The 72,089-nt window shown below is 40.2% G+C and overlaps 2 pseudogenes; one reads left to right on the forward strand and one right to left on the reverse strand.

The window, feature by feature from the left end:
* Positions 1 to 17,639: 17,639 nt before the first annotated feature.
* Positions 17,640 to 54,647, reverse strand: LOC101595820 (annotated as a pseudogene).
* Positions 54,648 to 63,791: 9,144 nt separating this feature from the next.
* LOC123457321 overlaps positions 63,792 to 72,089 on the forward strand; it is a 17,910-nt pseudogene continuing 9,612 nt past the window's right edge.

Below are 72,089 nucleotides of genomic sequence, written 5' to 3' on the forward strand. Positions count from 1 at the left end.
ATATATACATACACATACACACATATATATATATGCATGTACATATTTCCTTACTTATTTATGAGAGAGACAGATAGAGAGAATGGGCATGCCAGGGCCTCCAGCCACTGCAAATGAACTCCAGACACAGGTGCCACCTTGTGCATCTGGCTAATGTGGGTACTACAGAATGAAACTTGGGTCATCAAGTGTTCAGGAGTGAGAGAGAATGGAGATAGCAGAAAGGGAGAAAGGAAGGAAATAAAAAAGGGATGAAGGAAATGATGAAGGAAGGGAAGAAGGAGGAGAAATCTCATAATGCAATATCATTCCAAATGTCAGAATACTAATCACTGAACTAATCTACTCAGAAAAAATAATAACAAATTAAACATGGGCCTTTCCTACAGTGATTCCACAAGGCCATTTAATTTCAAAGGCTATTCTAAAGAGAATATTCACATAGACTTCATGAAAATATGGGTTCATTATCTATTTTATGAAAGAAAATTAATAAAAATTCTATAAAGAGTGGTTTGCATGAAATTTTAAAAACCAAACAGCCACTATTTAAGGAACCACAAATAATAGTTTCTCTTCTTAGCTACAACTGTACACACCCACGGTCACATCTGACATTAAAAAGAAAGGGTTAGAAAGATGGCTCAGCAACTAAAGTGCTTTCCTGCAAAGCCTAACAAGGCAGTTTCAATTACCTAGGACCCACATAAACTCAAGAGACCCAAGGTGGTGCATGTCTACAGTTTGTTTGCATTGGCTGGAGGTCCTGGCATGCCCATTCTGTTCTATCTCTCTCTGCTTCCAAATAAATAAACAAATATTAAATAAACCAAATTTAAAAAGACAAATGAAAACTTATTTTCTCAAAATATAATCCTTACCAGTATCTCTGCATGTTATATGCATGTTTCATTGGTTGTTTTTTCTTCCTTTATTGAAAATATTTCATACATGTATGCAATATGTATCACAAGTCTTACTACGTAGCCCAGGTTGGCCTCAAAGTTGTGAACAATCTCCTGACTCAGTCTCCTAAATACTGAGACCACAGTTGTGCACCACCATATCCAGTCTAAATAGTACCTTTTAAATTTAATTTAATTTTTATTTATTTATGAGAGAGAGAGAAAAAGAAAGAAAGAGAGAAGCAGAGAGAGAGAGAAAGAGAAGGGGGACACCAGGGCCTTCAACCACTGCACACAAAGTACAGATACATGCACCACCATGTGCATATGGCTTTAAGTGGGTATTGGGGAATCAAACCTGGGTCCTTTGGCTTTTCAAGCAAGCACCTTAATCACTAAACCATTTTTCCAGCCCTAAATAGTATATTATACAACTATTTACTATCATATTAATTTTAGGGCTGGAGATATGCTTAGTGATTAGGGTACTTGCCTGAGACACCCAAAGACCCATGTTCAACTCTTCCAATCCCATGCAAGCCAGACACAAAATGATGCAAATGCACAAGTTTGTATGTGTGCACAAGGCGGTGCACATACTGGAGGCTAGAGGCCCTGGAACACCCTTCACTCTCTCTCTCTCTCTCTCTCTCTCTCATACACACACACACACACACACACACACACACACACAGCACACTCACAAAGCCCAGTCTGATTGGCTTGCCTTAAAAAAAATGAAAAGATACTAATTTTAGCCAAGTGTGGGGGTGCATGCTTTTAATCTCAGCACTCAGTAGGCAGAGGTAGGAGGACCACTCTGAGAATGAGGCCAACCTGAGACCATATTGTGAATTCCAGGTCAGTCTGGGCAAGAGTGAGACGTTGCCTCAAAATAGAAGTTAAAAAGTCTTTAAAAAATTATCTGTGAGCATCTGTCATGGTCAGCTGCATTTGCTGGGATGAACTTCCAGACCAGGTATAGTGTATGGGAGGAACGGAATTCATTGAAGCTTACAGACTGAGGGGAAGTGCCATCATGGTGGAAGAAACTGGGCCCACCTCCACAGATCCACACAGAGAGGACAAAAAGGCAACCGCCACCAGCATCAGAAGCAACCACACTTCACGAATTCCCTAATGACAGAATTCAAGCATTTTGCATCGCTTTATCTGAAAATAGATCTGCCCCCAAACTGCCCCAAACCTGCTGGACCCTAGGACCCACCCACAGTGACACCTCTTCCAGCAAGCTGGCTGGAGATCAAAATTACAAGCACTTATTGGGAAGGCATCCACTCAAACCACCATAGCATCAAACCACAACTTTATCTCAATCTTCCATCCCAATTCAACAGAGCCCCCAAATTATTATACTATGTATTATTTTTATTTGTATCATATATCTTCTATTTTTATTATATATTTACATAATGCATAATATACAATTATTCACCATTAATTTTATTGTCAGCATACAATTAGCCATCAATAACACAAGCCAAAAATAATGTAATTATTATGAAATTTATTAAAGAAAAAAGTTCAGCTTTGTGCTACACTGTAGACAAGTTATGCACTGCACAAGACCTTCAGAGGGTTTATCTGCTGAAAAATCACTACAAGAATTTTTTCTCTCTCTCTGCACACAAGAACTCTCACATGAGGATTGGGGAGATTGCTCAGTGGTTAAAGATGATTGCCTGCAAAGCCTAAGAACCCAGGTTTGATTCCCCAGGACCCACCTAAAGCCAGATACGCAAGGTGGCACATATGTCTGGAATTCATTTGCAGTGGCTGCAGGGCACTGTGCACCCATTCTGTCTGTCTGTCTGTCTCTCTCTATCTCTCACAAATTAAAAAATATATATTAAAGCTGTAAAAAAAGAAGTAGGAAAGAAAAGACAGGTGTAGTGGTGCACTCCCTTAATCCCAACATTTGAGAGGCAGACATAGGAGGACATCTGTATGTTTGAGGCAAACCTGACACTACATAGTGAATTCTAAGTGAGCCTGGGCATCAGTGAGAAATTACCTCAAAAAATGAAAAAAAAGTAAAAATTAAAAAAAATAAAATAATTATCTGTGGGGCATCTATGGTGTGGAACCTTTAGTCTAGATTAATTTATCAGGGTGGAAATCTCTATTGTGGATTTAGAAAAGGGATAGGCAGATCCAGACCCAGACATTCAGTACAACAGGAAGCGTCTTCAATATATTTTTGTCAGTATACTTCCTTTGCTTTTCCTGTTTCTAAGTCAACTTTGAACACTTGTCAGTGAGAACACCATCACCATACATCATGCTCCACCATCCACTTCCCAGTAAGATGAGTTCAACCTTTCTTCTTTCTGTCGCATCTGTCTGTGGTACTGTGTGATAGCACTAAGAAGATAGACTTCTCCAAGCCTGATGACCACATGCTCTCAGATAATTAGAGATAGAGAGGGCTGGAGAGATGCTCAGGCATTGGGGCACTTGCCTGCAAAGCCTAACAACCCAAGTTTGATTCCCCAGAACCCATGTAAGCATAGATGCACAAGGTGGTGCATGCATATGGAGTTCATCTGCAGCAACTAGAAGCTCGGTGCACACACACACTCTCTTTCTCTCTTCAATCTCTCTCTGCTCACAAATAAGTACATAACAGTTTTACAAGCCAGTAGAGAGAATCAAATCATAAAATACTTCCCAAGTGCTGAATTTTTATTCAGTATCTGCTCATCAAGAATGCAAGGGCATGGGCTGGACAGATGGCCATCTCATGATTCCAGCGTCTCCACTGAGTTTCCACTGCAACCCACAGTTCATCCTCATGGCCCCATGGGGGTCTCCATGGAGGCATCCAGCAAACCTGCTTCACACTGGCCATAGCCATTTCCAAATGACCCATGACCACATTGCAAACTCAATGACCCTCTCTTTCCTAAATTTCTCATATTCCACAATGCCAATGTGTTAACCCAGGAAATAATAAAGCAGACTTTAAAGAACAGGACACTCCTTGAGCACTCAGGCCCCTTCAATAGTCTATGTTCTCCCTGTTACCCAAGTGCAGGTAAGCTGGCCCAATCTCAAAGGTAATAATCTCTCAATTTCAGCTGAACAGGCAACAGTTTTGGACTAAATATTTTTCTGTGCCATATCCTTCTGCTCACACCAGTCCATTTTTACACAAAGTAACCCGGCACAACTTCTCAGGACATGGGCACAACAGCAAATTTCTCATACAAACTGCTGGAACTGTCCAGGCAAAGCTCTTTCTCACCATCATAAGCCAAACCTTACTGTCTATAGTTTTTGTTGCATTCACGTCTTTAACTTTGACCACAATAATGCGTATCAATCTGTACTTAACAGCACTACAAGGCATCCCTTAGGCCAGTGTTTCAAATCATTTCACATTCCTATTGAAAATCAGCTCCAAAAGGCCAAAGCCACATAGTCGGGTGTCTAGCAGCAATCTCACTCCTTGGTACCACTTTACTGTTGCAGGCACGTTCACATTGCTGGTAGAAATAACCCATCCAAGAGCATCTTAAGGAGAAAAAAGAAGTTTATTTTGGCTTCCAGACTCAAGGAGATGTTACATGATGGCAGGGAAAATGATGGCATAACCAGAGGACGGACATCACCCCCTGACCAATATCAGGTGGACAATAGGAACAGGAGAGTTTGCAAAACACTGGCAAGGGGAAACTGGCTATAATGCCCATATGCCCACCCCCGACAATACACTGCCTTTAAGAAGCATTAATCCCCAAATCTCCATCAGCTGCAAACCTAGCATTTAGAGCACCTAAATTTATGGGGGAAACCTGAATTAAACCACCACAGGGTGCAATAGGGGTATGTCTGTTATGGGAGAAACCAACTGCCATATAATAAGACTTGAAGCCCACTCCATGAGAGAGAATACATCCCTGATACTGAAAACATACTACAGGGGTGGTCATGAGCCCTAGGGGTGTAACATCTGCTGGTGTCTGGCTAAATGTATATATACTATGCTCATGAAACTGTCCAGTAAGCACTTCTCTTACTGTTCATACCCATAAATTAATGTTACTCTCCCTTTTGGTTGAAGGAACTCCTCTTTCCAAATGACATTGACCTTAGGATGATTCAGAAGTCACCACGATGCTAAGAAGTAACAGAGAAGTGTTAAGCACTGAAATATCTCAATCACATCTTTCAAGGTTCAGGATACATTGCAGAAGAGATGGCAGAAAGAATGTCAGAGCCACAGGGAGGGTAGGACTCTCAGTCCTTAGGCATTATGGGCAAGGGCCTTTACCACTAAGGAATCTCTCCAGCCCTGATTTTTTTTTATTTTTATTTTTTTAAAATATTTTATTTATTTATTTGAGAGCGACAGAGACAGAGAGAAAGCTAGATAGAGGGAGAGAGAGAGAGAATGGGTGCGCCAGGGCTTCCAGCCTCTGCAAACAAACTCCAGACGCGTGCACCCCCTTGTGCATCTGGCTAACGTGGGACCTGGGAAACCGAGCCTCGAACTGGGGTCCTTAGGCTTCACAGGCGAGCGCTTAACCACTAAGCCATCTCTCCAGCCCTGATTTTTTTAATATTATTTGAGACATGGTTCCCGGACTGCTTCAGTTTCCATAATTGTATACAATATGCTATGGTAATTCCCTCCCTCCCCCACTTGCACCTTTGAAACTCCACTCTCCATCATAACACTGCCCCCTCCAAATCAGGCTCTTTTTTACTTTGATGTCAACACCTTTTCCTCATATTATGATGTTTGTGTGTAGGTAGTGTCAGGCACTGTGAGGTCATGGATATTCAGGCCACCTTTGTGTCTGGAGAAGCACATTGTAAAGAAACTCAGTCATTATGTCACTGAATGTCATTTTAGATCTCTCATTTCAGTTTGTAAACCCTATACAGAAAAGTTCAAGGGTATGGAGGCTCAAGCTTGTAATCAAAACACCCATAAGGCTGAGGGAGGAGGATGGAGAGTTTTAGGTAGCCTGGAAACCATGTCTCAAATAGTTTAAAAAACAATCAGGGCTGGAGAGATTGTTTAGTGGTAAAAGCACTTGCCCACAATGCCTAAGGATCCAGGTTCAATTCTCCAGGACCCAGATAAAGGCAGGTGTACAAGGTAGTGCATGCATCTGGAGTTTGTTTGCAGGGGCTGGAGGTGCTGGCATGCCTATTGTCTCCCTCTCAAGTAAATAAAATAAAACAAAAAATTCAAAGATATTTCCTGACTTTGTTCTTCCATTGTCCATTCAGGTTTTGTTTTTTGTTTTTTTTTTTTTTTTTGAGGTAGCATCTGGCTCTAGCACAGGCTGACCTGCAATTCACTCTGTTGTCTCAAGCTGGCCTCAAACTCACAATGATCCTCCTACATGTCTTTGGAGTGCTGATATTAAAGGTGTTTGTTACCATGCCTGATTTAAAATGCAATTTTAAATGTTTGCTTTGTGTTGAAAAGCAATACTGGGGCCCAGGGAAGAGGCAGGGTGGGTTAAAACCTGGCTACACAGGCATGTGGACCTGAGTTTGAATATACAGGAACAATGTGAAATGCTAGGAGCGTTATTGCATATCTGTCATACAAGTGCTGGGGAGAGAAGGAATCCTGGTGTTCATAGGCCAGTGAGTCAAGCTGAAAGAATGAGCTCCAGGTTCACAAGACACCCCGACAGTAAGATTAAGAATGTCAGAGAGATGGCCTAGCAGTCAAGCACTTGCAATGGCTAGAGTCATGGTTCACCCACTCTCATTCCCGCCCCCATTTCTTTCTCCCTCTCCCCCTCTCCCTCTCTCTCTCTCTCTCTCTCTCATCAATAAGTACTCATTTCCTTCTCCTGATTATGCACTTGATATACTGAATCCTATAGGATTTGTGAGAGGAGCTGTCACATTCGGAGCTGGGAACTGTGTTTGGAGCAGAACTCCATGCCATATCTATTTCAGGAACAGCTCATTTCTCTCTCTCTCTCTCTCTCTCTCACTCTGTCATACATAAATAAATATTTATAAAGTATTTTAAAGAAGAATGTCAATCTCCAGCCTTCACTCATATGCATATCCCACATGGATGTGTGCAGCACACATCCAAGCTTGTGTACCACACACATATGTGAGCAATCCAAACAATCAAAAAAAGAACTAGGGCTTGAGAGATGACTCAGCAATTAAGGTGCTTGCCTGTGAAGCATAAAGACCCAGGTTTGAATCCCTAGGACCCATATAAGCCAGGTGCAGAATGTGGTGCATGCATCTGGAGTTTGTTTGCAGTGGTTGGAGGCCCTGGCATCCCCATTTTCTCTGTCTCTCTCTCTTCTATCTTTCTCTCCTTGCAAATAAATAAATATAAAATTTTAGAAAAGAGAACTAGGCATAGAGATGTGGTTTAGTGGTGAGGATGATTGCCTGTGAAGCTTAAGGACCCATTTTCAACTCTCCAGATCAAAAGGTGAGACAGGCACAAGGTTTATTGTGTTATAATGTATATATTTTTGCATCTTGGATTAAGTTAATGCTTGGATTTTCTAGCTAGCTGCGTATTCTTAGCTGTATCAATTGATTTGATGTAATATATTTTCAGGGTAGGACCTTAAGGTGTTAGGTGTGGCTCTTAAGACTCTCAGAGTATCTACAAAGGTGTTCCTAGGGGTTGAGTTTCCTTGCTATGGGAGTATTTAAGTAGGCTGAGTCGAATAAAATACAGGTAGATACTAAAAGTTAAATAAACACTGTACACATTCAATCAAAAACAGCCCCAAGTATGTTTGCAAGAGTAGTTATTATAATGACCAGATCCTCTATCAACAAAGAGGTTAAGATTTCTGGTCTGTTGAGGGATGCAAGTCAGCTTGTGACCAAGTGAGACCTTCCCTGGTGCAATCCCTGTTACCTTGGATGATTTTGGTCTCAGTCAAGTTGCTGCCTGGGTCATTGGGCTGCTGTTCTGATTTCTGGAGCTGGGCACTGGCTTTTCCTGTGGGGCAAACCAAGCCTGGCAAGTGTGTCCCTGCAGATCAGCACCCCCACTGCTGGAACTGCTACTGCTAAAGCTGCCGCTGCTGGGTCTCTTGCCGCTGCTGCTGAAGCTGCTGCTGCTGGGTCCACCGCTGCTGCTCCCACTGAAGTTGCTGCTGCGGGATCTGCCGCTGCTGCCTCTGAAGCTGCTGCTGCTGGGTCTGCCACTGCTGCTGCTACTGGACCTGCTGTTGCTGGGGCTGCTGTTACCTGTGTCAGAGCCACTGATGTTGCTGCCGGATTCTGCTCCTCCTTGGGTCTCGCTGTCAGCTTAAGTTGGCGGGGCCAGGTCCCAAGACCACTGCTCTGTTCGCTGGAGCTGGGCTCAGGCAGTGGGGGAAGGGAGGGAGCAGCAGCTGTTATATTTCTCTCACTGTTCCATGTGTTCTTCTACCTCATGGTCTGCTCATTCGTTGCTCACTGCTGCTCTCCCTTCACGTTTCCTGAGTTGCAGAGAGCTCCAGTGTGAGTGGAAGCTCCCCTCACATGGCTTTTCCTGTGGCTGGAGCTGAGCCTGGCAGATTTCTGGTGCGCTGCTGCTGCCGGTTGGTGGAGCTGCCGGGGCTGCTTGTGCAGCCTGTGCAGGCTCTGGATGCGCTGGATCTCTTCTACTTCTCCTCTGCCCCTTCAATTTCCTATACACCTCCATTTTTAGTTAAAGTGTGTATTTTGCTGAGTATTTTTGGTCTTTTTCCCTGCTAGGTTGCTTCGGCGTGGTACCTATGCCGCCATCTTAACCAGAAGTACTAATGACATTTTTTTAAATAAAAAATCATACAATAGGATAAAGGATGGATTGCCAAACATCCTTGTAAAGACTCAAATAATAAATAATTCAGGCTCAGCTGACCATTCATTTCTCTGGAGCAAGCAGTGAATCCTGGAATTTTTAAAGAACCATAAATAAAACTGGTAATGGGGGACTGGAGAGATAGCTTGGCCTGCAAAGTCTAAGTACCAGGATTTGATTCCCCAGGACCCTTGTAAGGCTAGTTGCAAAAAGTTGCTCATGTGTCTGGAGTTTGCTTGCAGTAGCTGGAGGCCCTGTTGCTCCTATTCTACCTGCCTCTTACTCAATCTGTCTTAAATAAATAAATAGTTTAATAAATGGGAATGGGAGGGTGTGGTTGCTTTCCCAAACCATTTTGTTAATACAAATGGGTTTGCTAACTTACTGGTCCAAACCACCTTTCCATTAAGTGGGGCACATGTATGATATTGCTATTTAATCAAGGTTGACATTAATTTTTGTTGTTCAGAGTTTCAACAAAATTAGTTTATGCATAGATAATAAGCAATCAAAAGAAGGTGGTACATTGGGGAGATACATCCCCCTTCCTAGTATTTAAAACCAACATAATAAAAGCATGAATAAAGCGGAGACAATTCAATATATTATGGATTCAAGGTAAACATAAATTTTAGAAATATATGAATGGTGAAGGATGGTCATGCCTCCCCTATACAAATATCTACATCCAGTGAACGTGGGACTGCAAAAATTGCTGTATCTAACTGTAGCATTGTGAAACTATATATACACAGTCACAACTCATTCTCATCAGCTGTGCCACTCAGAGCTCAGAATAGATTGTTTTAATAAAAGCAGTGGAGAACATATTAACATTTCCAGGGGCCTTAGCAGCTAATTAACTCTTAAAGGGAAATATCTTCATTAGGTGTGAAGTAACTGGGTCACCCTTAGCAATATATTGCCCCCTGCTGTGAGGAAGCAGGAGGTTTTATTCTTCACTAGAAATTGAAAATAACTGATTTAATCTTTCCATCCTCACCATCTTCCTTCCTTCCCCCTCTCCCTTCTTCCTTCCCTTCACAAGAGTGGCTTAAAACATTAAATATTTATTGAAATTTACAGACCCAGAAGAAGTTCCATAATAGCAGAAGCTAGCCTGCTTTCATAGGTCCAAACAAAGAGAGAGAAGCCACAAGCCCCAAAGCCACACAGCACACTTCAGGAACTGCAGGTAGATCTAGCCAATTCAAATATCTTTACGCTGGAAGGTCAAACCAATCACCACACCATAGGGCTGGACCCTACTGTCCACCCAGTGACACTGCCTCCAGCCAGGTGGCTGCAGATAATGACTACAAACTAATACAAACTGAATATACTGGGGGCCATGTATTCCAACTATCACATATAGGTTATATATTCTTGTATATAAGATATATATTCATATACATATGTGAATATATAGAATATATATATATATATATAATAATATATAATATATATATATTAGAGTATATCTATGTAGAATACATAGATATCCATATATGGATATCTTACATAGATATATATTTATGTATATATATATATATACATGCTATATACATGAATATGTGTGTGTGTGTGTGTGTGTGTGTGTGTGTGTGTGTGTGTGTGTATCCATCCATCCCTACATTTTGGAGACAAAGGTAGGAGAATCACCACATTTCCTGTGAACAAGTAAATGTCTCCCTCATAAAAATATATAGGAACCATCATCAGTAAACTTGCCCCTGTGAGAACACATACCTGGATCCCTCCAAGAAGGAGCTTCCAATCTAGAAGGTCTAGCTCTAGGAAGTAAGATCCTGGGGGAGGTGGAGGGGAGACAGTGAGGCAGGAAGTGACCTCACAAAGCAGTGGAGTTGAAGTCTCACTTCCAAGTGCTTCTGAGATGTGTTGTGGGGGATAATACCCTCACTTCTGGAGTTTTTGTGCCCGTCTTTATGACTTGACTGCACCATAGGATCTACCTCATAGGTCAGTATTTCAGTGAGAGAATCCTTTCTATCTATCCATTTAAAAATTTTTAATTGATTATTTACTTCATTAATTTATTGGAGAGAGAGCTAAGATGGGCCTGCCAGGACCTATACTTACTACAAGCAAACTCCAGTCACATGCTCCACCTTGTTCATCTGGCGGTACATGGGTCCCTAGAAACCCCACCTGGGTCTTTAGGTTTGCAGTTAAGTGCCTTAACCACTCAACCATCTCTCCATCCAGCCTTGTGGGATTTTAACAGACCTAAGGGGAAAACTTGTTCAGCACAACTATGACCTTCCATTGATATTAAACAACCTTTAACTTAATGCATAAGAAACAAAATGTAAGATAGATGGACTTTTGTTTTCAGTCAACTAAAAAAATGTCATGGATGTCAGGTGTGGTAACTCATGTCTATTATCCCAACACTGGGGAGGGTGAAGTAAGAGGATGGTCATGAGTTTGGCTTCAGAGTGAGCTTCAGGTCAGCCTGGGACTTAGTGACATCTCCTCAAAAAAAATCAGGGCTTGAGATATGGCTCAGAGGCTAAGGGTCTTCTTTAAAAGCCAAAAGACCAAGGTTCAATTCCCCAATACCCACGTAAAGCTACATCCACAAGGTGGCTGCGTGCTTCTGAAGTTCACGTGCAGTGGCTGGTGACCCTAGTGCTCACTCACTCCCACACATTCTCTTTCTCTACCTATTTCTCTTCTCAAATAAATAATAAACATATAAATTAGTCAGAACTTAGTTCAATAAAAAGAATGTCAATGTTACAATGGCTCCCTTCCCCTGCTCCCACAAAATTATCTTTAGTATCAGAACTTTCAACCCATGAGTAAGTCCTGTGGCATACAACACTCAATTCTTAGTGTCTTTGTCCTTTCCCCCGTGGATTTATGAGTGAATACAAAACCCTGAATGAAATATTTCCATGCCATCTATTCTGTAATCCCCAAGTCATCTTTGCAGTAAAATAACATCTAGAATAACTCACCAAGACCATAAATATGTAAAAACCCATATCAAAGTGTTGCTTTAATACAGGTTATGAGAACATTTAGTCCACTGCCAATACAAGAACTGAACATAGGCCAGGCATGGTGATGCACGTCCTTAATCCCAACACTTGGAAGGCAGAAGTCAGAGGATTGTGGCCATGAGTTTGAGGCCAGCCTGAGACAATATAATGAATTACAAGTGAGCCGGGGCTAGAGTGAGACCCTACTTTAAAAAAAATAAAAAGAAATTAGTATGAAATACTCCATTAGTCATGGGTTTAATAAATTATTTCAGTACTTGAGTGTGTTTTATCTTAGTTTGTGATCAAATGCTTTTCAATTTGTTGTTGTTGTTGTTTGAGGTAGAGTCTCAAGGTAGCCCAGGCTGACCTGGAATTCACTATTTAAATTCAGGGTGGCCTTGACTCTAGGCAATCTTCCCACCTCTGCCTATCAAGTTCTGGGATTAAAGGCATGTGCTACCATGCCTGGCTTAATGTTCTTTTTAATTTATTCATTTGACAGAGAGAGAGAGAGAAAGAGAGAGAGAGGAGGCATGCCAGGTCCTCCAGCCACTGAAAATGAACCCCAGACACATGCACCACTTTATGTGTCTGGCTTTATGTGGGTACTGAGGAATTGAACCCTGGACTGACAGGCTGTGCAAGCTAGTACCTTTCAACTGCAGAGGCATCTGTCTGGCCTGTTTTCATATATGCCAGGTTGCACATGGCCACTAGGTGGTATAAGCATCTGACATTTGATTGTGGTGGCTAAGGCCCAGGCATGCCAATTCTCTCTCTCTCCCTCCCTCCCTCCCTCTCACTCTCTCTCATACACTCCCTCTCAGTTTTCTTAAAAGAAATTATAAAGAAAAGAATTTCTACAAAAAAGGACCAATAATATATGCTTTTGCCTTGTCCATATGCCCTGGGCATGGTTGTGTCATGAGCCAGAAACTTGAAGAAAAAGCAGGGAATGGTGGTGGAGAGATTACTCAGTGGTTAATGTACTTGCCTTCAAAGCCTAAGAAACCAAGTTCAGTCCCCCCAGTACCCACGTAAAGCCAGATGTACAAAGTGGCGCTTCATTCAGACTTTGTTGACAGCAGCTAGAAGCCCTGGTGAGCCCTTGCAAATCAAAACAAAAACTGGGCTGAAGAAAGAGTTCAGTGGTCAAGGTGCTTGCTTGCAAAGCCCAAGGACATAGATTTGATTCCCAAGGGTGTGCATACAGCCAGATGCACAAGATGGTGCATCTAGATTTTGTTTTCAGTGGCTGGAGGCCCTGGTACACATACTTGCTCTCTCTCTCTCTCTCTCTCTCTCTCTCTCTGTGTGTGTGTCTCTCAAATAAATAAAAATAAAATTTTAAAAAGATGTACACAATGGAATTCTATTCTGTGGTAAAGAAAAATTGTAAGATATTGGATGGAGTTGTAAAAAAATCATTCTAAGTAAGGTCACACAGACACAGAAAGACAAATATTTCCTATCTTTCATCTGTGGTTCCTAATGGGGATCAGTTGGAGGTGTGTTCAAATGGCATCAAGCACCAGTAATGTGGGCATAAAACTAGGATGAGACCAGAAGAGCAAAGAAATAGGGAGAGAAGAGATGAGGCATTCCTTGGCAGGTTGGAGGGGGGCAGATTATCAGAAGTGGGAGGACTTGAAGGGGTAGGGGATAGAAAGGGCGGGGAGGGAACTACACCAAAGAATCAGTTCCTTAGAAAGAGGTTAGCATTATATAAGATATAACCATCTATAAAGATGGAAGGGAGCCACTCTGGACAAAAGGTAGAAAAATCTTAACCTGAAAAACATGGACTTGGCCAGTGAATCCGAGGACAAGAATATGGTTGTCCCCTACACAGAGCTGTGGCTAGGGAGACCCATGAAGTCCAAAAAACAAGGTAGACCATTGCCAAAGCACTTGATTGCCTGCCAGAGCTAAAAAGTAAGACCCAGCTGCTGAAGATACCACAGGCAGTGGTCACAGAACATTGGAATACCCTGCTAGGAAAAGGAAAACTGCCTTCCTCCTGGGTAGTCCTCACAGTGCTGGAAAGCCCTATGGGAGCTGCTGGAGGAAAATGGTCACCAAAAGCATGACTAATCAGGAGACCCTGCAGAAGTATACCCTTGTGCAATAGTGGTACATAGTGTCTGTGGGTAAGCAATGGTTTTTTGACTGGACACGTGCCCCGCTCAGTGGGAAAGAACTCATAAGTGGCACTGGAAACCAAGTCAGAATCTCATGGTCAGGAAATTGAAATCTCAAAAAGAAGCCACCACTGCTCTCTGGAGAAGAGTGAGCTTGCACAAAAAGAAAAAAAAAAAAAATCTCTCAAATGAGTGTAAACCCCATTTAACCCAAGCTGCCTAATTTTATAGATGACAAAGAAAAAAGAGGAGAAACAAGGTACATTGATGAGACAAGAAGATGGCTGATTGTCTTACGAGTAAATACATCTATTCCACATCTTCTGGGGCCCAAGAGAATTGTACAAGAAGTGACAGGAATACTGCTCTTACTGCTAGCCTGACAACTAACAGTAATGACAATGGTGATAGTTACAGACATAGTGATAATATTAAAGCAGAAATTCTGAGGCTACAGAAAACCCTAAATTGTATTTCCAACAGGATTGCCATACCTCCGGGAACATTGCAGATGAGGGGTAGGAAAGATTGTTAAATCCACAGAGTAGGTAGAAATATCTTGAACCATGGTCCCTCCCATCCAACACCACAGAGACTGACTGATGCCTTCAGGATCCACAGTGAATATCATAATCCCACTGAGGAATGTCCCCAGGGTAATCAGAGCAGGGGAATGGGAATAAAATAGCTGTTTTATTTAAAACCTGCTTTATTACACATTAAATTTAAAAGGTGAAAAAATTGCAGGCATCAAATTTGACATGATCATAAATGTCCTTCATAAATCAATAGAGTGATGGTACATGCTTTTAATCTCAGCACTTGGGAGGCAGAAGTAGGGGGATCAACATGAGCTTGAGGTCATCCTGAGACTACATTGTGAATTCCAAGTCAGCCCAAGCTAGAGTGAAACCCTACCTCAGAAAAAACAAACAAACAAACAAATGGAAATGGAAAGTAGAAGAATGGTTGCTAAGAATAGGAATGGAGGGTGCACACAAGGAGCCATTTGACAAGCACAAATATTCAGTTCAGAATGAAAAAAATGTTCTGGAGATGTAGAGTAATAATGGTTACACACATTGTTAATACAATTAATGTCAGTGAATGATATACATAAAATATTTTAATGTAAAATTTTATGTTATGTATATTTTATCATATTTGTTAAATGGCCTTTAATGCTGCATATTTAACTTGTTTCTTACAAATTCTATAATTTTAAGGTGTAAATAACAGTAGTCATTTCAGTTATATGACTGTCATAATGGGAAATATCAAGAAAACAAAGTTACAGACTAAAACAGTAATCAATTAAAAATGTACCATTGTAAAAACTAGAATAAAATAATTAACATTATACTGTTACTTTTTAGGCCATTCATTAATAATTTAAGGCTGGAACCAGGTAGATGACTTGGCAGTTAAATATGCTTATTTACAAAGCATGGTGTCTTGGGTATGATTCCCCAGTACTCACATAAAGCCACATCTACAATGTGGTGCATACATTTGGAACTCATTTCTCTATCCCTTCTTTCCATCTCCTCTGTTCATTTTTTTTTAATTTAATTTATTAGTTTTCTTTTCAGCAAATACAGGCAGTTTGGTACCATTGTTTAGGCTCATCCATGATCTACTCCCTCCCATAGGACCCTCCTTGTTGATGTAAATGTATCATGCATTGTGGAGTTAGCCCACAGTTATTGGTACGATAAATGTCTCTGCATATCATGACCCAACATGTGACTCTGACATTCTTTCCGCCCCCTCTTCCGCAAAATTTCCCTGAGCCATGTTGGGTTCATTTTTGGTCTGCTTCAGTGCTGAGGTGTTGGGGGCCTCTGAGGATCTGGCTCTCTGATTTGGTAGGAGTTGATTTTTCCCTGCGTTGGTCTCCTTCCCCTTTGTGCTGGTAACTGGTTCACAGGAAAACATCACTCTTGCTTGTTTCACCAATTGTCCTTAGTTTCAGTTGGGTCCCTTTTGAGGTATGTTGGGGCAGCTCTCTCCTTAGGATCTGCATCTATTTTTAAAGTATATATATATTTTAAAAGGATTTCAAGTATGAGGACATAGCTGAGTTAGTAAGAACATTTGAGACATAAAAATGAAGAGCCAGGTTTGATCTCATGTGCCCACAATGGAATTGTATTCAGTGGTAAAGAAAAGTGAAATATGCAGGAAGTGGATGGATCTGGAAAGGATTATACTAAGTAAGGTAACCCAGGCCCAGAAAGCCAAATTGCATGTTCTCTCTCATATGTGGATCCTAGTTACAAATGCTCAGACTTGTGTGAGTTGTAGTAAAAATTGGTAGCTGAGACCAGTAAGCTATGAAGAGCTATAAGAAAGGAAGGAGAGGGGTGGACTTAAGGGTATGGTATTGTATATATGTAAGTAGAAGAACAGATTACAGGGAGGGGGAAGGCCTAAGTGAGGCGAAGGCAAGTATTCAATTGTGAGAACAAGGATATAGAGATGAACTGGGCAACAAAGTGAATACTTCCACACAATTAAAATTTAACTTTTTTACAGTATTAAAACACTTGTCATAATATGAGATTTTTGTAAAACTGACAGACATTTCTATGATAAAATTTATTATCTTAGATTTAGATTGAAAGTCAAATTAAATTATCCTATCTCCTTTTCTTATAACCAGTGGTTCACTGAGTAGTAATAGTCCCTTTGTCTTATAATCAGTGGTTCATTGAGTAGTAATAATCTATCTCCTTTCTTATAACCAGTGGTTCATTGTGTACTAATATTTGAAAGGAAAACCCAAAGAGTCACTTCTAGTCATTTAAAGATGGGTTTTTTTAAATGTTAGAGCACTGTGACAATCTCCATTTGGACATCAATCCTGAACATGGACTTATTTTTAAAATTCACTACTATTACTGAACAGAAATGACTGAGAGCAGGAAAGGTGGATGCATTTTCTGACTAAACTTCACAGCCACTCCCTGAGCACTTGCTCTGGTATTACCCAGGAGCAGGTAACTGATTGTTTGTTCAGTAGCACTGAGATAGAGCTGGATATCTCCTGATGTCTTTTCATAATGTCCTGCTGTGCCTGACATGTAATTTTGCAATAAATGTCCAATTGGCATTTTACTGTGAAAATTTAGTTACATGTTTTCTTCATTGTAAAAAGGAAAGGTTGGGCAACTATTCAACAGCAATCACATTGTGCGTTTAACCAACAATGGCTATGTAATAGGCTCATGCACCCTAAACCTTCATAAAATCTCCAAAGAAAAGAAATATGTAAATTATAATAGTGGGAACACTGATCAATAAGCAATTCTCAAACTCTCAGCTCCAAGTCTTACTTTAAGAAGAGTAAAGACAGCCAAGTGCTCTCCCGCATGTTGTTGACTTCTCACATTGCATCTCGTTTGTGATTTAACAAAGTTAGCTGCCATAAGTTTTGGAAAATGCCAGTGTTTAAACATAAGTAATTGTGCTAAATAAAAGTTCAAAACAGAACTTGAGGACTCCAAACCCCTCAATGTTAAAATCATACACATGAACCTTCAAAAGAGGTCTTGATTAGATACCTAGTACTTTTTTAAAAAGTGAGCATTGAGTGTACAGACAACAATGGAATTTTAAAATTACCAATGAGAAAAAAATCTTGTTTTACCAGTTTATAAATATGACAGCTTCCTGGTTTTCTTGCTGAGTTCACAAGTAAACATTCATTCTGACATGCTGACACTCCTAAGGCTAGTGGGACAATCTCTATTCCTGGGCAACAGTTACATTATGATTTCTCTGGTGGGAAGTCCACATCTGTTACTTCCTGTTTCACTGTTACAGCTTCATTCACTGCCTCTTGGTCACCTCCATCAGTCCCAAATCCAGCTCCTCCAGCTCATTCCGGTATGTCAGTATCATGTTCCAAGCCATTGTAGAACTCTTCAATCTTACTTTCATCTTCCATGGGTTCTTCGAGGCTTGGACTCTGGCATGTCCCACTATCACTGTTACTGCCACATGAACTAGACGACAAGGCATCATCCTCAGAGTCTGAATATACCTCAGCGCCATAGAATATGTAGTGATTTGGTGGTAAAAACAGATACTGATTACCATCCAGCCACTTACTAATCTGCTGTTTTGCAAGTCTATTGTGCCAGTACATCCTCACTGTTTCAGCAACCACAGTTCTTTCATTTTTCTCTCCTGTGCTGGAACCAACATCCTTGAAATCTGACTTTTCCAAAGTAATGCTTTCAGCATTCCTAGCAGAAGACTGTACTTCTTCTAATTTTTCCTCCACACAAATTTTTGACTCAGACACATCCAAACTGTCCACTTTATTCTTTGTTGCAATAACCACTAAACAATCTTGTGGCAAGGTTCTTTCTGGTGAACTTGAGTCTTCTGAGATATGAAGAGGTGTTGGTGGCAACTCCGATAAAGGCACTAACACCTTTTGGGTTCATGGAGGTTTTTCAGTAATTTCAGAAAGCTTTACAGGATTACAGCAAAGTTTGGCACATTCACCAACTAACCTATGACAAAGTTCATTAATAATGGCATCACAGTCTCCAAGAAGCTCTACATCAAAATGCAGATGAGGCAAAGGTTCCCTATTAATTAGTATCTGAGGCACTTCATCGGGTATGGAACTTGGTATTAGTGCTACTGGTCTGACTTTCAGGGACGATCCTATGACAATGAGGAGATCAACTTCAACTGTTGTGGTAAATTTTCACCAAAGAAGACAATCTCAGGTTTCATGATAACAAGTGGTTCATCAGCTGGGCATCGAGGGCATCGAGGAACTACCTGATTAAAAATGTCTCCTCATACAGCTTTACAGTCAACTTTGTATTTTCAAATCAGGCAAGATGCAGTTGCAAAGGAACCATGACACTGAATGATCCTTTGGATTCCTGCAACCTGTTCCAAAGTATCTATATTCTGAGTATAGTTGCGAAGTAATTTTCCTTCCTTACTTGACAAGGCTATGAATTTGTGACAGTGAGATGGTTGGAACAGTCTGGGTTATATTTCCTTTGCAAACTTTAAGAATGGTCTTGGATCTTTTCTGAAATACTCAATATCAAACATTGCTTGAGGATCTGTAAGATCCAGGAAGTCCACTGCAAAATGGGCATAAATACCATCTCTTGACCTGAAGTCAGGTCTTCCACATGAAACACACACCCCAGCTCCAGGGAGAATGATTATTTTTTTTTGCACTCTTGCAGTAAGTTCACAGCATCTTCAATTGAAATAATATCTTTCCTTTTTTTCCTTTTTGGTGTTCTGGCAGGATATTAATAACAATCTGCCATAGTGTTATGTCATCCAGTTCAGGTGGAGGAATTGTTTCCAGTAGCAAGTCTTTGAAATGTCTTTGAAATGGTTGGAGGGTCTGTGCCAATCATGAGGTGCTGCTGAATGAAAGTATTTGGACCTATCCATGGCCTTGGCATTGTCAGTAGAGCTCGCGTGTGCAGTTCTATCATCCTAATCACTTTTACAGGCACGAAAGTTATTAGTGATGATTTCATCACTGAACAGAAGGTGGTCTTGGTACCCAATGGCCACCACCACCTCTTCGTCCTCGTCGCCTTCATCGTCGTCCAAGTCGTGCAAGTCATCAGCCACAAGCGGCTCCCAGGGCAGGCCATGCAGGCCCGGCCCATCATCTCCTTGTGCGGCCGCCAGTGGGCCTGTGTCTCCCCATCCACCGCCGGGGAATTATGTTAGAATTTCAAAATTTTAACAAGCACTGGATATTTATGATCATCATCTAGGTTAGCCTATATTTCACAGATGAGATGAAGGCACAAGGAGATGAAGGTACAAGTCAGTCCAGGCACTGGCATTAGAACATGCCACAGAACTCCTTCCGTATCTCTTCACTTTTGCATCTAGCTTTCCTGGGGCTACAACAGCTAGATTTGGATGAGGCCTGGGCAGTACCCAGACTTGACATTTACCATCTTCTAAGGAAGACTGACAGGGCTTGACTTCACCTTTTCCTTAAATGTAAATGCAGCCCAGAAATGAATGTACTGTAGAGAAGCAGCAACCTCTGGTTTTGGAACCAATGTGAGATTTTGGTAATTACATCCAAAAGAGCATGTGCCTCCCTTGACATGCACAAGACCAGCCACCTTTACAGCCCATTTACTTTAACAGCCACTAAAGAAAGGAATTGAAAGGATGCACAGATTTAGAAAATGTAGACCTTCACTTCCTTCAGGTCAAGGAATTCACACCTATGTTAATCAGACATAGCCTCACTTAACTATTCTCACAAATATAACATATTTATGCTATTTTCTAATATTCACTATTACTACATTTGACTTTTGTGCAGTTGTTAATGGTACCACGTTGTTCTTTATCACACCAATAAAATTTTCATTTGTGAGTTGTCATTTAAGAACTGTAAAACTATGGTTATATTACTCATTATTTTATTCTATGATATGAATAGTATTTGCCAGTATTTCCTGGCCTAAAGGTTTATATATCATTATGGTATACTTTATAAAATATTAAAATTAGCTTCACCAAACAGTGAGCCATGAATTTAAAATTAGGAGAAGCCAGAAAGTACAACATACAGTTTACAACATGTTTTGCTTCACCTGAGTAATGTTCAATTGCAGCTTACCTCTTCTCTGCCTGAGCACTTGTACTAGTCTGCTTTCTGTAAAGACAAACACATACTACTGAAGACTGAAATGAGCATCTATGCCTAAAGCTTTTCAAAAAACCCTGCCTTGGGAAAATAACTAAATTGTGTCTTCTACCATAAACTCAGAAGGCTTCTCATGTCTGCAATTTAAATTTTAAATTTAGGGATGGAGATATGGCTTAGCAATTAAGGTGTTTGCCTGAGAAACCAAAGGACCCAAGTAAGCCAGATGTACAATGTGGCCCATGCATCTGGAGTTTGTTTGCAGGGCTGGAAGCATCTCTATCTCCTTCAGTTTCCCCCGCCCCTGAAATAAATGAATAAGATATTTTTTAATTAACTTAAAAATCCTTCTGCATACCTGATCACATATCTAGGGAAATATCTGCTATTTGGCATGACTTTGAAGACTGAGAGAAGGAATCTGTTCCACTAAACCAGCAGTTAAGACTCCACTCCTACCCCTACATAGAGTCCCCTCTCCAAATTATTTTCACTCACAACCCATGCCTCCTTCTTGTTGGGCCCTGACAGGCCCAGGGGTGAGGCCTAGTGGAACTTCTTGAGTCTAGCTAAAGTTTGGCAACATGTCTCTGGCCAGCTAGGACTCAGCAAGATGCCTAATGGCTTCTGGCCTGCCACTTCTCTGTGGTAATTGTAATTACCATTTCAATAGTTAAAGTTTACTATTGGCCCTTACCTCTTCCCCCATCCTAAAATCCCTGCCTTCATCCCCAACATGATATAGGCAACTGCGAGTTTTTTCTGCGAGTTTCTGCATTGAAAAGACTCCCGACTCAGTGTGGATTTTCTCCGGTGGCCGGGAGAGGTTTCTGAGGTGTCGTACACTCATCTTCCTCCTCAACCCCTTGGGAGGAGCCCGCAGGCCTGGTCCTCCCACAGCACTACCTGTCTGCGGCGGCGCCTGGCATCTGGCGCTTAACGTGCGGCTCTTGGAGTCTGGCAGACTAGTGCCCTGTGAGAGGCAGTTGTTGAGGAGGTAATCGGTGTACAGATGTGGGTGAGTGTACCCTCATAAGTTGTAAGGCAGTCTTCACATTTAATGTGCTAAACTTTACTTCTATAACCTATACTTCTTTGTCAAAATCTCTTCATTCACTTTCTCTTTCCCTTCACCTTCAGTTCGCTGGTGGCTTTTGTATTTCTTTTTTTTAAAAAATATTTTATTTATTTATTTGAGAGCGACAGACACAGAGAGAAAGACAGATAGAGGGAGAGAGAGAGAATGGGCGCGCCAGGGCTTCCAGCCTCTGCAAATGAACTCCAGACGTGTAGGCCCCCTTGTGCATCTGGCTAACGTGGGACCTGGGGAACCGAGCCTCGAACCGGGGTCCTTAGGCTTCACAGGCAAGCGCTTAACCCCTAAGCCATCTCTCCAGCCTGGCTTTTGTATTTCTGAACGGGGCCTAGCAAGCTGCATCTGCAGCTGTTATGTTTGCAAAGGCTTGTCCTTCTCTCTCTCTGTCTCTCTCTCTCTCACCTTGGGCCTGTGAAGGCAGGCCAGCTTTTTCTGCCATTATGGAACTTCCCCTGGATCTGTAAGCTTTAATAAATATTCCTTCCTCCATAACTGTACCTGGTCTGGAAGTTTATCTCAGAGAACCTAAAGCTATCTGATACAGACCGAGGAATGAGCTGAGATGAACCTGACCATGTGTATGTTAAATCTTTTGGAACCTTTGTTTTGGAGAAATAGGCATGGACTTGGTGCTTACAACTAAAGGTGTCTTCTGGAGTGGTAAGCCAAATTTTATGGACTATTCAGATGAAAGTTTAAAAATACTAAGTACAGACAGCATTAAACTTCGAGGCTTGGCTTATAAGCTTTCTAAGTGGATAGAAAGACTACAGGGGACTTCATTGGAACTGGGCTACTGGCATAAGGGCTGGCTGTGTCCTGCTGCCCAGGCCCAGGGAGTATAATCAAGGTTAAATTTGTAATGGACTAATATTCTTGGCTAGAGATATTGGACTAAGAGACTTAAGTTTTTTTTGTTCTTGTTTTCTTGAGGTAGGGTTTCACTCTAGCCCAGGCTGACCTGGAATTCTCTATGGAGCCTCAGGGTGGACTAAAACTCATGGTAATCCTCCTACCTCCACCTCCCGAGTGCTGGGAGTAAAGGCGTGTACCACCACGCCTGGCTGATACTTAAGATTTTAAACTACAAAATCTCTAGCAAGTTAAAATTACAGACACTGAGACGAATTATAGATTATGCTTGCTCAGTTTCCATTGTTTTAGTCTCTCCTTGCTATGCCTTATAAAGGTTAAAAATGTTTTACAATGTGCCTTTATATATTAGAAGTGTTTAACTTGTTTAATTTTACAGGTCTTAATATCTTAAATTGGTCAAGACTGTGGGGACCTTTAAAATTAAATTGAGTGCAATTTACACTATATAATAGTTATAAATCTATTGAAAACCAGTGGCAGAATTTGGTAATTTTAAATAAATGCCCCCCCTCCTGGCAGCTTGTGCCTGACCCTCCCCTACTGGGGTTTGGGGGGCAATCAACCTCCTGAGAGACTGCCACGTGGTCTCCTTGGACTGACCCTGGTAGGGACAGGGGAGAAGTGCGCCCTCTTGTGGTGACTGGGTCACTGACCTTTTCCTGTGCCTACTGGGCATCGGCACATGCCGGGTGGAAAAATATCTAAACATGCCATTAGTCATATGCTTCAATGTTTTGTCACTCTTGGTCTGCCTGATCAAATTAAAACAAATAATGACCTCTGCTTCGTAAGCAAGGCCTTTATAGATTTTCTACAGACCTAAAAATAAACTTCACATTCCACATACATCCCATACAACCCCTGGGGCCAGGCTATCTTTAAAAGATATAATCAGACTCTCAAGTCTCAATTACAAAAACAAAAGGGGGAATCCTTACCCCCACATGACCAACTAAAAAAGCCATTATTTACTCTAAATATTTTTAATTTTTTCTAACAATTTATGTGTGACAGTTATAAATCTATTGGACTACAGGGGCGGAATGTGATAATTTAAATAAATGGCCCCAATATATTCAATTGTTTATTTGCTTGTAGTCTATATTCTACAGCCATCCAACTGTAGTCAATGCCATTGTGTGGATCTTAAGGTGTGATGGTGGGTTTCAGACTGTAGTCTAAAGATATGCAAAATATGCCTAACAGGGATTCCTAAAATGTACTGTGGCTCTGGGCTTTAGGCTTGTACTTTTAATGTCTAACTATCCTTCATACTCACAGCTTTAAAGTAGGCATGAGGCCTAGTGGAACTTCCAGAGCCTAGCTAAAGTTTGGCAACCTGTGTCTGGCCAGCTAGGACTCAGCAAGACTCCTAATGGCTTCTGGCCTGATACTTCTGCACAGGAGTTGAAATTACCATTTCAATACTTACAGTTTACTCTTGGCCCTTACCTCTCCCCCGCCCCATCCTAAAATCCTCGCCTTTGTCCCAAACATGATATAGACAACTGCTCATAGCAATAAAGTGAGTTCCCGTTAGTTCCTGCTTCCACAAGACTCCCGGCTCAGTGTGGTTTTTCTCAGGAGGCCAGGAGAGTTTCCTGAGTTGTCGTACACTTGTCTTCCTCCTCAAACCCTTGGGAGGAACCAGCAGGCCTGTTCCTTTAAGGTAGAGTATCACTGTAGCTGAAACTGACCTAGAACTCATTCTCTAAGTTCAGATTGGTATCCAACTCACAGTGATCTGCTACCTCAGCCTCCTGAGTGCTGGAATTAAAGGCATGGGACACCATACCAAGCTTTCATTTTTTAAAAAAATATTATTATTTATGTGTATGAATGAGAGACAGTGAAGAAGAGACAGTGAGAAACAGACAGAGAGGGAATGGGTACACCAGGACCTCCTGCCACTGCAAATGAACTCCAGACACTAGGTATAACTTTGTGCATCTAGCTTGCCTGGGTACTGGGGAATCAAACCTAGGTCATCAGGCTTTGCAAACAAGTGTCTTCAAGCATCTAATTTTTTTTATTAGATATGGACATATTTTGTATGTAAACAACACATGTTGCTACCATCCTTTCCCTCCTCCCTGCTGCTTTGTTGAAGATGTCTTCCTCACTGGGGATGCAGGTCAACCCCATGGGAATTGTGGGTCATCCATTATGGGGACAAGGGAGGCAATGTGTGCAGAATTTCAATCTTGTGGCTCTAACAATCTTTGAGCTCCCTCTACTGTAAATTTACCTGAGCCATGCTAGCAACATTTAAGTCTACTTCAGTGATGAGCACTTAGGAACCTCTGGATCTCTGGTTTCATAGGTGTTGAGTGTCTTAGCATCTATCTCCATCACCATTGTGCTGATACAAGATTCCCTAAGAAAGCCTCTCTCTTGCCTGATTTGCCAATTCCTCTGTGGCTTCACCTGGGGCTGTGATAGAGTGCCCTGGGTCATTTATCTCCTCGGGCCCAACTCCCATTAAAAAAACGGAAGCAGAATTTCCAATGGAGTATGAAGTTAGTACTGGTTAAATGGGATAACCATTATTAGTTCAGAGAGAATTAAAAGGGCATAGACCTTACTAAATTCTAAGATTAGTGGGAGCTTGGCAGTGGAAAGCAGAATCATTATCTGGATATGATTCTGACTTGTTTCCCAGTTAAGATATGGATTCCTTTCCACTGAGCAGATATATTAGCCAATCCAAGAGCAGTTGCTTACCCTTCGTGGCTGTCTGCCACAAATGCATTTGAATGAGCATCACATCAGGTTGTTTGCTTCTGAGTCACTTAGACTTTGAGTTTCTTGGACAGATGTTGGCCAATTTCCCCCAGAAGCTCTTATAGCGCCTTCCAACTAGATGGGCTAATTGGGGACTGGCTCTCCTCACAATGGCATTCTTCAAGGAAACAGAAAAAACAATCCAAAGCTTCATTTGGAATCACAAAAAACCTCGAATATCTAAAATAATACCAAGCAACAAAAATGAGGCTGGTGGTATCACCATACATGATTTTAACCTATACTACAGAGCCATAGAAACAAAAACAGCATGGTACTGTCACAAAAGCAGATATGTAGATCAATGGAACAGAATAGAGGACCCAGATGAAAATCCAGGTAGCTATAGCCACGTGATATTCGATAAAAATGCCAAAAATACTTATTGGCGCAAAGACAGCCTCTTCAGCAAATGGTGCTGGGAAATTGGATATATATCTAGAGAAAGATGAAAATAGATTCTTCTTTCTCTCCATGCACAAGAATTAAGTCCAAATGAATTAAAGAACTTAACATAAGACATGAAACTCTGAAACTGCTTGAGGAAAAAGTAGCGGAAACCCGTCAACATATTGGTCTTGGCAAAGACTTTCTGAATATAACCCCCATTGCTCAGGCAATAAAGCCACAGACTGACTGTGGGAACCTCATGAAATTACAAAGATTTTGTACTGCAAAGCACACTGAATAAAGCAAACAGGCGACCTACAGAATAGCAAAAAATCTTTGACAACTATACATCTGATAGGGGATTAATATCTAGGATATACAAAGAACTCAAAAAATTAAATAAAAAATCAAACAAGCCAATTAAAAAATGGGCTATGTAACTAAATAGAGAATTCTCAAAAGAAGAAATACGAATGGTGTATAAGCATCTAAAAAAATTCTACATCCCTAGTGATCAGGGAAATGCAGAGTAAAACTACATTGAGATTCCATGTCACTTCTATCAGATTGGCTACCATCATGAAAACAAATGACCATAAATGCTGGCGAGGATATGGAAAAAGAAGAACCGTTCTACACTGTTGGTGGGAATGCAATCTGTTCCAGCCATTGTGGAAATCAGTGTGGAGGTTCCTAAGATAGCTAAAAGTTGATCTACCATATGACCCAGCTATAGCACTCCTAGGCATATATCCTAAGAACTCATCTCATTTCCTTAGAAGTACATGCTCTACCATGTTCATTGCTGCTCAATTCACAATACCTAGGAAATGAAACTAGCCTCAAGTTATGAATGGATAATGAAGGTATGGCACATTTATACGATGGAGTTCTAATCAGCAGTAAAGAAAAATGAAGTTATGAAATTTTCAGGAAAATGGATGGATCTGGAAAGGATTATACTAAGTGAGGTAACCCAGGCCCAGAAAGCCAAGCACCACATGTTCCCCCTCATATGTGGATCCTAGCAACAGATGATTGGGCTTCTGCGTGAGAAGGAAAAAAACTCAGTAGCAGAGGCCAGTAAGTTAAAAAGGAGATATAAAAGGAAGAGAAAGGAAGGTAGGAGGGTACTTAATAGGTTGGTATTGTATATATGTAAGTAGAAGAATAGATTAGTGGTGGTGAAAAGGCCCAAAGTGAGGTCTGGGGAAGAGATTGAGTAAAAGAAAGGTGGAGGGATGGCTAATCAAAATCTAAGAGGATGCAAATAAATCATATGGAATCATCTGGTTTGGGACAATGCAACACTCAGGAGATATAGATCATTGTTAGAAAATTTTCAGTGCCAGGGATGGGATACCTTCTGGTGAGTTGTTGGCCAGGGAGGTCCCTGCTGCCCCCAAACATTATAGGCCATTGCCAAGGCCCTTGGTTTCCCACCAGGAATAGATGGTAAGAACCTATTGTGGAAAACTCCACATACTTGGGCTGTAAGGACACTGAGAAATCCTCTGGAACTGAGCTGATAACCTCCTCCATGTAGAACAGCTGACAGAAAGCTGGAAGAAGCCATTCTACATGTAGTTCAATGACAGAAAGAGATACCACCAATGATGATACTCAATAGTGGACACTGCAAGCCTTATAATTGGCCAGCCAGGCCAAATGAGCCAACGGGTGCAATAGTGGAATGTCTGTCATGGTGGAAACCAACTGCCCTCCAATTGGACTGGAGGCCCACTCCATGGGGGGAACACATCCTGATACTGAAAACTTAAAAACAAAGATAGTCATGAGGCCTAGGGGTTCTGCTGGTATCTGGAAAAATGTATACACTATGCTTATCAAACTGCCCAGTAAGCACTTCTCTTAATATTTATACCGTTATATTAACACTACTCTCATTTTGGGTAGAGAATCTTCTCTTTTTAGATGGCAGTGACCTTGGGATGATTCAGAAGGTATTATAGCACTGGAAAGAAGTGACTGGAATACTGAGTAACATCTCGATCATACCTTCCAAGGCTCAAGGTCTAATGTGGAACAGGTGGCAGAAAGAATGTAAGAGCCAAAGGAAGGGTAAGACTCCTCACAACGTACTCCCTCCAGACATAAAATGGCCTGGGTATCCATGACCTCATAGTTCCTGACACTACCTACACAAGACCATCATAAGAGAAGGAAAAGATCATGACATTAAAAGTAAAAGAGAGACTGATTGAGATGGGGAGGGGGTTTGATGGAGACTGGAGTTTCAAAGGGGTAAGTGGGGGGAGGGAGGGTATCACCATGAGGCATTTTTTATAATCATGGAAGTTGTTAATAAAAAAAAAAAAATTGAACCCAACATGGCTCAGGGAAATTTTGTGGAAGAGGGGGTGGAAAGAATGTCAGAGCCACACACTGGGTCATGATACACAGAGACATTTTCTCCTACCCATAACTGTGGGCCAACTCCACAATGCATGACCCATATACCTCAACAAGGAGGGCCCAGAGGGAGATGGTAAGACATGGAGGAGCCTAACAATGGTACCAACTGGACTGTATTTAAAGAGTACAAAACTCATTAATAAAAAATATTTTAAAAGAGAGAGAGAGAGAGAGACAGATTTGGCAGTGCCAAGGGCTCAGCCACTCTGCAGTTAAACTCCAGATGCTTGTACCACATAGTGTCATGTATGACCTTGTTCTTGCATCATGCGCAGCTGGTTTACATGAGATCTGGAGAAATGAATACAGGTCCTCAGGCTTTGCAGGCAAGCACCTTAATCACAAAGCCATCTCTCCAGCCCTGAAAATTTCTTTCTATATTATCTTTCAACAATCTCATCTTGTCTTTTACAAATTTTTAATTATTTTTAGTATAATTAAGAGAAATGTCACTCAATTAACTTATCTTATTACTAATTGACAGTGAAGCAAGTAGTTCAGAATAACAAAGATAATCATTACAGTTTGCAAAATGTGCAGATAAACGTCCTTAGCAGAAATCCTTAGTTTTTTTTTTTTTTTTTTTGACTTTTAAGCCATCCTTTATTGTTATTACCAAGAACATATTTAACCTTTTTAAAAATTGTTATTTATATATTTGAGAGTGACAAAGAGAGAAAGAAAAGTATATATAGAGAGAATGGGGACACTAGGGCCCATAGCCACTGCAAATGTACTCCAGATGCCTGCACCCCCTTGTGCATATGGCTAACGTGAGTCCTGGGGAATCGAGCCTCTAACCATGGTCCTTAGGCTTCACAGGCAAGCGCCTAACTGCTAAGCCATCTCCCCAACTGGCCAAGAACATATTTAAAGGACCCATTATATATCTCACTTAGTTGTCTATTTAAGTCAGTCTTAAGGACAACTTTTCATAATCTCCTAATTGTATAAAATAAATCACATCTGTGAATGTACCATTTAACACTCATCATTGTAATGTTTCTATGCCATGATGCAAAAATGAGGCACTCAGTTGGTGTATCAAATGTATATTTTTGTCCAGCAGCATGTTGTACAATTCATACATAGTTTAACCTTAGAATTTAGTCAAAAATATATCATAATCCTGATTTTAATAATTTATTATCATTTAAAATACATAGATATCAGAACATTCAATTACAGTAAGCATTGGAAAGATTCATGGTCATGAATTTAGTTATACATAAAGACAGACTACATGAAATATAGAACACATCACATGACATTGTTGGCCATCATTAAACATGACAGCACAAAACATGGAGAGATGTTCATTTTTAAGATTTTAGTTATGTTTTAAATTGGTGAGGACTTAAATTGTAAGAGATCAAAAGACAGTGGTTTGAATTTAAAGATGCTGTTTTTTTTTTTAGTTCTGTGGTGTTAGCCACATGTAAGTGGTCTGGGGTGACAGGATGTATGTCTTCATTTATTTAATCTAGGTTTGTGGCAGGTACTGGTTTTTCTAGTCATTTAATGGGTAAGGCTTTGTATACTGTGATTGCCTCAGATAATCTGCCTTCTTTTAAATTAGTTTTTAAATATGCCAATAGGGTGTCTTTTGGAATAGATAACTTAGAACCCATTTTGGAGGACAAGGACTAACTGGAGTGCCTGATGCCACCAGGGAAGTTCCTGAGGCTTAGGGAGGGCAACAAATCTGAAAGATTAGGAGGGAGTGTCCCACATATATAATGTTTGGGGTGTCCAGTGGAATGAAACATAAAGGGTTCCTGAAGCCTCAAATCATCCACACTGGAAAGTGAGAAACTTTGTAGTTCCTAAGGTCTGAGATGGGGTGTCTCCACTGCAGACCAAGAGTGAATAACTTGTGCAGAAGGTTGTAATTTGATGAGGATGTGGATAGAGATCCTGACCAGTAAGTGGTCTCCTGTCTGGAGTTCAAATGTTTGGGGGAGAGGGAGGGAGAGAGAGGGAACTATGACCTGGTAGATCACCCAAAGGGCTGTTGTAGATTCAGCTGAGCTCAGAGAGGTATTTTGGACATAAGTGTAGCCCTTGTTATAATTTGTCATTCTCCACAAATGAGTTGCAAAACTCATGCAATCCAGGGGTCAGAGTGTGAGGAAGAAAAGAAAGAAAATGCCAGGTATGAAGTTGGTTTTACATAGAACATTAATATAACCTCTTGAATCATGAGGTTGAAAAGAACTTGTGCCACTTATGTAGACAAAGGCCATAAAATACTGGAGGTCTCAGGTCACAATTGGTGGCTGTTTAGTCCAGAATACTGAGTAGAGTATGGCAAGCTTGTGTTCTCCCAAGGGAGTGAAACATTGGTAGGGAAGTAGAAAGGAAGAGTTGGAAAGAGGAGGGGAGGTCATGCAACCTAAAAGCCCCTCAGTGCTCCAATCTGAGTCTAAGCACCAGAAATATAAGGAATGTGAAAGAAAAGCAAAGGGAAACACTGGACTTAATCACAACAGACTGAGACTGTTAAGTGAAGCACAGTGAGGAGCTACAACCTTCCTCCAGGATGGAGGCTGAAGTGACACTAAGGTGTAAGTTTATAAGGAGGATCCTGAGGAAAACAGACTGGACCAGGTGCAAGTCCCAGGGAAGTAGATAAGAAACTTGAAGCTATCTCTGTCCTTGCTTAGCATAAGTATTTTCATCAGAATTGTGTAAGTGAAAGTAACTCCAGATGGTTTCTGTTCCTTTAAGGCCTCTGAGTTAAAGAAAGTACATCAGTCAGGAGAGTTGTAAGGGTTGTCTGGGACTGATGTTTACTCAAGGCCTTCTAGTCTTAGAATCAGTCATTATCCCTTTAGTTCCCTCTGGTTTTCATGGAAAGACATTAACCCTTCAAGCACTGTTTTATTTTTCAGCCTATTTTGGCCTTGAAATCACTATGTATTAGCATGGCATTGAAGTAGTGGCAGTCTTGTTCCTAATGCCTTTTAAGAAGTTGGGTTACAGCCAGGAGTGGTGGCGCACACCTTTAATCCCAACACTTGGGAGGGAGAGGTAGGAGAATTGCCACAAGTTCGAGGCCACCCTGAGACTACATAGTGAATTCCAGGTCAGCCTGGACTAGAGTGAGACCCTATCTGAAAACAAAGTGAGGGGGATTACAGATGTGAACATTTACCAATTACACTGCTCTAAGAATGGTTTCTAAGCTTTATTCCTAAACTGTCCCCATTAAAACCGGGCATCATATTTGTTTACAGAGTCTATAGAGACAAAACAGAACCCTAAACAATCTGGTTTTGAACAAGTTTCCTTTTTGACTCATACCATGTTCCAGCCTTAGAATCCTTCCTAGTCCATTAATTTAGTCACTAAATTCTCTGTCCTGTGTCCTGTTCTGAGCCTGTATGTGTTGGTGTGATATGGTGCACTTTCTTCAACATTTCTGCCCCAACTACCTGATTTTGTCCTGCTCTTTCATTTCTTTTGAGCTCAGAGCCTCTTCTCCCTCCTGTCTGTATTCTTGTTTGCCTCCATTCCTGTGCTTCATAGAACAAATTCCAATTTCTCCTGCAACTCTACCTTTTTACCATCCAGTCCTTCCCTCTTATCACTCTTTCTCTTTTCATATAGGAGGTAGAAGCCTTCAAATCATGTAAACACCATTTTTGTACCTTTTTGAGGGAGAATTTTCCATGTATTCTAAGCTGGTCTGAAACTCACTATGTAGCTGAGCCCAGCTTTAAACCTTTGTGTTACAGATGAGGCCAGGGGAGACATAATCATCATTATACTGGAGATGAGGCCTGCTGAGTCATGATTATGATTGTGTTACAGAGGAGGTCTGGGGAGACATGATCATCATGGGGCTACAGATGAGGCTTGAGATAACTTGATCATCATTGTGTTACAAATGAATCCTGGGGAGACATCATCATTTTGTTACAGATGAGGACTGGCTAGACTTGTTCGTTATTGTATTCAAAATGAGGCCTGTGGAGACATGATCATCATTGTGTAACAGATGAGGCCTGGGGAGATTTGATCATCATTGTGTTATGTATAAGGCCTGGGGAGATGTGATCATCATTGTGTTACAGATGAGGCCTTGGGAGACATGATCATTATTGTGTTATAGCTGTTTGCTAGGCAGATATGATCATCATTGTGTTATAGATAAGGCCTAAGGAGACATGATCAACATTGTGCAAAAGATAAGGCCTAGGGAGACATGGTCATATTTTTCTTAAAGATGAGGACTAGCAATTTTTGAATGCAAAGAATTTTCTCAAGTAACAGGACAAGCTGATTACATAGTTTGAATTTTCAGTCTTTTGTTGTGAAAAACAGCTTACCCTATTATAATCCACATAGCAATGTCTCACCAGACCCAGTTTGATGACATGTATGCCCTCATAAATGTTTATTTTACAAATACATCCCATTTTTCTTCCTTTTGAACATAGTTTTTGATTACAGAAACTTATTTTTATGGCTCATAAATATAACAATTAGAACTTGGGCTGGACCAATGACTTAGTGTTAAAAGCAATAGTTAGAAGTAAAATGGGAACTCTTAGAAGCAATAACCAGAACTGTTTTAAGGAGAGTCTGGACCAATATAAACTCAGTTACTATCAAGAAAACAACCACTGGCAGCTAAAGTCTGATAACATAAACAGTGACTGAAAGTCTATGAAATTGTCAATTCTTCACCTCAGGATTTGCTGAATAGCCAGGGAAACTTCCATTCTTACTCAAAAGCACTCCATGGTAGTCTCTGCATGGCTCTGGTATATATAAAATATCATCAGGTCTCAATGGAAACCATGATCCATCTTCCAATGTGTTCATGAACCTCCTCAGTAGGGTCATCACACCCTGCTAATATGACATGACTGAGCAAAAGCTCCTGAAAACATGAACATCTTGACTTGCCCCATATATTGTTCATGCTTTATAAACCAATACCAGGTGTGTAGGACATAGCATGATTCTTAATGCATAAATGAAATAAATTATGACCTCCAAGAATAGTTTATTTTCAAATATCTTTTCAAAAGATTTTGTATTTCTACTATTTAGTCTTTCTGGGTTGTAATAACCTCAGGTATTCTCTCCATTATTTTAATGTAAAGCAAGTAAGCCATCTCCCTTGAGATTGCTAATGTTTGACAAGCGCAGCTTCAGCAACCAATTTTTTTTGCCAGTAATATATTTTCTTGAGTTTTTCAAACTACATTTTAAGTCCCTCATCTCCATATTTTTAAAGCAGTTTCCAGCCTTTCAAATTTTTTTAGAGACAGGAAGTGAGAGAAAGACAGAGAAAATTGGCACATGAGGGCTTCAGCCACTACAACCAAACTCCAGATGCTTGCAGTATATTTTTAGGGGCAGGCTTATGGACATTATAGCCAGTTTCCGCTTCCCAGTGTTTGGTGCACTCTCCTGTTCCCATGGTACATCTGATGTTGGCCAAGAGGTAATGTCAACATGCTACTCATGCTATCATTTACCCCTGTTGTTTTGGTTTGATTCAGTTGTGCCACAAACTTAGGTGTTCTGAATGCTAGGTTCCCCAGCTGAAGTCAATTGAAAACTAAAGCCTCCTGGGAAGCAGTGTATTGTTGGATGTCAGCCTCCCTGTGCCAGTAGTTTGGCACACTCTCTTGTTCTGGCTTTCCAACTTTTTTGGCCAGGGGGGTGATTTCCATCCTCTGCTCATGCCATCATTTTCTCCTGCCATCATGGAGATTGTCCTCAAGTCTGTAAGTTGCAATAAACCCTTTTCCCCAAAAACTGCTCTTGGTCATGTGATTTCTTCCTGCAATGTGAACCTGACTGCAACACCTGCCATTATGGAGCTTCCTCCAGGGTCTGTAAGCCAAAATAAAATTTTTCTCCCACAGCAGCTCTTGGTCAGGTGATTCCTGTCAGCAATGTGAACATGACTACAACAGTAAAGTTGGTAATGAGAGTACCATTGCTGCCAGACACCTGACTGTGTGGCTTTTGCCTTTAGTAGCTGATTTTCCAGAGGAATGTGGAATGGCTTGAAACCTTGGACTAAGAGATGCCTTGACATGCAATAGATCCAGCTTGATGGAATATTCTGGTAAGAGTTGAAATACATGAATGCAGTAAGAACTAAGGACTGTGAGGTGTGGCTTGAACAGTGAGAAAAAGCTTTGCCTGGACTGGCCCAGACACAGTTTGTGTGAAAGGCTTGCTGTTATGCCCATGTCCTAATAACTTGAGCAGGGTTGGTTTACACAGGAATGGACTTCTATGGGGAAAGGGATATGGCATGTAAATATGAAATCTTTAGGCTGAAACTTCTGCCTGTTCAGCTGCAATTATATGAGAGATTACAATCTTTGAGATTGGATTATCTGACTGCATTGAGAAACAGGAAGAATGTAGTCTTTTGAAGGGAACTGAATGCTCAAGGATTGCCCTGTTCTTCAAAATCTGCTTTATCATTCCCTGATTAACAAACTGGCACCTCACCTGGTATTGTGGCATATAAGAAATGGAAGAAAGAGAGGGTCACTGAATTTGAAATGTGGTCTTGTCTTGGAGAAATCCTTTGCCAGTGTGAAGCACACTTGCTGGATGTCTGCATGGAGACCAGTGGAGCTGTGAGGGTTTCAGTGGAAACCCACTGGACATGTTTGGACTATGAGATGTTGTGCTAAGGAGAGCTGATAGCCATGGATGAAGTTTTACAGGACTGTGAGTACATAGCTGGAGGGGTGGAATGGAACTCCAGTGACTTGATGCTGAGTAGGATTATTGGATTTAAAGATTTGTCAGACTAGAGTTCTTCAACCTGGTGCTACAGAGGTTGATGTTCACCTTGTTTAAATCTTGTGTTGGCTGAATTATTTTTTATTATGCTCAGTGCCATCTTTTGCAGTTTGAGTCCATATTCTGTGACATTATGTTTTTGGAGGGTTTTTGCTATTACACCTCTGTTAAAAGATCTTGGACTATGGAAATGTTTGAATATCATTGGAATTGATAAAATTGTGGGGACTTTTAAAGTTGGACTGAATGCATTGTATTTTATATCATGTATAGTTATCAGTTTATGGCGGCTATGGGCAGAGTGTGGTAGTTGGATTCAGTTGTCCCCCATAAACTTACATATCCTGAATGCTAGTTTCCCTGCTGAGATTTGGGGATTAAAATGCCTCCTAAGAGCACTGTGTTGTTTGGGGAGGACATTGTTTCTAACTATCACACCTTATGAACCATCCCTATAATGTTGGAATCTAGCCATATTGGTATCACAAGTGATATTTTGGATGTATTCTTGCACCTGTTTGGAAGGATTTTGTTTAAAACTTTTGCTTCTGTTTAAGAGAATGGCCAGACAATGTTACTGCTTGTTACAGACATGCTTAAATTGTTAGCAAAGTCTCTGTTTTAGACATTGGCTGGTTAGATATATCTATACCAAGTCCTGCCTTGAAGGCAGAGATCATCAATTCAGCTGGACAATGTAAATAATCAGATCTGGGATTCCGTGTGTCTTTCATTTTGTTGGAATTACACACATGGACAACCACAATAAGTATTGTAAAATGTTTCATACACTTATTTTTTATTTTTAAGGAGAAAGAGAGAAACATATATAGATCATGAATGGCAGGACCTTTACTGAACTCAGGATGAATGTGACACTTCTTATGACTTCATGTAGGTCCTGGGGAACTAAACATTGGTCACTGGGCTTTGCAGGCAATGCATTAATCACTAAGTAATTTTTCCAATCCCACAATTATCATTTTTACATGGAAAATGGGGATCCAAAGTCACTCTCTCATGTTTGTATGGTGTTCAAATAACCCAATTAACCATCTCCCCAGTCCGTTAAATAATTTTTGATAATCATATATCAGATATTAGTCTTATGTTCATTACATATTCTATCAATTACATACATTAAAATTTGAATAACAGCTGGGCATAGTAATACATGCTTTCCATTCAGAAAGCAGAGATTGATGGATCAATGCGATTTGGGAGCTGGCCTTAGAGTACATAATGAGTTCTAGGTAAGCATGAATTGAAAAGAAACATGAGGCTAGAGGAGAAACTTTGCATTCAAATATCCAAATTTTGATCCTAGACCCCATACACCCATGACTATTTTATGATTACATAGGCATTCACTCTGATGTAAAAGTCTCCACAGTCTTCAGAAAATATGAAACTGTTAAAAATCACAACATCTCAACTGAGATACCAGAAAGTCTATTAATTTTAAGCTTTGTTAACTTATTCCCAATGCATAGTAAACAGTCCATTACACAAAGAAGATACAGCAAGGAAATGGTGAGGCAATATAATTGAAAAGAAAAACAGGACAAATTTCAAACCTTACAGTTTTACCTAAGGAATCTTAGGAGAAAGAAAAAAAAATCACCTGTTCTCAAAATCTAACCCCTCCACCCCTGAAAGCTAGCTTTATGGGGAAGTTAAACAATGCCAGCATGAGCAGCATTCCTTACGAGCAATTCCCAGAAAATCTAAGCAGCTACTCTGAAACATTTTTCATCTTCACAGCTCTATTTTTTGACATGATATGGTTTCCACACAGGAACTTAAAGACTTCCCTTCATTGCAAAGTGGCAATGTGAAGGCTTTTTGTTCTTCCTGACTCCTTTTTCTTTCCTGCATTTGTTCTACTTCCATAGCAATATAAATTGAGTCACCAAAACAGAACAGTAATATCCTTCAACATTGTCATTACAGACCTCTCCTATTTTCAGATTGATCAGGACTACTCATCCTGTTTTAATACATATCAGTATTCTAATCCTCAGATTGAAATCTCTGAGAGTTGCAGTTCATACAAATGATGTTTCTACATCTTCAAATTCAAAACATCTAGAAATTTCCTCTGCAAGACAACAGACGATTGCTTTTATATTCAACATTCTTCAAGTTCCCAGGAACTGGTCAGAACACAGCAAGTAATCATCACAAAACACTACTGTCAAAATTTCTTATACCCATACTTCACTCTAATTTTAGCTTTTCCAAACATCACAATTGGCCATTGAGATTTGTGTACATCAGTGCATGGCTCTTCAAGTGCAAGTTCCTAAATCAAACCATATACTTCCCACAACCAAGTTAAAAAAGAAAATTGAGATGTTTTCAGAAATTCACTGAAGTATGACTTAAAGAACAAAATGCATGTTTTTCAGATTCATGAATATTATCTGCAAGTTCTCAACATTCATTATATTCATATGATTTCTAAGTTACATGAACTCCTTCAGACATAGTAGTGTAAGATGAACAGATAAAAGCCTTTACACATTTGTTATATTTATATGGTTTTTCCATCTGTGTGAGCTCTCTGATGTACATTGATCTGTGACTGGGAGGTGAATGTATTTCAACAGTTGCATCTATATAGATTCTGTTTTCTCTCCTATGTAAATCCTCAAATACAAAATTTGGTTTGACTTCTACAAGAAACCTTTTTTAAAATTATTATATTAAACTTATTTCTCACCTGTGTATGTTCTCTTGTAATTCTTGACTTGTGACTTCAGTAAAAAGATTTTCTCACTTTTAGTATATTCATTTGGCTTTTCACCTGTCACACTGAGTTGTGACTTCAGGCAGAAAGCTTTCTCACATCTTTTACATTAATACTCACTAAGAGTTGAATGTGTTTTCACATTCATTATATTTATATGGTTTTCCAGTGTGAGTTCTGTGATACATAGTATGCTGTGATTTGAAGAAGAAAACTTTACCACACGACTATAGTCATATGGATTCTCACCTGGGTGTTCTGTAAAGTTTAATAGCATTTGATTTAGCAATAAATTCATCATATATCTTCTCACCTTTATGAATTATCTGATGATTACAAAGATCTGACTTGGAAAGAAAAGTTCTACCACATTAAGTACACTCATATGTCTTTAAACCTATGAGTTCTCTAGTGCAGAGTGAGATATGTCTTGAAGGTGAAGCTATTACCACACTTAAAATGGTCATGTGAATTATTTCATGGTTCCTAAGGTCTTACATTACAAACAAAACTCTCCCTCATTCATTACATTGATAAGGGTTTTCACCTATATGAACTCTCTGATGAAGTGTTAGCCATGACTTGGAGATGAAAGTTTTGCACATTTAGTACATTCACATGGCTTCTAACCTGTGTGAGTTCTCTGATGATCTGTGAGATATGACTTGGAGATGAAGGCTTTCCCACATTCAGATCATTCACATGGCTTTTCACCTGTGAGTTTTCTGATGCCTGATAAGATTTGACTTGCTAATGAAAGCTTTCCCACAGCCAGTACATTCATATGGCTTCTCACCTGTGTGAGTTCTCTGATGCCCATTAAGACGTGACTTGTAGATGAAAGCTTTCCCACATTCAGTACATTTATATGGTCTCTCACCTTTGTGAGTCCTCTGATGATTACTGAGCTGTGAATTGGAGATGAAGGCTTTCCCACATTCAGGACATTCATATGGTTTCTCACCTGTGTGCGTTCTCTGATGCCTGATAAGCTCTGACTTGCCGAGGAAAGCTTTCCCACAGTCAGTACATTCATATGGCTTCTCACCTGTGTGAGCTTTCTGATGCCTATTAAGCAGTGATTTGAAGACGAAAGCTTTCCCACATTCAATACATACATATGGCTTCTCACCTGTGTGACTTCTCTGATGCCTTGTGAGATCTGACTTGTTGATGAAGCTTTTTCCACATTGAATACATTTATATGGTCTCTCACCTTTGTGAGTCCACTGATGGTTAGTGAGCTGTGAACTGAAGATGAAGGCTTTCCCACACTCAGGACATTCATAAGGTTTCTCATCGGTGTGCATTCTCTGATGCCTTTTAAGATATGAGTTGGAAATGAAGGTTTTCTCACATTCAGTACATTCATAGGGCTTTTCACCTGTATGAATTCTCCAATGAATCGTTAGGTATGATTTGTACCTGTAAACTTTCTGACACTCAGTACACTCATAGGGCTTTTCACCTGTGTGAGTTCTCTGATGGCAAATGAGATTTGACTTGGAAGTAAAAGCTTTCCGACATTTAATACATACATATGGCTTCTCACCTGTGTGAGTTCTCTGATACCTATTAATCCTTGACCTAAAGATGAAGCCTTTTCCACATTCAGTGCATTTATATGGTTTCTCACCTGAGTGAGTTTTATGACGATTAGTTAGCTGTGACTTGTGGATAAAGCCTTTTCCAGATTCAGTACGTTCATATGATTTCTCTTCTGTGTGAGTTATCTGATGATTAGTGAGTTGTGAAATGGAGATGAAAGTTTTCCCACATTCAATACATTCATAAGGGATCTCACATGTCTGAATTCTCTGATGCTTATCAGGATCTGACTTTGTAATGGAGGCTTTCCCACATGCAGGACATTCATATGGCTTATTAAGATGTGACTTGGACAGGAAAGCTTTCCCACGTTTGCTACATTCATATGACTTATAACCTGTATGAGATTGATAATGCACAGTGAGCTGCGAGTGGGTGAGTTAAGCTTTTCCACACACATTACAGTCATAAGGTTTCTTACCTGCTTGAGTTCTCTGATGATTAGTGACATGTGACTTAGAGATAAAGGTTGTCCTACATTCATACAGCCTGTCACCTGTGTTTGTTCCTTGATAACAAGTTTGATGTAACTTCTGGTAAACAGTATTCTCGCATTGTTTAAAATCATCAGTCTCAATCCAGTGCATTTTCTGTTGAGTTTTTAATTCTAAGAAATAAAAACAAACTTAACATATTCAAAATACTAAAGAACAATTTGACACCTAAGGGCTTCCTAGTATTTGGGAGAGTATTATAATTTACAAAAAGATACCAAACAATAATTATATTAATACAGCTTTTCATTTGACTTATTTTATATTCCCTATGGAGAGTTTCATGACATGGGGCATGTCTTACACAACAAAGTGCAAATTCAGCAAACGCTTTCCTATGTAGCAGAATTTATTAGAGAACTCTAAGCGAAATGGATTTTGTTGTTGTTTGGTTTTCTTGCTTCCTCAATAAGATCTGGTCTAATTTTTTTGGAAGACAGAAATTCTCTTGGATAAAGTTTTTTTTAACAATTTAATTTTCAGAGAAATAACCTATTAGGTATGAAGGAAAGTTTTCCTTATTTTCCACTGGTGGTTACTTGCCTAAGTGTTTACACATCATTTTAGCATATGTTGACTGGATGTTTCTCTATAGATATTTGGTTTACTTATAAAGACTACTGCCAAATTCTACTACAATAACATAAGGTATGATTTTTTGGTTGTAGTCTCTCTACTACCACCTTTCTCCATGGTACATATTCATGATTCTTTATTATTATTTTTGGATGTTTATATGTGAATATCTGTTTGTGAGTTTGGAAATGTGTGACCAAATGCATGCTTTCTGATAATAAGACAAGCTTGGGTGCCAAGAATTGCCTTTAACTTTGTTTAAAAATGCTTCCTGTTGTAAAATACTGCATATGCAATAATTATGCCCTATGAGATTTGAGGGATTCTCAGTATTCTGGTTGATTCTGGGAATCTGAATTTATGATTATGCAAAAAGGATATTAACACACTGAGTGAGCTCCCAAGTGGACATGATTGTTTTATTTTTTAATACTAATACCTTATTATAATAGTAGATGAACATGGTTTTCAATCATTATTGTTCTGAATGAAGGAGAAAATAAGAAGGAAGATGATGAAACAGAAAAAACTGCATGAGGAAGAAGAAAAACCACATGAAGATATGAAAGCAAAATAGCAATGAAAATAAAAATAAAGAGTAAAATATGAATATGAAAAGTATCACAATATGAGTAAAATGAAAACAAATACAAATGCAGAAAAACAGTTGAAAAATAAGGAGAAAAGAACAAATTGGAGAAAAGCTATATTCTTTCTACAAGTAGTTATTGGCAGAAGTAATGGTGGTTCATCTGTAGACTGATATAGTCATTATGTGCTCACTGTTGATGTTGGTGGTATATATGCATTAATGGATGGACCCATAAGTAAAATCAATGGCAGGACTGCAGGCAAATAAAATTTCATTGTCATATAAAAAGCCACTAGAAAACCTTGAGATTGACATTAATAGGAGGAGTCCTAAATTTATTCCACATACAGGCGAAAAAACAAGGTCTCTCCATTGTCAATCAGATAGTAAAAAAAAAAACAAAAACAAAAAAACAAGTAACAAGGATTCTTAGCTGGGGATTTAAGTGCCCAAGCAAGAATCAAGTACATGTGGTAAGAGGAAGGATCCACTCAAATAATTGGCCCGGTTTTATAATTTTCAGAGTCATTTTACAACTAAACATGTGACATTATAATGAATGTCTAAAGGCCAAACAAGATAATCAATATAGGCTTAACATTCCCTGTACTTTGAACATCAATAAGCAATATGGTTGACCATCTTCATCATAAAGGGTAAGAACACCAAAATTTCCCTCCTTGGACTCTCTAATGCAAAACTTGATCAGCAATTCTCCATTTGGTCCTGTAAGATCATATATTTTTTCTTGTATCCATCTCCCAAACATAAATATTTAATTTGTAAAGACTCCATGGATTACCCATGTTTTTAGATTTCAAAAATTTCAAATGATTAATTCTAGCATTTATCTAATGTGAGTCTTCAGTTACAGAGTGAGTGATAGCCATATTGATCTGAATATCTAGAATTAACAACTGCAAGAAATGCATATTTCTAATAACACTACAGATACCACTCTTTGACACAAGAGCTCTTTGTACTGTCTGTTCTGATGTTGTATCTGTGGCTTTAAATTTTATTTTCATCTAGAACATGACAATGGACTATTTCTTACTTTAAATTGTATTGTCATTTAAATTTTCCTTCTTCAATGTCCCAAATGTTTAATTATAAATCCAAGACACTCTTCCTATATTTCACAAATCTAATATAATTTTATCACCTACATTCTCATGCCCATTGCACAGACACGTTCTACTTTCTTATCATGGGATCTCTGATGCTATCTTTTCTCAGTTATTTCTAAATTTCATAGGCGATAGTAAATATAATTATGTTAAACACTTTCTTTGTGTCAACACTGTAAGCAAAACCAACATTACAGAATTGTATACTTATATAAATACTTTTCTTCCATAAGGTGTTGTCACAGCAGTGAAAGGACTAATGGCATTATACAGAAACATACAGAAAATGGCCAGTAAACAACATAGTATAACATCTAACACACCTTTTCCCAGACCACCTAAACAGGGAACGAAATTTGGGAATGCAAAAGAAAGCATTCTTCAATATCAGAAAAAGAGTAGAATTTAACAATAATACCACTTATCATGACAATTCCTGATAAGTTCTCATCTCACTGAAGTATGTTACACATTATGCATTTACTTGCCTGGAAGCACCTGAATTGATCCTTCTAATACACTCCATGGTGCAAATCCATGCTCCAACTTGAAGATCAAATATGGTTTGGTCATACAGTTCCCTGTCATTGGGAAATAACGTACAAATTGCATCAATATGTTATATCAGGTGGACTTTTGTAAGACAAAATCTGCATTTCTACAACTTATCTATACTAGATGAACTGCAAAGTTGGGATAGAGAAAGTTTATACTCCTGGTGTTTGTTCATTAACCGGAATTTTTGCCTAAAGTGACATTGAAACTATTTTCCTCAAGTGACTTGGAACAGCACATATAATACAATGATTTCTTTTTTAGAAGATATGGACTCAATCTAGCCAAGGTTGGCCATGAACAGATACTATAGCCTGAGACTGGCCACATACTTGTGGAAGTCTTTCTACCACAGCTTCACATGTTTTGGAACAAAAATCATAAACAATGATTTAAAAAATATATAGATTAAATGAATAGAGAATAATGGAAAGGGGAACATAAGGAAACTAGAAAGACAAATGACATTAGTGATAAGTGGAAATAAGAGAAAGTGGTTATAAAAAGAAAAAGAAGAATATTGTGGGAACAGAGTTCAATTAAATAACTTAATTAAAAAAATTAAGTAAAATGGGGGATGTAGAGATGCCTTAGCAGTTAAAGTGCTTGTATGCAAAGCCAAAAGAATAAGGTTTGATTCCCCAGGACCCACACAAGCCACATGACCAAGGTAGTGCATGCATCTGGAGTTTGTTTGCAGTGGCTGAAAGCGCTGGCACACTGATTCTGTCTATCTGCCTTATCTACTCTCTCTCCCTCTCAAATAAATAAAGATTTCAAAATAAAAAAAAAAGTAAAACAGAAGATAGGACTCACAAATAAGTTGTTAAAGCGAGGCCAAAAATTGCACTATTTAAAAATACCTTAGGTAAATGAAGAAATCACAAGGAATATTAGGAAAGAAGGGCCTTGGGATTTGTAAGAATTGCCCTTAAGGAAGTGAATGTATATAATAACCATGTTCTAGAGTAAAACAATGAAACAAAAATAATTTGAAGAGTGCCATTGAGTAAAACACATGAATATCCTTACATACAAATGCACACACATGCACATGCGCATACGCGCATACACACACACACACACACACACACACACACACACACACACAAAAAAGAAAATTTTCCACAAATCAACACAGGACTATCATGTAACAAGTAAAGTTACATAGAACAAAGGGCCTCAATGTACTTATCCATCACTCTTCAAGTTGTAGTGATCAAAAACAGTACTAGAACACTTTTCCAGGATGTATGAACCACTAAGCTCAATTCTAAGCATAAAGAAACAAAAGGTAAACTTTAGCCTAAGATATGTGATCAGTGCAATAAATCTAGTCCATACAAATCACAATGGAGACTAGTAATATGTCCTTGTCTGGAGGTCAAATGTATACATATAGAAAGAAAAAAACAGACTTAAGGAGAAATGGATCCAGGTGTGGTGGCATGCTCCTTCACTACAAACATTTGGGTACTTGAGGTAGAAAAATCACTAAGATTTTGAGGACAGAATTGGTGACAGACTGCACTCCAGGATAACCTAGCGTAGAGTGAGATCCAGTCTCCAAATCAAAAGAAAACATTAACAATGGTGGCATGAAGACAATTCTAGGGTAGTATATGAAGTAATAAATCTGTTTCCTCTGGTTATGCACTGACTGTCATCAACTTAAATGAAAGCAGCTCTACTGTCCTCCAAGAGATTTTCAGTATCCATGAAATAAAAAATGCTGCAACACTCAACAACCAGAAATAAATGCTATAAATTTCTCACTTGATATTCCAATTGGTAATGTGTAAATAAGCAATAAAAACAGATTATGGTTTTGATTTTTTTGGCAGTAAAACTGTGTATCATAGAAGCATTTGCTTTCTAAGTAACCCAATAAGCTCACTCAGAAAGGGGAATTTGTAATATTTTCCTAGGGCTTTCACATCTCTTTATAATTGGAGTAAATTGGTGTGATTTCAGTCCCCCCCTACATTCATGGGATATAAATGAAATATGACAAACACAAACAAAAAGCCTGCATGTTCTTTTACATTTATACTTACAAGTCCAAGTTTACATAATGGAGATAGAAAGCATAACAAGTAATTACAACATGGAAAATGAGTAGAAGGAAATGGATAGAAGGAACATAGATAGAATTAACTGGGTACATTTGGAAGAAATAACTTCTTATGTTGTACAGCACAGAATTAAGTTAGTACTCTTCAAGCAACACTTAATTAGTATTTCAAAATAGCTACTAGAATATTTTCGTGTTACCCACACAAGTAATGCCTGATCTGACAGAATCTTGTCATTATAAATATGTGTACTGTAAATTCACTTTATTTGATATAATGTTCCATTAAGTATGTCAGTTTAAGAGTAACGTATCGGGCTGGAGAGATGGCTTAGCGGTTAAGCGCTTGCCTGTGAAGCCTAAGGACCCCGGTTCGAGGCTCGGTTCCCCAGGTCCCACGTTAGCCAGATGCACAAGGGGGCGCACGCATCTGGAGTTCGTTTGCAGAGGCTGGAAGCCCTGGCACGCCCATTCTCTCTCTCTCTCTCCCTCTATCTGTCTTTCTCTCTGTGTCTGTTGCTCTCAAATAAATAAATAAAAAATATTAAAAAAAAAAAAGAGTAACGTATCAAAATAGTACTAAATATTAGTAATAGTGACTATACATATCAAACAAAAAGAAAGGAATTTCTACTCAGAAGGTCAGGGGAGTTTTGCTCACCCAAGAACATCAGGCTGCTGTAGTTCTCCAGCATCACATCTCTGTAGAGGTTTTGCTGAACAACATCCAGGTGCTGCCACTCTTGCCAGCTGAAGTCCACAGCAATGTCTTCAAATGACACCAATTGCTATAATGATATATTTTTCTTCAATCCAAGACTACACAAGAGGGACTAGTAACCTGGACTTCATGCTTCTATGTGTCTCTTGGTAGGGAATTATTCACTACACACAAAGTTTATATGCTATATCATGGAAGAAAAGACTCAAGACTAACATCATTCCAATATGTTGTTATAGTGATTCAAGAAAATAAGGATTTTGTTGCTGTTGTTTGTTTGCTTTGTTGTGTTGGATTTAGGGTTTCAATGTAGCCCAGGCTGACCTGGAATTCATTATGTAATCTCAAGGTTGCCTCAAACTCACAGCAATCCTCCTTCCTCCGCCACCCAAGAGCTGGGATTAAAGGCTTGTGCCACCATGCCTGGTCTAAGATTTTTTTTTTTTTTAAAGAAAATACAATGGAATGGAAAGGCATATATTAAGGCTTGTATCACAACATTGTGGTACACTGCCTGCCCAGAAGATACAAGGCCAAGGGTTCAATTCTAACACTAATCATGGAACAGAAGCTCTTAATAAAGTTGTGGGTTTTACTCCATATAGAATCTGATCATCAATGTTGAGGTCATAATAAACATGGCAAAAGTGAAAGGATTCTCTCCAAACAATAACCAAATATTAACTCAAAATCAAATATATTATAAACAATAAAATAAAGGTGTTTTGCCACCAGTCTACCATGTTGCATCAGTCAACTTCACTGCAGTTCATGTTGGGAATCCATACAAGCACACTGCACTGTGCATGCCACTATGCCATGCAACTCCAATCCAGTGAACACACATAACCCAAAACATCTTGGCTCAAATATATGTTACAAATAGTTGTAATAAAGTAGGACATTTTCTCTTCTCTTGAACCCTAAGGGTACTTTAGATATAGATATTGTTGTACCCAGAAGCAATGCACTGTTATTAGAAAAATTCAGGGCCAGGGCAGGTTGTCTTCTACTGACTGTTAGCCATAAAATCCACTGATGTCAGAGAATACTTCAAGCATTGCCAAGACCCTTAGGTATCCTTAAGAACCACATGGTAAGACTCTATTGCTAGAGACTCTACATGGGTGAGATGCAGGACTATGGGAAATCAAGCTGCAGCAAAGATGGAAGCTTCCTGCCAGTTCGCTGGCTATCAAAGTACTAGGAAGAGCGAAGTATCCTGTTTGGAGAGAAAAGTAATCAATGGTGTTACCCTGTGGTGACCAAGCAAGTTTTATTGATGGTCAAGCAGGTGAAATGTGTCAATTGGTACAATAGTGCTATGCCCATTATGGGGAAGACCAAATGCTTTCTGATTAGACTGGAGGCCTCTCCATAACAGGGAATTTCTGCCTGGTACTGAATACTTAATCGAAAGCCCCTAGCTGTGGAGGTGTTTATGTTGCTTTCACACTGCTGGCAGAAAACAGCCAACCAAGAGCAGCTTGTGGGAAAAGGGGGTATAGTTTGGTTTACAAACTTGAGATGAAGCTCCAAAGTGGTAGACAAAAATAATGTAACCCAATTGTGTAATCGTAATAATGTAACCAGAAGAGGGTGGACATCACCGGTTGGATGACATCAGATCAAAACAATAGCAGGAGAGTGCCAAACACTGGCAAGGGAAAGGTGGCTATAACAATACAGTGCCTCCAGGAGGCTTCAATTGTCAAATTTCCGCCAGCTGTGGACACAAGCATTCAGAACACCTAAGTTTATAGGAGACACTTGAATCATTCCACCAGAGCGTGCCATAGTTCTTAGAGAAGAACTACTTCACCTGTATTATTAATTTCATATGTTAATCCCACCAACCTGGCCTGTAAATATGTCTGTGCCTCTTTTTTCATATGGCAGTTACCACCGGGTAGATTCAATACACAAGAAATTGCTCATAAATGACAGTGGAATGTTCAGTACTAAATAAGACATCGCTAGCATGTACTGCAAGGCTCAAGAAACATTGTGGAAGAGGTGCATGAAGGATTGTGAGAGCTGGACATGGTGGTACATGCCTTTAACCCAAAAACTAGGGAAGCAAATGTAGGAGGATCACCATCAGTTTGAGGGCATGCTGAGAGTACATGGTGAATTTCAGGCTAGCTGGGACTAGAGTGAGACCCTACATGTAAAATCCAAAAAAATAAAGAATTCTAAGTGACAAAATTACAGACAAAAAATTGTTCTTGACATTAACAACCTCATAGTGGCTGATGCTATCTGCACAAAAGCTGAAAAATAAGTGGGAAATAAATGACAATAAATTGGAAGAGAGAATAATTGGAAAGAAGAATCAATGTAGATTGGATTTTGGAGGAATAAAATAGACGGTGGTTGGAGAGGATTTTTACTATGGTACACTGGATATACTTGAGGAAGTTACACATAAAGAAGTTTTTAAAAGGTAGCATTTTCCCCATTATTGCTCAGCATTTAAATATGAAACTGTTATTTATAAAGCTCTGGAGTGTGGTTACAAAATGAAATTCAACCACAAGTATATAGTAGTGTATTCTTTAATCAATGGGAACTCAGAGTCATACACAGTAGGTAATCATTTGAACCATCCTTCAAACAACAATCTCAATAAACTCTTGCCAAGTATTTTAATTGGGCAATCTGCATTTTCAACCTAGAACTTCTGAACAATTCATAACTCCAAAATGTGTAACCAGTGATGAAATTCATGGCCTTCTAGTTCTGCCTATAGCTGTGCTGCTCACAGTCTGGGGAAAAGTCTATCTCAAGGCATCAAGTTCCTAGCCAATTTTCTTACAATCCTGAGATATCAATAAAATCCTGTGGTTTCTAATGGAAATAATTGTTTATCTATGCCATGGCTCCAATGGCATAGATACATTTAGGGCTCCACATTACTTAGGGGCCATGTCAAAACAATGCAGAAATCCAATGATGATTTCATTCCTGCAGTTGATATGCTCCATAGTACTGGATGGGCTATGAAATTTGTAAATTGGTTGGGAATTAAAATTAATTTGAACAGCAGGACACCCCTTAAGTATTCAGGCACCCTGACAAAATTTTAAGACACAACATTCTTTCTGATGTCCCAATACAGAACAGCTGGTTCATTCCCAATGTTGGTTTCTCAAGCAATTCTCAAGCAATTGCAGCTCAATAGGACCTGTTTGTAAGATGAAATGGTTATTTGTTTCTGTGCCACCTCCTTCTCACAGCTGTCTATTTCTAAATACAACTCTGCACAAGTTCATAAGACACAGGAAAAATCCAGTAAGACTTTCACATAAATTTCTCTACTCCAACCTAGACAAAGCTTTTAATTCTTATCATAAACCAAAACTCAGAGTCCATAGATCTTACAGTATCCAGATCTCTAAACTCAGACCAGGACAGTTCATCAAACACGGTTGACAACACTGCACGGCTTCTTTTGGGCCAATGTTACAAATTCCTCCTGCAAATCAGTTCCAAAGACCCAAAGCCACACAGTCATGTTTCCTATAGCAGAAACTTGCAGGCACCTGTGGGTCCCTGGATCGCCCAGGCAACCATGTAGAGCAGGGTCTTCAGACCTGCCATGAGTCGCCATCTGAGAGAGAATTTTGTTGTTTTCCATAATTCTCTATGTAAGTTGATGTTGACGTAGAACATAAATTCAGTAATTTTATCCTTGATATCAAGTAACAAATGGCATTGTTTATGTAAAACTTCACTTCAAGATAGGCTTTATATAAACATAACCTTTATTTTTCTTCTTTTTCTGCTGCTTCGTGGTGCTTACACTGTAGGTGGCACCTGGCTGGGGGCTGGAGTTTGCATGGCTCAGCACCTTTGGATCAGCCCTGTCCTGCTCCCAGGCTCACAGCCAAGTCCAACTTCACAAGGGGAAAGAAGGGAGGAGAACCCTGGGAAGAGAGGGAAGGTCACGGGGATCACTAGGGGGAGGGGTTGGGAAGAGTGGCGGACCCCAGGACTGCCAGGGGCAAAGGGAAGGTTGTGCCTTCATGGGCCAAGGCACCATTATCAAAGCATGCATGAGCTTGACGCTACTCCTGAGCTGCTTTGGAGTACTTTCATAACAGAAAAACTTGAAAGGAGATGACAAAGGAGTGAGGGGAAATTTCCATCCTGAACTTTCATTTCCTAGCCAGATAAGCTATGCAGGTTCACATGTCTGGATCACATGGATCTCCAGAAATCATCCAAGAGGTGACTGTGAGGACTTCCTCCCAAAAGGAGGCAGCCTCCCTCTGAGAGAGCTTAATACCCTTAAGTTTCAGAAGAGTCACTAATCTACAAATCTGTGATTCTTTTTGGTGGGGGACAATATCATTCATGACAGGGAAAGAGTGGAAATGGCAAGGCCAGATAGGAACATCCCCAAAGGCTGAATAGCACTTTGGGGGATTCCCCAATGGTCCAGACATAAGGCTGTCCACAAGTTTAGCAGGGCAGCAACCTGCCCTATGGTCTTTTAAGAGGTAAATGTGTTACTGGCTTTTTATATTGGAGAGAAGTAGATAGAAGGCCTTTGCCAACAACCAACAGGCTGGCCGGGTCCAGGCAGGGGACAGCTGGCTTTTAGTCAATGCCAAAGAGTGGCCTTGGCCGATAGACAACAGTTACCAGTTCATTGTGTCTGCTCCCTTGCAATGGTGTGAACTGAAAATAAAGGAGGAAAAGGAGAAACCTGCCAGCACTCAAAAACATGGAGGAAGGGCACATGAGCCAATATCACCGAGTCACTCTGGGAGAGCACTCACCTTTCCTGGCCAGTCTCAGATAGACCTTGTTCAGGTGACAGGTGTGGGTCCCTGTATCCTCCAGGCAACCATAGAGAGCAGAGTCTTGAGAGCAGCAAAGCACTTGCAGAAAGAACACTTTGAGTAGACCTTGGTGAACAGCTCAGTATATTGTTAGGGAAATAGGTTTATAAGCTGTTGAGAGCAGGAAGAGGGTCCTAAGGGGATTGTTGGCTTTAAAGGTTGCTAGCCTAGAGGTGTTCATTCCAGCACATAGGGAAACTTTATTTCTGCACAGAACAATATGTACACATCACAAAGCTGGTATAACCAAGCATACCAAGCTGGAAGACCACCTACCTTTTAACCACAAATGAAAAGGAGCCCTGAGTATCATTTCATTGACTGATGCTTAGCCTTACAATATAGACCAGGCTGGTTAATTTGAAATATTTATTTTGTTTGAATGAGAGAAAAAGAAGCAGATATACAGAGAGGATGGTCTGGCCAGGACCTCTAGCCACTGCCAAGAAACTCCAGGAGCTTGCACCAACCTGCGCATCTGGATCATGTGGGTAACGGGAAATTGAATCTGGGTCCTTATGCTTCACAGGCTAACTTAACTGCTAAGCCATCTTTGCAGCACCATGTTGGTTAACTTAAATGGCACAGATAAACATTGGAGGTGAGGGAAAGCCCAGTGGTAAAGTTAACAGCTAACATGCTGCAACATATAGGTATAATGCCAAAATCATTTTAAGAATTCCAGGAAGAAAATTTCATTTGACTGTCCAAGCAACTTTTCAAACTTAGATTGATTAAGAGAGGGGTCTTCAATGGTTATATCTACTTGACAGAAAAGACTAGACTACTCACATGAATTATAAGAAGAATGACCACAGACCTACATGAGAGACTCAATTAGAAATACTGACCCTATTGCTTTGACATTCAAAATGAATGTGAGGCATTTTTTTATATTGAAGTGCACTTAACTGAATTGCATTTTTTTCCCCAAGTAAGAATGATATACTTTATCTACACCCTAGAAATCCATCATTCATATTAGTGAGTAAGGGGATAGAAAGACTGCAAGGTGAAAAGGATGGTTGAGAATAATGTGGACCATTCTTTTCTACATAGGGCATGGTCATTGCATTCATGACCCTGCAGGGACTAATGTTGTCTGAATAGGAGCTGCTCAATATTGGGCCTACCAACTTTCTGTATAGAATGGTGAAAGAAGATTTTTAAAATGCATCAAAACAGTATGCAGGGATACAGGAGAGATTTCTCTAGGTAGTTCAACACACTTGCTTGTGAAGCCTGACAGCCTGGGTTTGATCCTTCCAGTACGCACAGGTGACTAAATTAAGATAAGAATGGATAAGTGAACATTGATCATGATTGATTACATTTGCATAACATTCATTATTTAAACACAAATCTTATATCTGGACCCTGAAAGTAAATTTTGAGGCTACAGGGTAACTGATCTTGATATTTCAATTTTCCTCAATGTGGTCGTATGTTTTTCTTTAATTGAAAAATGTAAAGACTTCCAGGCAAGATGGTGGCATAGCAGCCATGCAAAAGGCAGGTAGGGAAGAAAATAAACAGAAAAATAAATGCACTCTTCTACCAAAAAGTGAATGTGTACAAAGGATTATCAACCACAGTAGAGAAGCAGGAGTGACTAAAATCATCCAGAAAAGAGAACACTGACTGGAACCCTTCCTAGATACCAGTGGCCTCAATCCACATGCCCACTCACCCACCCAGCACATAGCTGCAAGTGCAGAAACCAGGTGAAGGGATTTTCCTATCTCACTAGCTTCCTTGAAAAGTCAAGAAACCTGAAGGAGAAGACAGCAGGGACCAGCTGAGCAGCAGCTGAAGGAGAACAAAAATGGATCCAACTGAGCAGCTCCACTACAATTCCAGGCATCTTGCATTGCCTGCCATCACCCATCCATCAGAGAACTCATTCATCTCTGACCATAGAACATCTAGAACAGATGGTCAGAACACTAGATCCACAGTGCAACAGAGAGGGATCAAGGCAGGCACTCAGTATTGGTGTGATTGGAAGCCATACCAAAATCTAACAGGGCCTAGTAACATACAGGCAGGTATATTGGCCTGCACTGGAAGTGCTAATCTCTCTTTTCATGTTAGGGCAGATGATGGGTCAAATATTCTTGGTTGGCTTTATCATTGTCAAATAGGCGGTATTTGGGTGTTAATTATTGTTGTCTTTGATGTTCCCTCATTCATGAAACCTTTGTCTTTTTCTTCTGTCATTATTGGTGGCAGGGTTTGACTTGGAACCAAGCTGACCTGGAAGCCATTTCTGAACAGAAATCACAACTTCCCACTTGACAGGAATAAGGGTGTGGGGCAACACACATCCCTAGTGTTGTTGGATCTTTTAGGTTATCTGCTTGTTTTAATCCCTAGTGAAGGATTTATGAATCACTGCCCTTGCTGGAAAATTCTTTCAAACATAAAACTGGTAGGTGTAAAGGTGCCTAGACTCCTAGAGTTTTTAGGCCACTTATGAAACAGAACTAATCCCTTCTCAGTTGGTGATTAGTAAACCAAAGAAGAGCTTCTGTCTCCCCAATATTCAGTCCCAAAGAAAAGTAAACAGCAGATAGAGACAACCTAAAGTTTGTATAACCCTATCCCCACTTTCCCAAACTCAGGCTGTCCTGAAGCCTAATTCTTTAAGATCCCCAATGCCCACTTGAGGGGTCTGCTATTCTCATTTCCCATGGGAGAAGGCTGCCTTTCAGTATACTCCATTAAAGTCTGTGCTGTTAAGGTTGGCTCTTCCCTGTGTCTTGCATAACTCACATCACCATGGTCAATCCTGAATTCAAACAACTGGTGCTGAATCTGGCTCTCTCCAGGCAACTCTATCCTCCATACATTCAGCCTGCTGGTCTGCATGGGGATTGGCAGCATGCTTGTGGAGGGTAAGGACTTTCTGGTCAGGACTACTCTCTGACAAAAGTCCAAAAACCCGTGGAGCTTACCCAGACCTCTGATGGTTCTTTGCAGAGATGTCCATAGGATTGAACTCTCCTCTTCCTCTCTCTCTCCCCTCCCTAATCTTCCCCCTTTCATACTGGGTTCCATCAAGAGCTCAAATGTCTGCCATATTTTCTACAAAGGCCAGTACACTAACTGAAACTTTGGCTTTTGCAACTTTTGTCTTCACAAGTGGTGCAGGCCCCAAGGAATTGGGATCTTATTGACACTTTTCCCTCAGTCTTTGACCCCCCTCAAGGCTCCCTGTTCACTTTTCTATCCCCTCCACTTCCAGCACAGACATCACTTTCCATTTGATCTTCCATCCATCCAACACCTCACAAAACACCATTAAAGTAAGGCTCAAATGCAGCGCTAGACTGTTGTCCTTGTCCTCGTGGACCACAGGGGTCCTCTAGCTCTCTTCCCTCCAGCTTTATGCCTCCCAAAAGGAGAAGATTAGGGACACCATCCTCTATTCCTGGGATCTCCGTTTACCTCAAAAGTCTCCAATTTATCTTAATATCATGTGACGACTTGATAGTAAGATCTGGCACTGCCCTACCTATCCTTAAATTGAGTTCTAAGCTCTCCATTCCCAAGGAAAGTCCCTTGGATTGCCTAAAATCAAATTTAAAATCATCAGGCCTGACTGACCTCAAAACTAGTCTTTTAATTCAGATTTCCCCTCAACCATGGCCACATCAACTGGATTATAATCACACCTTGTTCCAATTTGGATTTTTCAATTTACAAGGCCTCACTGATTTAGACAACTTCATAAGATGAACTGGCAAGGGATCTGAGGTTCCTTATGTAAAAAAAAAAAAAAAAAAAAATTCACTTGCATGCACCCCTCTCTGTCTAGATTGCTCAGCCAACCAATTTTTTCTGTTATGTCCTCCTCCTCCTCCTTCTTCTTGGTTAACCATTGTCCCCAATGCTCCTTCTTTACCATCTACATTTTGATCCTGCAGAAAAGACCCCTCCCTACACTCGTCCCCATACCTCAACCCCTTTAGAACTGACATCCTTTACTTGCAGAACACATCACCAACCTTCACTTTCCATTCTCCCCAGACTCTAACCTCTTCAAAACCCCCATCTTCCTTCCTGTAGGCTTTTTCACCAGACACCTGAAGAATTCCCACTCTCTACTCTCTCCCAATATCCACCAACTCATCCTCACCCTCATAAATGATTCTCTACCTTCCACCCTCAATGCCCAACTCCTCCTCACCCACTCCAAAACTGTCCTCACCTAACACCTTGCCCCCTTATACCCATTCCCAAACACACTGCCAACATCCCACCTCAATGCTCCCCCAGAGATTGAGGGTCAGATTGAGGAAAAGTTAGGCTGTTTTTTTCTGGCTCACCCAGTACTATTATCTGACTTGAGCGACATATATTATATTCTCACCTCCATCCTGACACTGGATTGAAAAGGATGCATTTGGCACTCAGCTTGGACCCATTCAGACTCCCTGCATGAACAAGATCCTAGGGCTAATCCACCACCAATGTAGTGCTTTCTACTGAGTCACCCTGGACTTACCAGGCTGGAGATTTGGGCACTGGAAGACTAAACCAGATGATAATTTGTTTCCTAGAGGTCATGGGGGGGAAAGGCCCATATCTATATAAATTATGACAAAATTAAGGAGAACACTCAGGCCCAGATGAGAATCTAGCCCTGTTTTTTAGCTCCCCTCACTGAGACCATTACAAAATATACAAACATAGAAATTTCTACCCCAACCAGCTCCCTTTTCCTGAATGCCCAACTTCTGTATCAATCAGTCCCAGACATCAGGTGTAAACTTCACCAACTGGAAAAAAGACTGAACCTCCCCCCCCCCCGCAAAGGACCTCTAAGATGTTTCCTTGAAGATCTTTAACAATAGGGAAGATGAGGCCAAGAGAGAGGAGAAAGACAGAAGAACTAAATACTAGCTCTTAGCCTCTGTCCTCAACAGCCACGTGCCTCCAAGCTTATCACCCTCCAGTAAAACTTACAATGGAAGAAAGATATCCTGAACCTGCTTCAGATGTAACCATCCAGAACACTGGGCCAAGGTCTGCCCTAATCACAGGCCACCACAAAAGCTTGCCCCATCTGTGGACAATGAGGTCATTGTAAATAGGACTGCCATTGTAGACACCCTAGTGTCTTTACTCACATCATTGATCACCCTGTCCATGAAGCCCAAACTCTTGACTAGCTAATAGACAGTAGCTACCTAAGATCACCCCTATACATTAGAATATGCCTTCATCCAGGGCCACCCCAACTTCCCTAAATACTGTACCCTTATTGAAGCAAAACCTTTGACCCTAGGCACCACTTCCCAGCAGACAGAACTAACAGCCCTTAGTCAAACCCTAATTCTAGCTAAGGATGTTTCCATTAACATTTAAACAGATTCAAAATATGCTTGTAACATTATCTACTCAAATATTCTAATGGGGTAGGAAACAGGCTTCCTCAGAGAAAATGGACCCCAATTATTAATGCTCCCCTAATCAAAGACCTTCTGGATGACACTCTTCTCCCTTCTAAGGAATCATTCATCAAATGACAAGACCATCAGAAAGACAAACAGTACATATCCTTCTCAAACAGCCACGCTGATAAATTGGCCTGTGAAATCACCCTGACACACCCAGATGTCTGCTCCACCTTTACATCTTTCTTAGCATACCAAGTCTCTATAACTCAAGACATTCTTTCATATCTTCATTCTTTGTTTCATCCCTTCAACCAAGCTCTATTTTCTTTCCTTCAAAACCACACCTTCTTTAAACACTTAGACAGACAATTCATCAAGGCTCTTGCAGACTCATGTGATATATACCAAAGAGCAAACCCTAACTCCAACATCAACCCCCTCAGACATCTACCTACCAGATGCAGTGCCTTCTACCATCCATAGATTTGCAAGCAGTCTTCACCCATATGCCTCCGGTTAAATGATGCAAATATCTCTTAGATAGTGTGGCTACCTTTTCTGGATATGTAAAAGCCTTCTTCACCACAAACAAGAGTGCTAACATAGTAGCTTAGATATTGACTACAGAAATAGCGCCCCAATTTGGCTTGACTTCCTCAGTACAATCAGACAATGGCCCAGAATTCATCTCCCAAAATATTGCCAGGACTGACAAATCCCCTGGAAGTTTCACATTCCCTACCATCCCTGATCTTCTGGCAAGGTTGAGAGAACTAACCATAGCATGAAAGAAACCCTCATAACCCTGAAACTAAAATGGGATTGGATTAAGCTTTTATCTATACCATTACTTAACTTACAGCCCTATCAAAAAAGCCTTCCATGATCAGCCCCTTTGAACTCATGCATGGGAGGCCTATGTTTCCCCTGGACTGTCTCCTGAGACTCCACTACTCATTCCTTACATATCTACTCCTCTCCTTCCTTCCTCAGAACAGAACTGTGGAGAAAAACTAACACCACCTCCCCTCCTTCTATCCAGAGGCTCCTCTTCCTAACTCAGATAGGAGATATGGTTTATATTTCTGATTGCACCTAGCAATCTGTCTCCAAAATGGAAAGGGCCCCACAAGGTCATCCTACTAATCCACACTGCAGCCAAGTTCCATGGCTTCCCATCCTGGGTCCATCTCTCCCACATGAAAAGAGCACCATCATCCCCTTATCCCCTCCTCGCTCTTTCCTGATGACACTCACTAGGCCCACCTCTTTGAAGATTACTAAAGTTCCTCCTACACCTGAACAGGGCCACCTCAAGCCAGACCTTCCAGATGGCACTAACTCTCCAACAATTTCTTCTGTTCCTCACTCATATACATGGGGACCTATGGTTGATGCTCCAGCCAGTCTCCACATTTGATGAGCTCATTGATGCCACAGAAGAACTCTGGTTACAAGGAATTTCCATTCTCTTTGCAACAGAACAGATACATTTCTTTATCATTACCCTATACCCTCTCCATTTCCTCTAGGAGCCTAGGGGATGCTCTGCCACCCCTCCTTCTCATGGTACTACTCTCTTATTGACAGAACTAATAATTGTTAATTTCTAGAGTGTTCTCACACAAAAAAGCCCTCTTAATGCTCCTACCCTGGGTACACTTCCTTATGGTAATTTTTCTAGGTTTCATCTATTCTTTGACTCCTAAAGATAAAACATAACCAGCTTATAGCCCCTCTTCCCAATACTATATACCTAATAATACTTATGGTCACTCATGACATATGTATTCCCCTTCAGTGGCCCAAATAGGACCTGCTACCACAGGCTCTATACTAAACTACCTTTCTGTGACCTGACATTATACTTGGGCCTCTGGAGCACTTAAATTCTCAAAACTCATTATTTTTGGGCTCTCTGGAGTCCTTAAGTACTCAAAACTTCTGGATTCAATTGGCTGTTGATACGATGAACAAACATTCCGTTTGAAGAAAAGAGGGAAACTCACTCCACCAACTGTTAGCTAATAATCTCACAGGACTATTATTAAATATAGTGAATATGTTATTTTAACTGGAGTGAAAAAATGATGTACTTTAACTCCCCATGCCCATGACAAATCACCCATAATAATCTGCTTCTTACCCCCTGTCCTTCTCACAGGGCTGACATTGAAAAGGAGAACAAAAGGGAGAGAAACCAGACACTAGGCATCAGACACCCAGAATATCCCCAGTTCAAAGGAGAACCATGACTAAACCCAGATCCAGGAGACAGAATCACCAGCCCCAACTTCGTTCCATTGGTCAGCAGCAAAGACAATTACATTGATCCTGCTCTCTTTTTCTTGTCTTCATGGTCTGAAATGAAGGATTCATGAACCACAGACCTCAATTCTTTTACATCATAAAACTGACAAGCTTAAAGGTGGCCAGACTCCTGGAGTTATCAGGCCAGTTAAGAGCCAGCTGTAGTACCCTCTCAGTGGGTGATTAATAAACGAAAGAGCCTCTGTCTTCTCATTATTCACTCCCAAAGAAAAATAAACAGCAGATAAAGGCAACCTAAAGTCTATTTAACCCGACACCCACTACCCTCATCTCAGGCTGTCCTGAAGCCTAACTCCTTAAAATCCCCAATGTCCACTCAAGGGAGCTACCATTCTCATTTCCTGTGGGAGAAGGCTGTCCCTCAGTGTACTACATTAAAGTTTGTGCTGTTGAAGTTGGCACTTCTCTCTTATAACCCTCATATCATATGATCAATCCTTAATTCTAACACCACTATGCTTATTTGAAAGGATAAACACTTAGCAAATCTGACCTAAATAACACAAATTTATAAAACTAGAGATGAAAAATCACCATTACAACACACAGAAAGTCAGATAATTATAAGGACATACTTTAAGAATATATACTTTACTAAGTTTGATAAAATAAATGTATGATCTAAAATAAATGTATGATCTCCTTGATCTACATGACCCCCAAAATTAAATCAGGATGAGTTAAACCACATAAATAGACCCCTTACAAATATGGATGTATAAGCAGTTATAAAATAGACCCCCCCCCAACTAAAAAATTCATGCCCAGTCAGATTACCTGCTGAATTTTACCAGACCTTCAAAGAACAACTAACACCAATGCTTTGCAAGCTTTTCCATAAACTAGAAAAGGAGGGAATTGCACCAAACTTCTTCTAAAGCCAGCATCACCCTGATACCAAAGCCAAACACAGAACAACAAATAAAACAAATTACAGACCAATCTGCCTCATGAATATACATACAAAAATTCTCAAAAAGATATTGTCAAACACAAAACAATATTATATCAAAAATATCCTTCACAGTCAGGCATGGTGACACATGCCTTTAATCCCAGCACCTGGGAGGCAGAAGTAGGAGGATCACCATGAGTTTGAGGCCACCCTGAGAATACAGTCAACTGCAGGACAGCCTGGGCTAGAGCGAGACTCTACCTTTAAAAACCAAAAAGATCATTCCTCCACCTCCCTCAACCAAGTAGACTTTATTCCAGAGATCCACAGATGCAGGGATAGTTCAACATAGTCAAATTGATATATGCAACACATTATAAATATGGACTAAAGGACAAACATCACACAATCATCTCAAGAGATGCAGAAAAGGCATTTGACAAAATCCAACATGCCTTTTGATAAAAGTCCTACAGAAACTGGAAACGGAATGAACATATCTCAACATAATAAGGGATATTTATAATAAACCTAGAGCCAAATAGATCAAAGACCTTAATAGCAGACTCAAAACTGAAATCATTAGAGAAAAAAGAAGGGGAAACCCTTCAACATATTGGCATATGTAGTAACTTTCTGAATATAACCGTAATTGCTCAGTAAATAAAACCACTACCAAAAAACTGGGATCCCATGATTTACAAAACTTTTGTACACAAAGGACACTGCGAATAGAGCAAAAAGGAAACCTACAGAATTGGAGAAAATCTTTGCCATCTATTCATCAGACAGAGGATTGATATCCAAGCTATACAAAGGAGTCAAAAAATTAAATAATAGGAAACCAAACAACCCAATTAAAAATGGGTTATGGAGCTTGTAGCAGACATCTTCAGGTTCACTGAGATGAACTTCCAGACCAGGCAAAGTTAGTGAGAAAGGGATATTTATTGAAGCCTACAGATCCAGGGGAAGTTCTATAAATGTCAGAAGAAGCTGGCCTGACTTCACAGGACCAACCAGAGAGAGAGAAGCACAAGCCAAAAGCCAAAAGCCACACAGCACACTTCAGGCTAGGCACACTTTGAATATCTTTAGATTGAAATCTGAAACCCACCACCACACCTTAAGATCACCCAGTGACACTGCCTCAAGCCAGGTGGCTACAGATGCAAACTACAAACAAACAACTGAATATACTGGGAGCCATCTCTTCTATTCAAACCACCACATTCTGCCCCTGCCGCCACCAATAGATTTATAACCACCACACATTGTAAACTGTACTCAGTTCAGTTTCAAAAGTCCCCACAGTCTTGACCAATTTAAGATATTAAGAACTGTAAGATCAAACAAGTTAAACATTTCTAACATATAAGGGCACAGAGTAAGCATTTTCCACTGCTATAAGGCATAGCAAGGAGAGACTAAATGCAAACACAACCACCATCAAACAAACATCAAACTTCTGCAGTTCAAGTCCAATATAACCAAACACTGACAGTCTCCAGATTTTCCAATTCTGCCCCTCCAGCTGGGCAGAGTAGCAGGGAACACTTCCATCTCAGGCCAACAGTGTGTTGTATGGTAGCACTTGCATAGTCCTGGTATATCCAAAATATCTTGAGGTCTTCATGCAAACCATGGTCCATCTTCCAAAGGCTCTTTCAGCCTATCAGGGCATCATGCCCTGCCACATGCTGCATCTCAGCAGCAGCTCCTGGAACCAAGTGCAATTCATGACCACTCCTCATATTTTCCAAAGGCACTTTCAGCCTATCAGGGCATCAGGCCCTCCATTATGCCACATCTCAGAGGCAGCTCCTGGAAGCATGTGCAATTCACAACCACTCCTCGCATTTATCAGGCTTCTGAAACCAATACCAGGTGTACAGGACACAGCCATATTCTTAATTCAGGGATGAAACAAATCATAGCCTTGAAAAGCAGGTTCTTTCTCCAGTTAACTCTTTCCAAAAGTGTTTGCATTTCTTGACATTTTTAAAAAATATTTTATCTTTATTTCTTTATTTCAGAGAGAGATATACAGATATAGGCAGGTACACAGAGAGAATGGGCATGCCAGGGCTTCCAGCCTCTGCAAATGAACTCCAGACACGTGCACCCCCTTGTGCATCTGGCTAACGTGGGACCTGGGGAACCGAGACTCAAACCAGCGTCCTTAGGCTTCACAGGCAAGCGCTTAACCGCTAAGCCATCTCTCCAGCCCCAAAAGTGTTTGCATTTCTATGATAGTCTTTCCTCAGGCATCCTTTCCATGGTAAAGCAATTGAGCCATCTTCATTTAAGATTGCTAATGTGTTTGACAATAGCAGCTTTAGTAATCTAAAGCCAGGCTCTGTGCCAGTAAATTTAACTTGCTTACAGTTTTCCAGCATAAACTCTTAAATCTCTCAGTCCAATATGTCTAGCCAAGCACATCAGTCAATTACAAATTTAGCCTTGATCAAACTCTCTGGGCCTGGGCAGCAGGATGCAGCCAGCCGTTATGCCAGTAGCCTAGTGCCAACAAAGTCCTCTGCAGTCTTTCCTTCCCCCTAGAAAGCTCATAAGCCAAGCCTCGAAGTTCAATACTCGCTGCACTTAGCATTCTCAGACTCTCATCAGAATAGTCCATAAAACTTGGCTTACCACTCCAGGAGACATCTTCACTTGCAAGCACAAAGTCATTGCCTATTCCTCCGAAACAAAGGTTCCAAAAGATCAACATCCACATAAGTCAGGTTTATCTCAGCCAACTCCCCAGTACCAAATTCTGTAGCAGACAGCTTCAGGTTCACTGAGATGAACTTCCAGACCAGGAACAGTTAGGGAGGAAGGGATATTTACTGAAGCCTACAGATCCAGGGGAAGTTCCATAAATGGCAGAAGATATTGGCCTGACTTCACAGGACCAACCAGAGAGAGAGAAGCACAAGCCAAAAGCCAAAAGCCAAAAGCCACACACTTCAGGAACTCCTGCTAGGCACACTTTGCATATCTTTAGATTGAAATCTGAAACACACCACCACACCTTAAGATCACCCAGTGACACTGCCTCCAGCCAGGTGGCTACAGATACAAACTACAAACAATCAACTGAATATATTGGGGTCCATCTATTCTATTCAAACCACCACAAAGCTAAATACAGAGTTCTCAAAATAAAAAATACAGATGGCATATAAACATCTAAAAAGATGTTCTACATCCTTAGGCATAAGAAAAAAATGCAAATTAAAGCTACTATCAGATTCCATGTCATTCTTATCAGAATGGTTACAATCAAGAAAACAAATGAGTTGGGCATGGTAGTGCAGCCTTTAATCCCAGTGCTTGGGAAGTAGGGGTAGGAGGATCACCATGAGTATGACTCCATCCTCAGACAACATAGTGAATTCCAGGTCAGTCTAGACTACAGTGAGCCCCTACCTCAAAAAACCAAAACCAAAAAAAAAAGGAAAGATGAAATATTTCCCCTTGTGCATCTGGCTAACGTGGGACCTGGGGAACCGAGCCTCGAACCGGGGTCCTTAGGCTTCACAGGCAAGTGCTTAACTGCTAATCCATCTCTGCAGCCCTAGAGCGGGGAAATTTTGATTCAGATGTTTGGGATAAAATAGGGAAAGAATTAAATGTCTTTTTACCAATTCATGGTCCTAGTAAGGTACCAGTAATTGCTTTTTCCTTATGGTCCTTGATATAGGTTGACTTGGATTCAGGTACAAAAGATATTTTAGTGAAGCAAATGTTAGATCACACTCTAGATGCTATTGAAGAAATTAAAAATCAAAGTCCTGAAAAAGTGACACCTGTAACTCACAAAGAATTGAATAAAATATTACAATCCTTACAAATTTCTAAGGAAAATAATGATGAGGAAGAGGAGGAATTAGAAGAAGCAGCAGAATTAGAGAAAGAGGCCACTAATTATCATGCAGACTGGGACTCACCGTGTCCCTCTGCCCCCATGCCCCCCACACAAGTATATGTAGAAGAATTAAAAAATGAGGTGGCAGCTTTAAAGGACAGAGTAAACCCAGCGAAAGAAAAAAGAAGGTGAAAAGATGAGTTACATAGTATTATTAAGCAGCCTTCTGCAATTGTCCACACATCTTCATTGCATCCTACTCACCCTGTTTTTAATTGATCCCCCTTTTAAAGGGTGATACAGAAAGCCATGGAAGAAGGTGATGAGGAAGTATGAGCTTTCCCATTGGCTTATCCAGTAACTGAATTTCGAAAGGGTGATGAGGCAATATGCTTCCTTTAACTTTAAAGACATAAAAGAATTAAAAACAGCTTGTGCACAGTATGGACCTACGTCAACATATACTATGTCAATTATAGAACTGTTGGCAGGGAAAGTTCTAACAGCAGATGATTGGAAATCTATAACAAAGCTTGTTTATCAGGAGGAGAATATTTAATTTGGAAAGTAGAATTTTATGACTTATGCAAAAAAACTGCAATGTTGAATCAACAGGCAGGAAATGATAATTGGAATGTTGATATGCTTATTGGGGAAGGAAAGTATGCTGGGAATAACAATCAAATTGTACACCCCCCTACTGTTTATCCACAAGTAGCCATGGCAGCTCATAAAGCATGGCTTAATCTTCCTTCAAAAGGAGAAGCTGTGGGGGAGAATTTAACTAAGATTATACATGGTCCTGATGAGAGTTATACTGATTTTGTAGATAGATTGATAAAAACGGCAGGGGGAGTATTTGGAGATGTTGGCGCTGGTATGGACTTTGTAAAACAGCTTGCTTATGAAAATGCAAATAGTGCTTGCAAAGCAGGTATACGGCCTTATAGAAAGAAAGTTGATCTACAAGGATATATTAGATAATGTGCTGATATTGGCCCTAGCTACACACAGCGGATAGCCATGGCTGCAGCATTACAAGGAATTCCTTTTGAAATGGCCGCCACTGCAGCAAGATCTGGCAAGTGCTTTTCTTGTGGAAAAATAGGACATATGAAAAAAGATTGTCCTATTAAAAGAAATAATGGAAATTCCAAAAATCCATCTCCTGGTCTTTGCCCAAAGTGCAAAAGAGGAAAACACTGGGCAAATGAATGTACATCTAAAACAGATACAGATGGCAACCCTATTATCCAGCAGCAGGGAAATGGGAGGAGGGGCCAGCCCCAGGCCCCTGTAAAGACAAGTTTATGGGGCAATACAGTTTGTTCCTCAAACAGCCAGTTACAGCCAGTCTCCCAACATCTCTGAGCCACCCCAGGGAGTGCCGGACTTGACCTCAGTTCCTCCACCTACACAGTATTGACTCCAGAAGTCGGATTTCAAGCACTGCCTACTGGAGTATGTGGCTCACTGCCAAAGCACAATATAGGCTTAATCTTGGGGAGAAGTAGCAGTGTTATGCAGGGATTACAAGTAGCACCTGGAGTTATTGATGCAGACTTCACAGGAGAACTTCACATTGTGGCATCTTCTCCAAAAACAATTTTTACAATATTGCCCAGTCAGAGAATAGCTCAATTGTTGCTCCTTCCAATGATAAGAATGGGAAGGGTCACTAATGTTCAGGGTCCAAGGACTCGAGGATTTGGCTCCTCAGATGCTTACTGGGTTCAACCTATCAGTAAGGAATGTCCAAAATTAACTTTAAAATTAAATGGGAAGCATTTTGAAGGGTTAATAGACACTGGAGCTGACGTTACTATTTTGTCTGGCAATCATTGGCCTGCTTCTTGGCCTAAGCATCCTACAGGGACTCAATTGAGAGGTTTTGGACAATCCTCTTGTCCTGAGCAGAGTGCTGCAGAAATACTTTGGGAAGCTGAGGAAGGAGATAGTGGGTATTGTGAACCTTACATTATAAACAGTTTTCCTTTAAACCTATGGGGAAGAGATGTTTTGAGTCAAATAAAATTGTTAATGTGGGGCTGGAGAGATGGCTTAGCGGTTAAGTGCTTGCCTGTGAAGCCTAAGGACCCCGGTTCGAGGCTCGGTTCCCCAGGTCCCACGTTAGCCAGATGCACAAGGGGGCGCACGCGTCTGGAGTTCGTTTGCAGAGGCTGGAAGCCCTGGCGTGCCCATTCTCTCTTTCTCTATCTGTCTTTCTCTCTGTGTTTGTCGCTCTCAAATAAATTTAAAAAAAAAAATTAAAAAAAAATTGTCAATGTGTAGTCCTAATGAAGTTGTTACTGCTCAAATGCTTAGACAGGGTTACTTGCCTGGTAAGAGATTAGGAAAATGGGGACAAGGTGACTCATTACCTATTCAAGTACCTTCTAGTGCAAATCATCAAGGGCTGGGGTATTTCCCCTAGTGGCCACTGGTCAGACCATGCGGCACCATGCAGAGCCTATTGGTTGGAAATCTGATGATCTTGTATGGTGGATCAGTGGCCTTTGACATGGGAAAAACTGATAGCTGCACAAACGCTAGTTCAAGAGCAATTAGAGGCAGGGCATATAGAGGAATCATCTTCACCATGGAATACTCCAATTTTTATCATTAAAAAGAAATCAGGAAAATGGCAGTTACTATAGGATCTGAGAGCTGTAAATGTTACTATGCATCTAATGGGAGCACTGCAACCCAGTCTGCCCAGTCCTTCCTGTAGCTATTCCAGCTGACTTTTCTAAAGTGATTATTGACTTTTAAAGATGCTTTTTTACTATACCTTTAGGGCCACAAGATTGCTGCCATTTTGCTTTTAGTGTTCCTTCTAGTAATTCTAAGGAGCCTATGAAAAGATATCAATGGAAAGTTCTCCCTCAAGGCATGGCAAATAGTCCAACTTTATGTCAGAAATTTGTGGCTAAAGCTTTAGCTTCTACAAGAAGCAAATTTCCTCAAATATATATTATTCATTATATGGATGATATTTTATTAGCTGGAAAGGAAAAGACAGATGGTTTGACTTGTTTTTCCTACATGAATAACAGCTCACTATATGGGGATTAAAAATTGCACCTGAAAAGGTACAACAAGATTTCCCTTTTTCTTATCTTGGGTTTTATTTATATCCAAAACAAATTAAACCACAGAAAGTTACTCTTAAAACACAGAATCTTACCACTTTAAATTATTTTCAGAAATTGTTAGGAGATATTAACTGGATTAGGCCTTATTTAAAATTTACTACTCATGAATTAAAACTTTTATTTAATGTACTACAGGGGGACTCTAATCCTTCTTCATTTCGTTCTCATACACCTGAAGCTTCTAAAGCATTAGTGACATTACAAAAGGCTACAGAACAACAATTTATCACTTACATTGACTATAGTAAAGAGTTGTGGTTACTTGTATTTCCTACCCCATATACTCCAACAGGATTGTTGCAGCATGGAGCTCCTATACCTTGGGTGCATCTTGCATCTTCTCCTCCAAGAACTGTCACTCCTTATTATGATGAGGTTGCTAAAGTAATGATGGAAGGAAGGGCTGAATCTATTAAATATTTTGTTAGAGAACCACAGGTTATCTGTCAGCCTTATAATTCAAAACAGGTTTCTTGGCTTTTTGATTTTTCAGATACTTGGGCATGATCCACAGCAGGTTTTACAGGAAGCATTGATAATCATTTCCCTAAACATAAATTAATTCAGTTCTTCATGCAACATCAAGTCATTTGTCCTTGCAATACACAATTTTCTCCTATCAAGGATGCTATGTTGGCCTTTACGGATGGATCTTCTTCTCGCCTAGCTGCTTATTCTTTAAATGAACAAACATATACTTTTAATACTCCTTATAAATCTGCATTTTGTAGAACTGGCAGCCTTTAAAGCTTTATTGCAACATACTGCTACATATCTGTTAATATTTACACTGATAGCCAGTCTATTGTTCACTCAATTTCTTATTTAGAAACCTGTAGTAGAATAAGTCCTTCTTCTGTTTATAACTTGTTTGCACAGGCTCAAGTTTTGATTCTCCAATGCTCAGCACCTTTCTACGTAGGACATCTTCGTGCTCATTCTGGCCTCCCCAGACCCTTAGCTCTGGGAAATGCTATTACAGACAAGGCTACTAGAATTTTTTCTGTGGAAGAAGCTATTAATGCTCATAAGCTTCATCATCTTAATGCTAACACTCTACGTCTTTAATATAAAATTACACGTGAACAAGCACTACAGATAGTTAAAAACTGTCAACAATGTCTCACATTTTTACCTGTGCCACATCATGGCGTCAATCCACGAGGTTTGACTCCTGGCCACTTATGGCAAATGGATATAACTCATGTTCCTAACTTTGGAAAAATGAAATTTGTACATGTTTCTGTTGACACTTATTCTGGTTTCATTTGTGCTTCTGCTCAAATGGGAGAAGCTGCTAAACATGTTATTGCTCATTGTGTTCACTCTTTTAATATTTTAGGAGTACCTAAACAACTGAAAACAGATAATGGCCCAGGATATACAAGGGCAAGATTTAAGCATTTTTGTTCTTCTTTTAATATTGAGCATGTTACTGGAATTCCTGATAATCCCCAAGGGTAAGGTATTGAATGAGCAAATGGAACAATAAAAATCTGGTTACAAGAACTAAAAGGGGAAAAATGACACAGGGATCAGTAACAAAATGGTTAAATCATTATTTATTTTAAATTGTTTACTTTTGGATGCAAAAGGGTTGTCTGCCACTGACCGTTTTTGGTATGCACAAACCAAGACTAATTATGCTAAAGTAATGTGGAAAGATCCATCGACTAACAAATGGAGTGGACCTGACCCTGTATTAATATAGGGACGAGGATCTGTTTGTATTTTTTCACAGGTCAGCCTGGACCAGAGTGAGACCCTACATCGAAAAAAAAAAAAAAAAAAGAAAAGAAAAGTCTTCAAAAGTAATAGGCTCGAAGACTTCCGGTTAAGATGGCGGCGTAGGTACCACGCCAAAGCAGCCTGGGGGGGGAAAGACCAAAAAAAAACTCAGCAAAATACACACTTTTACTAAAAAGTGAGGTGTATAGGAAGTTGAGGCGGCAGCGGAGAAGTGGAAGAGTTATAGAGCATCCAGAGCCTGCACAGGCGGGAACAGCGGCTCCGGGGCGGCTCGGCTACCCGCCGCAACCGCGGAGCGGCAGAAAACCGCCGGACTCTCGGCTCGAGCCGCAGGACAAGCCAGGTGCGGGATTTTCCCCTCACACCGCGCTCTCCGCAACTCGGGAAACGTGAGGGGAGAGCGGTAGCGAGCAACGGAGGGAGGAGCAGACCGCGAGGTAAAAGCACACGTGGAGAAGCGAAAACAACCAGAGCAGCCGCGGCTCCCTCCCCTCCCCCGCCGCCTGAACCCAGCTCCAGCGAACACAGCAGCGGCCCGGGACCCGGCCACGCCAACTTGGGCTGACGGCGGGACCCAAGCAGGAGCAGAATTCGGCAGCAACTTCAGCGGCTCCAGCACCGGTACCAGTGGCCCCAGCAGCAGCGGACCCAGGAGCGGCAGCGGTGGCAGATCCCGCAGCAGCGGCTTCGGGGTGAGCAGCGGCGGTGGACACGGCAACGGCAGCTTCAGCAGCGGTGGTGGCTCCGGGGGTGGCAGCTACAACAGCTGCAGAGGCGGCAGCAGCGGCTCAGTTTGCCCCGTAGGAAAAGCAAGTGCCCAGCTCCAGAAATCAGAACAGCAGCCCGACGACCCAGGCAGCAACTTGACTGAGACCACAATCACCCAAGGTAACTGGGATTGCACCAGGGAAGGGTCTCACTTGGTCACAAGCTGACTTGGATACCTCAACAGACCAGAAATCTAAACCTCTTTGTTGATAGAGGATCTGGTCATTATAATAACTACTCTTGCATACATACTCGGGGCTGTTTTTGATGGAATGGGTACAGTGTTTAGTTAAATTTTAGAATCTACCAGTATATTATTCCACTCAGCCTGCTTGAATACTCCTATAGCAGGGAAACTCAACCCCTAAGAACATCTTTGTAGATACTCTGAGAGTCTGAAGAGCCACACCTAATACCTTAAGGTCCTACCCTGAAAATATATTACATCAAATCAATTGATACAGCTAAGAATACACAGCTAGCTAGAAAATCCAAGCATTAACTTAATCCAAGATGCAAAAATATATACATTATAACACAAGAAACACTAAAAAGCAAGACGATATAAACCCACCTAAAAGTATGAATGCATGAGAAATGTCCTCCAGTGAGAAAGAGTTAGAGGAAATGCCTGAGAAAGAGTTCAAAAGAATAATTATAAATATGTTCAAAGAGGTCAAAGAACACATGAAAACAATCAAAGAAGAAATCAAAGAGGAAATCAAAGGGGAAATCAAAGGAATCAAAGAAGAGGCAGGACACCAATTTAATGAAATAAAGAAGGCAATACAAGACATAAATAGAGAAATAGAAATAATAAAGAAAAACCAGTCAGAATTACTAGCAATGAAGAACACAGTTAATGAAATAAAAAACTCTGTAGAAAATCTCACCAGTAGGATGGATGAGGGAGAGGACAGAATATCTAAGCTAGAAGATCAGGTGGCAGACCTAATGCAGTCCAACAAAGAGAGAGACAAACTTATAGAAAAGTATGAGTGGGAATTTCAAGATATTCGGGACACTATGAAAAGATCCAATATAAGAATTCAGGGCATAGTAGAAGGAGAAGAACTCCACTCCAGAGGCATAGTAGGCATCTTCAACAAAATCATAGAGGAAAATTTTCCCCAAATTGGAAAAGACGTGCCAATACAGATACAGGAAGCCTTTAGAACCCCACCCAGACAAAACCCAGAAAGAAACTCTCCTCGCCACATTATACTCAAACTTCCAAACACACAAACCAAAGAAAAAATATTGAAAGCAGTCAGAGAGAAAAATCAAGTTACCTACAAAAGCAAGCCCATCAGGATTACAGCAGATTATTCAACACAAACTTTTAAAGCCAGAAGGGCCTGGAGTGATATATTCCAAGTTATGAAAGATAACAACTGTCAACCAAGGTTACTTTATCCTGCAAAGTTATCCATCCAAATAGATGGAGAAATAAAGACATTCCATGACAAAAGCAGGTTAAAGGAATAGCTGAAGACAAAACCAGCTCTACAGAAAATACTTGATAGAATCCTCCATGCTGAACAAAAGGAAAAGCACACATATAAGGAACCTAGAAAAAACCAGCCATACTCAAATACCAGTTAACAGAAGAGAGCACAGGTAGAACAAGTAACACACACACACACACACACACAAATGGCAAAAATAAATACACACCTTTCAATAATATCTCTTAATATCAACGGTCTCAATGCCCCAACGAAAAGACATAGATTTGCAGACTGGGTTAAAAAGCAGGATCCTACAATTTGCTGTCTTCAAGAAACTCACCTTTCTACAAAGGATAGACATTATCTTAGGGTGAAAGGTTGGAAGACGGTGTTTCAAGCAAATGGGCCTAGAAAACAAGCAGGGGTTGCTATCCTAATATCAGACAGGGTGGACTTTAGTCCGAAGTTAGTCAAAAAAGATAAGGAAGGTCACTTTATATTGATTAAGGGCACACTACAACAGGAGGACATTACAATCCTAAACATATATGCACCTAACATGGGGGCTCCCAAATTCGTCAAACAAACACTATTAGAACTAAGGTCACAGATAACACCAAACACGGTGGTGGTGGGTGACATTAACACCCCACTCTCATCAATTGACAGGTCATCCAGGGAAAGAATAAACAGAGAGGCATCTGGACTAAATGAGGTCATAGAAGGAATGGACCTAACAGATATATACAGGACATTTCATCCAAAGGCTGCAGAATATACATTCTTTTCAGCAGCACATGGAACATTCTCTAAAATAGACCATATATTAGGACACAAAGCAAATCTTAACAAATTCAGGAAAATTGAAATAATTCCTTGCATTCTATCTGACCACAATGGAATTAAACTACAAATCAGTACCAAGAAAGGCTATAGAGCATACACAAAATCATGGAAACTAAACAATACACTACTAAATGATGAGTGGGTCAATGAAGAAATCAAAAAGGAAATCAAAAAATTTATAGAGTCAAATGATAATGAGAACACAACATACCAAAATCTCTGGGACACAATGAAGGCAGTTCTAAGAGGTAAATTTATAGCCTTAAGTGCCTATATTAAGAAATTAGAAAGGTCGCAAGTAAACGACCTAATGCTTCGCCTTAAAGCCTTGGAAAAAGAAGAACAAGGCAAACCAAAAATCAGTAGACGGGAAGAAATAATAAAGATTAGGGCAGAAATTAATGAAATAGAAACAAAAAGAACAATCCAAAGAATTAATGAAACAAAGAGTTGGTTCTTTGAAAGGATAAACAATATTGGTAAACCCTTAGCAAATCTGACCAAAAGAAAGAGAGAAGAGACACAAATTAATAAAATCTGAGATGAACAAGGTAACATCACAACAGATTCCAGAGAAATTCAAAAAATTATAGGGACATACTATAAAAGCATATACTCCACAAAGTATGAAAATCTGAAAGAAATGGATGATTTCCTTGATCTATATGACCTACCTAAATTAAATCAAAATGAGATTAATCACTTAAATAGACCTATAACAAACATGGAGATCCGAGCAGTTATCAATAATCTCCCAACTAAAAAAAGCCCAGGCCCGGATGGATTCACTGCTGAATTTTACCAGACTTTTAAGGAAGAGCTAACACCATTACTTCTTAAGCTTTTCCAGGAAATAGAAAAAGGAATCCTACCAAACTCCTTCTATGAGGCCAGCATCACCCTGATACCAAAACCAGGCAAAGATAGAACAAAAAAAGAAAATTACAGACCAATCTCCCTCATGAACATAGATGCAAAAATTCTCAACAAAATATTGGCAAACAGAATACAAGAGTATATCAAAAAGATCATTCACCCTGACCAACTAGGCTTTATCCCAGAGATGCAGGGATGGTTCAACATACGCAAATCTATAAATGTAATACATTACATAAACGCGTTGAAGGACAAAAATCACATGATCATCTCATTAGATGCAGAGAAAGCATTTGACAAAATCCAACATCCCTTCATGATAAAAGTCCTACAGAGACTGGGAATAGAAGGAACATATCTCAATATAATAAAGGCTATTTATGACAAGCCTACAGCCAACATATTACTAAATGGGGAAAAACTGGAAGCTTTTCCACTAAAATCAGGAACAAGACAAGGGTGTCCACTGTCTCCAC

Source organism: Jaculus jaculus, unplaced genomic scaffold, assembly GCF_020740685.1.
Source record: "Jaculus jaculus isolate mJacJac1 unplaced genomic scaffold, mJacJac1.mat.Y.cur mat_scaffold_36_1_2353498_arrow_ctg1, whole genome shotgun sequence".
NCBI lineage: Eukaryota > Metazoa > Chordata > Mammalia > Rodentia > Dipodidae > Jaculus > Jaculus jaculus.